The 55,000-nt window shown below is 40.1% G+C and overlaps 2 protein-coding genes across 2 annotated transcripts; one reads left to right on the top strand and one right to left on the bottom strand.

Moving 5' to 3' along the window:
- The first annotated feature begins 8,456 nt into the window (after positions 1-8,456).
- Positions 8,457-18,101, top strand: vstm5 (V-set and transmembrane domain containing 5). Its single transcript, XM_079885021.1, has 5 exons — positions 8,457-8,755; positions 12,454-12,780; positions 13,861-14,004; positions 15,992-16,813; positions 17,236-18,101. Exons 1-4 carry the CDS (start codon positions 8,683-8,685, stop codon positions 16,021-16,023), a joined length of 576 nt encoding a protein of 191 aa, XP_079741147.1. The 5' UTR covers positions 8,457-8,682; the 3' UTR covers positions 16,024-16,813; positions 17,236-18,101.
- Positions 18,102-18,308: 207 nt separating this feature from the next.
- On the bottom strand, positions 18,309-36,033 carry med17 (mediator complex subunit 17). The gene is made up of 13 exons (XM_079885020.1): positions 35,713-36,033; positions 33,739-33,980; positions 31,386-31,549; positions 28,939-29,158; positions 26,918-27,054; positions 26,747-26,828; positions 26,195-26,347; positions 24,999-25,129; positions 24,689-24,873; positions 23,766-23,903; positions 20,627-20,744; positions 20,392-20,551; positions 18,309-18,518 (listed from the first exon to the last, which is right to left on the bottom strand). The coding sequence occupies exons 2-13, from the start codon at positions 33,971-33,973 to the stop codon at positions 18,310-18,312; spliced, it is 1,932 nt and encodes a 643-aa protein (XP_079741146.1). The 5' UTR covers positions 33,974-33,980; positions 35,713-36,033; the 3' UTR covers position 18,309.
- Positions 36,034-55,000: the final 18,967 nt, after the last annotated feature.

Genomic DNA, 55,000 nt, shown 5'->3' with positions numbered 1-55,000 from the left:
CAATCAAATCCAAAAAAATGTTTTCTGTCTCACCTTCCCCTGTCACATCTCCTCTGAGGATTAGGATGAGGTAGCTTCTCCCAAATGCAGTGCTTTCATCTACTGTAAGACAGATCCAAGAACCAGCACTTTTAATTGTTGAGACAATTTTTTTTCTCATTTTATTGGCAATGTGTGTTATTATATTAATGCAAGAGTGATCAGATTTGTGACAAGAGCCGGTTTTTACTCCATTCATTTCTTGTAACTCAACCAATCCATTCATTTTTGAGAAGGCCAACTTCTCCTTTGCAACAAAATATGCTGTTCTAAATGAGTGCACTGTCTCCAACAGAACTTTAGCATTCAAAGTTTCTGTCAAGGTGGGCAACACCTCTTTCTCTTTCTGCTGTTGAATATCTGTTGATGCCTTATGAGTTAAGCTGTCTCTGTGTTTGTAGATTTTCTTTCTCATGGCCCTGACATCTTTTGCTGTGACCTCTCCAGAAGCCCACTCCTCTGCCACCTGTACCATCCTTTTGGACCCCAAAAAGGCGCTTGGCATATTTGCAGAATGTGCATCCTAAGTTATTTCCATTTATGTATAGCCAAGTATATACTGCTGTGTCCATGCCTCAAGCTGTTGCTTGCTGAAGTGTATAACCCTGTCTGTACTAGTAAGCAGGGACAAAGCTGCATTGACTGGACTGGATGTGCACAGTTTGTTGTGGATGTGCTGCTGACTAATGTTGTCCTGGATTGGGGGTCTGTTTGTTTTTCTTGTAGCCTGGGCGATACATGTAAGTGCTGTGCTGTTTGAGTGTCCTGGTTATGCGTTTTACTGATGAGGCTCCTCTTAGGCTGTATGCTACAAGAAATAAATATTACATACCAATCTGATGTTTCAAAGTGTTTTCCTTACATATTTTTTTCTGATTATTTGTCTTAAGCCTGGGACACACCAAGTCACTTTTAAAGAGCATAAATTAAAATAAAAATCCAGAAGAATCTTGAAATTAAAATAATAATAATAATAAACAGGCTTACCCTTCAAAAAAGTCAGTGATGGCTCTTCTCTTCTTTCCCTTGTCCATATCTGAGAAAATAATGTAAGATGTAAGTTGTAATATTATATTTGTTGTCGTTACTGTGAATATATTTAAGAAAGCGCTCCATGTTAATCATGCTACTTATTAAGGTTATTAATGGTGATATACTTTGAACAGTGCACATGTAGGCATTTTATTTAATTAAAAAAAACGAATTTATCTTGAATGTAGTTACATAACCCTTTCATATTTTCAAGCAGAAGTTGTCATAGTTGGGTAAACTTCTATAGTGGTGAATGAGAGACTACATTAAATATATGTTTTGTCACAACAGTGTTTCTACAAGAGGGAAAAAATAGAAAGAATTTGATACGATTACAATGCTGATGACCATTAATCAATTTCGATCTCTTGATTCACTATCAATTCACATGAATAGGCCTACTATACTTACTTTTCTTGGGTTAAACTCAGTATTTTCTTGCATTAATTAATATTCACTTGTGTGTGCTTATACGAGTATCTTTTTAAAATGTATCATTTGAAAATCTAGTGTTTGATCATGTCTAAATATTTATTCAAATGCAAAACCTAAAAATAACTAAGCAGTTATGACCTGCAATACTCTTTTGAGCAACTAGACTTGACACATGTATATTTATTAGAGTGGGTAAACAATGGCATTGCAAATGGAAATTATAATTTTTCTGGCCACAAAATGACTTTAATTTGCCTCTTTGCATTGAATTTAAAACCCTTTTCTCCATTTAACCTTAAATACTACACTAATTATATTAGGCTATACATAATAACGGTAAATAGAATACAATTCATAACAAAAACGGTTGATCTGCATGTTTGTCTTCGGCGTAATAATCAATGCATGTGTGTGTCACGCACAATTCGTGAGAGTTAGCAACCCTGCTTTGTCATCGTTGACACAAAAAAAGCCTTCACCTGATGAACATTTTCATCAGTAATAATGTCCTTAATTAAATTAACACTGTTTTTGAGTAGTTAAGGTTACTAGATTTAAAATTATTTGTTTAATTCAGAATGGGTGCAATGCTAGCTCCAAACAAGATTCTATTTTTCTCAGAATTACGTTAGATGGCTAATTACAACTAACAATCCGATAGTGAGCTAGCATCATAAGATAAAAAAAACAACTATTGACAGACCAAGATTATAATAAAAGTCACTGTCCGATTCTAAGATAAACACTTTTTCAGCAGCAGTAAATTAGGTGTACCAAACAATCATAAAACAAAGAAATATTATCTTACCGTCATTGTGAGGTAAAATAATGACGAAGGATCACTCTGCCAGCCAATCACACAGCGACGTCGCGCCCGCAGTCTGTAAATTCTTCAGAAAACAGCGTGTGGTGCACTTGAGCGTATTTTCAGACGCACATCTAATTTGAAGTAGCTTTTTATGGGAGCGGCAGCGCAATTTTTGGGTAAAAAATAGATATGGCTATGTCAAATATTGTTTCTACTTTAGTTTTAATGAAAAACCAGGGGACCCCCCAAGGTAATTTTTTTTGGGCCTTATGGGGGGTCCCTTGATGCTTATGGGGGGTCCTGGACTTTAGGCCCTGATTTTTGCTCGCTGACAGGTTTTGGGAGATCGCTGACAAATGCCTGAAATCACTGGCAAATCGGTGCTCATTTACGTGAGTGACAATCACACAGTGTGAATTATCAAAGACGCAATCTGAGAGAATCGCCGACGAGTCGCCGACGCCCGTGAGATATTCGGCATGCTAAATATCTGGAGCTGTCGCATTTCAAAATCCTGCTGTGTGAATGTGTTCTGACTGAAAACTACATCGGCGGTGACCTACAGCCAATGAGAGAGCAAGATACAGGGCAGCGGGACGTTCAGGGAGGAGTTATAGACCAGAATATCAGTATTTGAATAGATATATTTACAATTATATCAAACAGAAACAAAGCACAAACATGTGCTTGACCCACAGCAACAGCAGCACATTGCAAAATTATTTATTTACCCCCAACTGTCTTTGCAGAACACACAGTCCTTGCTCCCCTTGTCTTCCCAGCCATTTCCTCCTGCATAATCTGTTTATTTTTACTCCTTTTCACCGCAGATCAGCGCGCAGACAATTTGGATTGCAAGCTTTTTGCAGGCTATCAATTTTAATAACAATTTCAGTCTCGCATGAGAACTCCAGTCTCACGCACATGTGATCTTGTGTCATTTCCTTATCACTTCTCGCGTGTGTTTGGTTGTGAAACGTAGTTTGCAGACCAGACAGAAGTTGTCGGCGATTCTTTCTTTTGTAAAGTCATGTGGTGTGAAACCTCCTGTCCCCGATCCATCGTGCAGTGTGCACACACCAGCAACTGAATGTTACCCCAGATAGTCAATGCAGTGTGAAAAGAACAGTGACCCGACTACATTGAAAATCGTGCAGTGTGAACTTGGTATTATGGGCACAACACAACCTGCACTCGCAGAGTGGTGCACGTCCCGGGCAGACTGAACTAGTGAGCATACATGCTGTCCCGGGACAACATGTTCCTAGGGGAATGGACCCTCAATTCCCAGACGGTTCAAACGATTTGGAGTATCTTCGACAAGGCAGAGGTCGAACTCTTCGCCTCAGAAGGCAACTCTCACTGCCCAATATTCTTTACAAAGGGCAGGGATGCGCTGGCCCATGAATGGCCCAGCCTCCCCCTTTTAGGCCTTTCCCCGGTCGCGCTACTCCCTCAGGTCATCAACCGGATAGGGGAGGGCAGTCCTTCTGGTGCCGTCCTTCTGGTGGCCCCTCTCTGGCTGATCCAACCTTGGTTCCCTGAGTTGATTCGGCTGCTAGCAGCAGCCCCATGGCCAAAGACCTCCTTTCCCAAGTGAACAGGACAATCTGGAAAAATCTGCTTTTCTTCCTACAGGAGCTAATGGACGAGGGTCGACTCCCTCCATGCTCAAAGTCTTTGTGGCGGCCATAGCAGCATACCATGCTCCTGTAGCCGGCCAGTCGCTGGGTAAAGCAACTTGCAAAGTTCGCTTCTTGAAAGGGGCAAGGAGGCTCAACCTGCCTCATCCTCTTACCATACCCTCTTGGGATCTATCAACGGTCCTTAGGGCCCTCAAAGGGCCCCCCTTCGACCCGCTACGGCTACTTTTGTTTAAGACCACACTCCTGTTAGCCAAGGCACGGCTACGTACCTAAAGTGCTCTCTACTCCGTTTAGAGCACAAGTTATTTTGCCATCTGCTCTTTCCGCTTCAGAAGACGAGCAACAATTACACTTACTCTGCCCTGTCCGGGCCCAGATTAGGCAGTCAAAGCAGCTCTTCGTATGCTTTGGTGGCCGCACCAGGCTTATGCTTCGATAGGCTTTCAGTGCCCCATCAGCGTCAAAGCACATTCCACCAGAGGCATGGCCTCTTCCTGGGCGTGGTCCAGTGGCGTGTCTATTGGTGGCATCTGTACGGCAGCCGGTTGGTCCTCGCCATCCACCTTCGCCAGATTTTACAACTTGGAAGTCATGCAGAACTTAATGTAGTCATTTGACCATTAAAACAGACATGTTGATCTGCTTTATGCAGAAATGTTTTCTGAAAACACCTGCAATTGCTGCAAAAGAAGCTACTTAACAAGAGGTCAAGAGCCCAACTAAAGCAAACACTGCACAACTAAAGCAAACTAAATATTTTCAACCAAATATCAACATCTAAACCTCTGTTAATTCTCAATAAGAACTGCTGTAGATGTCTGACAGAAATAAAGTCAATCTGGTTAGTAATAAGTGAAGCTGGTAATACTGTCTGTGGAGTTGTTTAATCCTCCTCTGCTGAGATCTTGAGAGATTTAATGTCTTTTATCTTCAGTTGATTTCATCTAAGGCTGTGGCTGAAGAAAGTTGTAGTTTGTCTTCTTATTTCTCTTTCTTTCAGTGCTTGTTCACAGGAGGTATTTGAGTGATTGAAAGAATGTTTCAGGAACATCATACTAACCTTTAAATAGCATTCTACTAACATTCAGGAAACTGGACATTTTTATGTTCTTGGAATGTTACAAATCAACGTTCCTAGAATGTTGAACTGTTAATCAAAATTACGTTGAAAGAATGTTTGAGGGACCTTTTTAAAACAAGTTCCTCTAACGTCAAGCAAACTGAAAAAAAAAAAGTACGTTCCCAGAACCAACACTCAATATTTAGAGAACATTCTCATAACAAAAATCTGTTAGCTGGGATGCAATTGTTCTAAATGCTTAGTCCAAGTCAGTCTTCAGTTAGATCACAGTGTCCATTTATTTGTATTTAGGGGGAGACAGACAGTTGATAATCGAAAAAAGGAAAATGACAGACCAGCATCCCAAGATCTGAGTTCCCAGGAAACAGACAGTATGCATGTAGGACCAGTTTAAGCATTTAAGATATTTGCATGTCTTTGAAGAACCTCAGTAACCTGCAGATTTATGTGTTTTGCTTGAAATTATATAAATAGGACTTATGCAACTGTTCTAAATGCTTAGTCCAAGTCAGTCTTCAGTTAGTTAGATCACAGTGTCCATCTTATTTGTTTTTAGGAAGAGACACAATAGGGACATTTCCATCACTGATAATGAGAGCAGGGAAAGAACAGAATCGAAAAGAGAAGATCAGTCAGTGGCAGTGTATCTTCAGCCAAACCAACCATCAGACCTGGCAGTTCCTAAAGTGAAGGGAGAAAGGATGTTCAAACCTACATGGTTTAAAATTTGGATCTGGTTAGAGTGGATTTAAAGGGGATTGAAATGCTCATTTTCACTCAATCTCCTGTTAAACTTGAGTACCTATAGAGTAGTATTGCATCCTTCATATCTCCAAAAAGTCTTTAGTTTTATTATATTTATAAAAGAAAGATAGGCTGTACCGAGTCTTTCCGGAAAAAAACGAGCGGCTGGAGGCGGGCCGTGTGGGCGAAGCTAAAGCTGTGCTGACGCGCCGATTGCTAACAACACACAGAGACATTTGAAGCAGTTTTACTCACCGCCTGCGAGCGCGAACCTTTATCATTGTGACTGCTCGATCCTTAAGCATTAGACGATCTGCAAATCCGTCGATCTGGGCTTTGTTTATAAAACAAACATCGTCGAAATGCAGGGAACAAACAGTCTTGCACAACTCCGTTTTTGCCCCGGAAAAACAAACTGCATCCACTGTTCCTGTAACGCTGGGTTCTTTGGGAAGCTGAACACGGTAAGCTTTCCCTCACATCCAAATACACACTTTGGAGACATTCTTGAACAAATCCTATGCAGCGCTGCCGATGATTTCCTGTTGATGTGCGCGGTCTCGCTCTCCTCTGGTCGACGTGTGCGCGGGCGCGCTTTTCCGAGAGAAATGCTCATATAAGGAGTTCCACTCTCGTCTACGTCATTAGATCCACGTTCGAAAAAAAACAGCCGAAACTTGTACCAACCCGGAAGTAAGATTTTCGGCACAGAAATTCTCCGTTATTCGTCCAAAATATTTTTTTTAAACTTTGGCCATGTTTAGCATGAGAATCCATCTCTTTAACACTGTAAACAACTCTGAATACATGAAACACCATTGTCCCCCCCCCCCCCCTTTAAGGAAAAACATTTAGTTATACATGTAGAGTAGCAATGGATCTGAAATTGATACCATTCTCAAAATGTACCAGTGATGCCTTCACTGTTAAAGGGTTTTCAGACTGGAAGCATGGACCAGAAATATTCAGAGGTCATGAGGCATCTTCAAGCCGTAAGGAGGCCACTCTAAAATGCCTTCACTACTCTAGAAGTATATCTGTTAGCACACAGATTATGTCTGCAAAGCAAAAAGAGCAAGCACAAGCAAAAGAAGCATTCATAAAAATCCTTGAATCATTCAGTGTATTTGGTGAGCAGGGTCTTCCGTTCAGGCACAGTTCAGATGCAGACAGCCTTTAAAGGCGAGATAAATACTGCTTCCATGAGAGATACAGAATGAACTCCTATAAATATGACGGCCTCAGAGGGTACAAGAGCGATTTCTGCACAGATTAGGAATGATAGATTGTTTAGTCTAATACTTGACAGTCCATGAAGGAACTAAATTAATTTGTTATTCTGCATGTTTCACATGACGTTGTTGTTCATGAGGATTTCAACCCAGCTAAAGATGCTGCTTCTACTGTGTCGATAATCAAGGATGCTTTCATTCGCTTTAATCTCGAACTCTCTGATCTTCGTGGTCAGTGTTATGATGGAGCCGCTAACATGGCTGGCTGTGTCAGTGGTGTCCAAACACGCATACAAGTCGAACAGCCAAAAGCCATGTTTGTTCATTGCACGACTCTCTGAATTTGGCAATATAGTATTCTGTGCGGTCCATTTCAATTACAAGGGATGCCATTGATTATAAAGGGACAGTTCACCGAAAAATGAAAATGATGTCATTAATTACTCGTCCTCATGTTATTTTCGGTCATCTTCAGAACACAAATGAAGATTTTTTTGATGAAATATTTTTTTTTATTGTTTTACTTGCATTTTTTCTGGCACATTTAGTTTAAATTAATATTAATAGCTCAATTTTTACTCTTAGAGTAGTAGTGCCACCCCTGCAGTAGAGGTGTACTTTTTAGTTTTTTCAAAGAAAACACCATTGGATTTATATATATATATATATACACACTGTAAAAAATGATTTTTTGGTGAAGTAAATACTACTGAAAAAAAAAACAATGTAATTTACATGAAAAAGTTAGTTCAGGCAAGAATTAAAAAAACGAAGTAAATTCCATATCAGTACTTAATTCAAGCGAGTAGAAATGAAAGCGTAAATATCAACTCAATAAAATTAAGTAAAAATTACTCAACTTTTCTGATACTGGGGTTCCCATCATGCACTGGACCTTGAATAATTAATGAGGTTAATTTTTCACTGGTTTCCAGCTGTATTTCACTGTTTTATCATTGCTTTTGTTGTCAGGATTAGTAACTTGCCATTTTGTGACATTCTATAAATGACTGGTATAATTCAATATTATTGTTTGAGTGAAATGTAATGCAAAGGAATTTTCAACTAAATCAATATTAATCAACCTTTTACTAGCCAAGTTAAACTTAACTTAATTCCATATTCCAAGTAAATTTAACTTAAAGATTTCTAATTAAAGCTACTGATAAATATGTTTAGGTTTTTACTTGGCAAATCTTTGTAAATTTACTAGCATTTTCTGAGTGGAAAAAGTTGCCTAGCTTTTTTCAAGTAAATCCTACTCCAAATCCTACTGTTCTAATACGGTACATTTTCAGTAACAATATGCTCACTATGAAAAAAAAAAAGCTCACTATGTGTGTGCGTGCATGTGTGTGTGCGCGCATGTGTGTTTTCAGTGGCTGTTGAACCGGTCTGAACAGTATCGCCTGCGAGTGGATAAGACTTGCTGAATGAACAGATCAGACAGGCAGGAAAAAGAGCAAAAGGGAGCAAATACTGAAAGAGAAAGGGAAAGAGAAAACAACTCAGAAGAAAATATGGACACGCAAAGACTGGCATAAGGAGGAATGCAGCAAACAGAAAGGATAGCAGAGAAAGATAGGGTGAAAGTCTAGAGTAATGACATAGCTATAAAGACAGTCACATGTAACTTGTATTTAAATATATGGAGGAGTCAGTCTAATGAGGCCTGCATGGAGATGTCTGTCTCAGAACGCACACATACTGTATCTAATCTTCTGTCTCTGCCATCACAGTGAGTATATGTGTGTCTACTTATGTGTTTGTATTAGTTATAGATATGCATTGGGGACAAAAGTATATGTTTTTTAGGGTTTAATTAGTGTGTAGTCATTATAACTCATATCATATAGAAAATAATAGATTATGTCCTCATTTACCCAACTAGATAAACATTTATGGACAGATGTGTATATGTTATGATTCCTGAAGAGGTGAATGCATGTTAAGAATTATAATAGTATGCTTACATTGCTTTTGTTTGAACCGTTCAGGTATTTTTGCAATGCATTTGTTTTGCAAACAAGACTTTCTAACATTAAACACAGAATTTCTCTACGATCCTGCACATTTGCTTTAATAACATGTAACAATCCTGTCTAAAAAAACTGGCGATGTAATATTTGGCATTTTCATGTAATATCACACTGTATAACACAAGTCTAGATGTTGCTTTTCAGCTGAACATGGCTAAAAACAACAACACTTGCCACGTATGTAACCTGCAGTCGAGCTGAATACCGAAGGATTGTGAAGAGTGAGTGAGTCAGGCTAGACAATCCAGTTTACAACCTCATTCTTCACTCTCCTGTCACTTCAGATTCTTTACTTCATGGCTAATTTACTTGAAAGACACTGTTTCAGAGCATAGTTTCAGTTAGAAATGTGTAGGAGCAGGATTGGACCGTGCAGAAGCAGTAAAATAACATGGCACTTGCTAAGCTAGGATTGGACAGTAATGTTTTAAAGCGGGTCATCTTACCAGTGATAAGAGAAAGATTACAGCTGCCACTTCTATCATCTACTTTTATCTTATCGTTGGTAGTGAACTCCACCAACTTGTTTTGTAATGATTAACTCTCTGAGAAAGGACATCGGCTGGAGGTTTTCATCCTCTGATGTTCTTAGCCCAAGAATCCCACCGAGAGGCTAAATCCATCCTCAGCCACTGTGTTATAGACATGCTGTTGTCTGGGGATCTTTTGGCAAGTGTTATATTAAGTCAAGGCACCTTTATTTCTACACTGCTTTATGCAAAACAGAATTATACAATACAGCTTCACAGTAACAAAAAAGGAAATACCAGAATGAATGATGCAAACTTCATTGAATATGAGATTCTGCTGTAAAGCAGCTCTGCAGAAGACAATAGTGTCGTTATTCAGCTCGAGTCGGTTCATGCTTTGTTCTCATCCGATTGCGTGTCAGTGTAGTCAAATCAATAATATATCTGAATATTAATGTCCCCAACTAAGTAAGCCAAAGGTGACGGTGGCAAGGAAGCCAAACTCCATCTGTGACAGAAATGGAGAAAAAAAAAAAAAAACTTGGGAAAAACGAGGATCAGTCTAGGGGGCCGGATCTCTTTTGGACGAAATGAATGAACGTGAGGTGATTCATAATTCCTGCATCTCAAGACTCTGTGGACTTATGTTATTCAAAATATTTTAACCTCCTGAGACCCAGAAAAAAAAGGTTTTTGAATTTAGTTTTTTTTCCCATATCATCACATTGTTTAGAGCATAAGAAACAAATGGTAAAAAAAAAAAAAAAAAAAAAAAAAAACATTTTTGAAAAATGATATTTTATTAATAATATTAATAAAATATCATTTTTCAAAAAAAAAATTTTTTTTTTATTTTTTTTTTTTTACCATTTGTTTCTTATGCTCTAAACAATGTGACGTAGCATATTATGTTATGCTATGTCCTCTGTAGTGGACACCAGGACTCAGTTGTTTAAACAATGAAACATGAAATTATATGTATAGGCAAAACCAAATGGGATTTTTTTTTTCAATCACCAATAAATTTTGGGGTTTCAGGATTTTTTTTAACCAAAATTTGTATAAAGATGATTCTCAACTATGTTATGAAAGATATAACGGAATGAATTGATACACCATTTTACTTTAATATGTGGGTAAAATGGCCATAAATGAATATTCCCATTCATTGCAATGCATCTATACACTGTATATCTAATGTGCACAATAATGTGTTCTTGGAGCAACATTTAATGAAAAAAGAAGTGTAATAATTGGAGTAATAATTGGTAACATTTTAATAATAATATCTAATATTTCATAGGAATATTGATGTATAATTTATTTCCATATTCACTTGTTGTGTCTCACAAAATGCCTGATAAACATGATGTAAGTCCTGATGTCCTCTACAGTGGGCATGTATGAAATCAATGCCCTTTTCTGTAACAGAAAGTCATTTTTTGATTTGATCCCCATAAAGTTTCCCTGAGATGTTGGTTTATGAAATACAATTTGAAAAGTAATCCGATTTAAATTATAATTACAATATATTATCATATTTCCATACATGTGCTACATTTGATCACTAAATAAATGTCAGACATTTTTAAAGACCAAGGAGAAGTTGTTTTCATGGTGAAACCTCCAAACATTTGGTGTCTCGGAAAAGCCCTGAATGTGCTCTTTACAGGACACACAGGTCATGTGACATGTGACATGTATGATGTCAGAGAAATTCATTAAAAAATAATGTCCACTACAGTAGACAAAAGTCTATTCCTGGGTCCTATGAGGATATTTTAGCATTCAGGGTTAGTAAATAATGACAGAATTTGAATTTTAGGGTGAATTCGTTTAGACATCGATGTTGTTTTATGAACATATTTGCAGTTATTGGGCCTATCCCAAATGGCACACAGCATGTACACTCACCGTCTGATAATCTGTTACATATGCAGGACTGTAGAGCGGGTCACATTTGTCATTTTAGGTTTCATCACGTGCCCTTTTACAGCTTTATACATCCTCGATGCAGACGTTCACCCTGAAGCCCAACAGTCAGATCGGTCATTTAAAAGTCATTTAAGCCAATAATGTGTGGACTTGGAGGAAGATTGAAGTGGAAGACCTAATGTGTGCCAAATAATAAAGATCAAATAAATGACTTTTTTTTTTATGAATGTCTTTCTGGCCAGAAAAAAATTTGAAGCAATTTATGCAGTCTCATCAGACTAACAGAGCAATACAGTCACAGAGCTGGTACTCTACACTGCAAAACAATACTTTTCTTACTTAGTATTTTTGTCTTGTTTCCAGTCCAAATATCTAAAAATTCTTAAATCAAGATGCATTTACTGAAGTAGTAAAAGGCCATAAGTTATTATGTCTTGTTTTCTAGGGAAATAAATCAAAATTAAGAGAGTTGTTGCTTAAAAAAAAAAAAAAAGCAAAATGATCTGGCATTTGGGTAAGAAAAATAATCTTAATTCAGACAGAAACAAGATAATTTTTCTGACCCCATTGGGAGATCATTTTACTTGTTTTAAGCAACAAGTCACTTCCCCAGAAAACAATACATAGGCCTAATAGCCTATCTTATGGCCTTTTACTTCTTTAGTAAATGCATCTTGATGTAAGAATTTTAGAAATTATTAAATACTAAGTAAGAAAGGCATTTTTTGTAGTGTATGAACATTTGCTGCTTTCGCATCTCAGATTACCTGACAGCAACATAGTGTCGGCCCAGATCCGACCCACATCTGGGCCGTGTGGAATCCACGTGTACCGGATGTGGGCCTGATCTGGGCCGAACTATCTGTCTGGCTTTCTCGCAATAACCAGCTTTCTTGTGTGGATGTAAACGGACTGTAAACTGGGATAAAAGAAAGTATTTTAACATCCCCAAGAGAAATCACCCACTCTTCTTCTGTCTCCTCTCTCTGAAGCTCAGGCGATTACCATCCAGGTGTCGGGGAACAGCGTCACGGCACCAGTTCAGGGAAGTGCACTTTTCTCCGTGGACATCGCATGTATCGGGACTCCGACAGTCAGATGGACGTTCAGTTCGGTAAGCGGACAGCAGAGGATCGCAGCTTGGGTCCTCGGCGGCTCTGCGAATGTCACGCAGATGTACGAGGGAAGAGTGCAAACGCATCCCAACGGTTCTCTAACCATATCCAGCTTACGTCTCCAAGACTCCGGCTATTACATCATCACTGTGACAGACATGTCTGGTAACAGCAAAGATATGGGTCTGGTACTGAGTGTAACTGGTGAGTAGCTTTAAAGATATGTGTCCTTCAGGGTGTCATCCCTATGTTCCCACAGCCCTATGTTCCCACGGCCCTATGTTCCCACATTTCTAAGAATTTTTTTTTTACTGAAAATTTTGAAAATGTAGGCCCTATGTTCCCACAACCATATGTTCCCACAGCCCTATGTTCTCTCAAGATTTTTCTAATTTCAAAGATTTTTCATGCAGGGTAGGTTTTAGTGCTTGTGCTGGTACCAGGATAGCCCAATTACATCCCAGACAAGTCTCCCTACTGTGAGGGGTAGGTTTAGGTATGTTAACTAATTAAGCCCTAGTCCCCTATGAAGGGTTAGGGTTAGGGTTAGAGTTAGAGAATTCTAGAAAGGTAATTGTGTGCTGTGTCTAAATTGCTCTAACTCATGGAGGTGAGTTTAATTTTGCTATAAGGGTTCGTCACTCAACCCTATGTTGGAGTAGCGGTGTTGGAAGGGGTGTAAGTGACTACCAAATTGGGAGAAATGGGGATAAAATCTGATGCAAATTGATGATAAAGGAAATGAGGGCCTAATTTTGGAAAGAAAAAAAAAACCTTGGAAATGATGGAACATAGGGCTGTGGGAACATAGGGCTGTGGGAACATAAGGCTGTGGGAACATAGGGCTGTGGGAACATAGACATGATCCCGTCCTTCACTTGCACCAGCTTATGCTGTGCTTTGTAAAGTGGTCTGGCATCAGATGCTGATTATCCAGTTGAATTGAACAGTGTTTAATCATTTTTTTTACCAGTAAATAAATTAAATCATTAGAAAAGCAATGTGAAAACGTAATAATAATAATAATAAACACATTAATGGTTACTTCCAAAAGGTCATTTGAATATGCATTGTTACCCCAAACACTGGCTGGGAATGTATGTTAAATGTCACTGTCACTGATATAGTCTATCATGTTTGAAAATGCACTGGGTCTCTGCAGTCTGGGATATCAGCTTGCACATGTTTTAGAGAGTTTTTTCATATAATTCACATATGTCAGCTGGCACAACGTTTTAATATAACTTTCCCATTTTTGCATTGAACAAATGCTGCATGTTTCAGAGGTGCTGCACGAGGACGTGCCGTTCTTGGTTGTGTTCGTCATTGTGCTGGCGACGCTGGCTGCTTTTCTAATGCTGTGTGTGTGGCTCTTGAATAAACTGTACCGCTTCATAAAAGCCTGGATACAAAGGAGATGCTTACCAGGTAACAAGCTACATTTACTGTAATTCACCTTTAAAATGATGTAGCAGAATCTTTTATTTTAAGAGGCTTATAAATAAGGAAAGTCAGACACAAAAAATGTGCAAATGTCTTATTCAGTGTGTGCATTCCTGATATGTTTGATACTAAAACACAGAAGGGTATGTCTCATGCAAACATTGATTTCTTCCATTGTAATTTAGTCTTTAGCCATTTTATGAAAGGTTTTTACAGCAAAAAAAAAAAACACTGTCAATCACTTCAGAATGAGCACGCTTACTGAGTTCTGCTTTCTCACTATATATTTATCAAAGATCTGATAAACTAAAATTAGCTATATTTCACAAAGATCAGATGAATGCTGAAGTTTGAAAAAGTAGCTTGGCAATGAAACTGAAAATGGCGGCACATGGCAAACATGGGAATCTCAAAATGAATATAAGTTAATTATGAGCATACAAGCATTTTTGAACATTTTGCAAACATTTGCATTTTATGACAAATTTATAAATGGCCTACACCCAATATAGCCTTAAAGTGTGTCATTTGATTCAGTATGCCCTTAAAAACAATAAAAAGAGATCAGTCCGAAAATGTATATTTTACTGTTTTTATAGTTGTATGCAAAATAGGTGGTGCTGTGCATTATGTGAATTTAGTTGGCTCATGTTATTTATGTTTCGGGACATCGTGAGCATAGATGCTTCATGGTGCATTGTGGGACTTTTTAGGGAGCAAACATTTCAGTGCACTGAAAGGATTTTGCGATTGAGACGGCTCCTAAAACGGCCGACTCCCTGATCAGTGCGCTCACTACTGGACCAGGGATAGAGACGCACACATGGTCTATCAATACCTTTTAATATCTTTTAGCCAGCATCTAGCGATAATGTGAGCCAAATTTGGTGCAGATCCAATGAATGGTAAAGGAATTCATCAGTACATTTTTCATTCAAAACTGAACAATGGCACGCATTCGACGCAAAACAAAATAGAAATTTGACTCTATGCAATACTGTTCAAAAGTTATTAGTTCAGTTAGAGAAACTAGTTGGCGGCGCTAGAGGGTTTGATACGAGACCCCAAATTTACAGTGGTATATGCACATAACTGTTTTGCCAGATTGTTTTCCATAGACTCAAGAGCAGAATAATAATAATGCGGCTAATAAATGTTATAGGAGCCTTCCCAGCTTTGGTGCTCGGCCCTTAATAACTCATTTGAGTGTTTGGATTGGGTTGTGAACGCTGTACAGTAGGTATAATGTAAAAGTCTTTTGTTTGTAATCTATTTAAAATTATTATTATTTTTAAATCTCTGTATTGGTATGGAGGACACTCCTTTGCCACATATACCTGTTTATAATATCGTGTATAAAGAGCGTATGAGGCACAAACACAATGATATCTGTTCTATTTACAATTGGCAGCCATAATCATAAGGGCTTCACTTTTACCACATTCCCTCTGCAGAAAATGATTTACTCAGTGAAGGGAATGTTCTGTGTTTGCTGGACGGATAATGAAAGATTAGCGGATCTGACTGGTCTGAAGAGATCACTGAGCAGTGGCTCTCATCACAAGATGAATATACATTTTTCTATGTATGCCCAGCTCTACACAGTTGTATTGGGTAGTGAGGCGAGGGCTTCATATATTACCGTGGACAATAGTGGGACCTTGAAGTGAAAAAGGTTGAGATCCACTGTAAAAGATTGTGTCGCCACACAAATGCTTATAAGACGCCCTAAACTAATAGTACCAATAGCAATGTGTCTCAATGTGCATAAATGTATTATATTTCATTGGATTATATCACACACTCACTGACAGGACGGAAGAGAAAATGATCAGATAATTTGTTTCTATTAGAAGGACTGTTTAGCAGAATATGAATGTTTATCAACCAATTTGTGCGGTTTACATATTTTCTGTAGGATGTAATATTAAATGCAACTGAGCTGAACCTCAGTATTGTATTGTGCACACAGAGCACACGGAGACCGAACTACAGCCACTGTGAAGAAAACACACAGCCAACCGTGTCTGAGCCGCTCATTAAAGTGTTGGAGATGAAGAGGACGAGCTGAGCGAAGAACTTTCCCAACCAGAGTTTCCCTCTGAAGTCCCAGATGATCGTTCAGTCGGCGTGGCAGATCTGGTCCAGAAATAGAAAACTGTGCAAATATATATTGCGAATGTATTCACACCACTTCATTAATTTCTGCCTCATGTTAAACTACTTTAAAAGTTTCACATCAATCTACACCCCATACACCATAATGACGAAGCAAAAGAACAGATTTGAGACAACTTTGTAAATTTATTACAAATAAAACACTGAAATCGCTTTGGATAAATGCGTCTGCTAAATGATTAAATGTGAAATAATCACATTGCATAAGTATTCATACCCTTTTCTGGGACACTTGAAATTTAGCTCAGGAGCTTTCCAATTTCGCTTGTAGATATTACTACACTTCGAGTGGAGTTAACATGTGTAAAATCAATTGAATGGGTATGATTTGGAAAGGCACACACCTCTCAATAAAAGGTCTAACGGCGGCTGAAAATGCATATCAGAGCAAAAACCAAGTAGTGAGGTCAAAATAACTTCAGAGCTCAGAGACAGATCAGGGGAAGGAAAGAAATCTGCCTTGGTTAGAGCGGTGACCGAGAGGCTGATGGCCACTCTGCTGGAGCTCCATGATCACATATGAAGATGGGAGAAACTTACAGAAGGACAAACATCACTGCAACACTTCACTGATCTGGGCTTTATGGCAGAGTGGCAAGGCCCAAGTTTCTCCTCAGTTTTTCCTATGTTTTTACACTGGAATATGAGGGATGTTTTAAAAAAAAAAATATATATATATATATATATATATGTTAGACAATTTAACAGTGGGAATCAATATGTAAATATATAATTCTTTATCCTTGTTGGACACGATGTATAAATATGTAAATATCAATGTATGTTGATGGATGTATCCAATTTGTGTGATGGTGGGGTCACGTGATACAGACTTTAAAAGGGTAACTGTTTGTACACTTCCTGTTAGTCTGAGGAAGGGCCATGTGAGGCCCGAAACGTCACTAATAAAACATTTTTTGAATGGGAGCTTATTCGGTGTGCGGATCTGTTACTGACTACTACATGGATTATACTTGTGATCCAGCACCCGTAATGAAAATAAGATGTGCGTGATTTACTCCTGTGGATACTCCTCAGTGAAGACACATGAAAACTCAAAGAAACTTCTCAGGTCTGATGAAGCTCAGAAACCAGGCACTGCTCGTCATCTGCACAATACCATCCCGACAGTAACGTGTGGAGGATCAGCATCATGCTGTTGTTCTTCAGCGGCACGGACTGGGGAAGGAAAGCTCAACGCAGCAAAATATAGAGTTAGCCTTAATGAAAACCTAGTCCAGAGCATTCAGAGCCTCTTTTCCCACTTGAGGCTTACGGGTTTGAATACTTATGCAATGCACCGTTTTTTAACTTTTTAGTAAATTTGCAAAGTTGTCACAAATCAGTTTTTTTGCTGTCATTATGGTGTTTGGAGTGTAGATTAATGTGAAAAGAAAACCATGTATATATATATATATATATATATGTGTGTGTGTGTGTGCAATATAAACAGGCAGACATGCTGTATTATGCCTGTTGCAGGAATATTTGTCTATGTATTTTGTCTGTATTTTTTGTTTTGTTTTTAATGGACATGGGTTTTTAACGGTTATTTGATATTGCTAGTGCTAATTTCCATCTGTGTGTCATGTACCAATCCTAACAGATTTACTCCGTTATAAGTTTCAGTGTGCAAATGTCAAATAGATTTGAATGTGGCCCAATGTGATGACTACTATTGAGCAACATCTAGCAAATATAAAAAAAAAAATCCTGATTTTTGGCCAAACCAGGCCTGACCTTTTTGATCCTATAGCTTTAAAATAAACATCTTTGCATAATGATGATTTCCTGCACTGGTTATACTCATTAAATGTAAAATGTACTCATTAATTGATCTTTTATTGGTCTAATTTGATCTTTTCTAACTCTAAATTTTCTGTGTATAACAGGAAACTTGTTATAACAACTAAAGAAAAATGCATAGCTTTAAGTACAAATGTTTTATTTCCAACAAGCGTTTTGGCCATCGTTGGCCTTTTCTTAGAAAAATGTCTTGTCAACTCCACGCTTGAAGCTCAAGAGCACTTCAGGAGTCATTTACAGATCGGCGGAAAGCAACATGTCAAAGGAGTGTGAGACCGAGAGAGACGAGGCCACAAGCGATGAGCTTCAGGGACACGGTGTCAGTGCGGCCATTAGCAGCTCCATTTTGTAGACGAAGTTCCTTCCCTCCATGCGGCCCCAGTGCACCTCCTTGTAAGGACCCCTCAGGTGGGTCCACTTGGCGTCCTGCACCACGTCACTCTTGGGCAGCTCTTTGGCTTGACTGCGCGGGAACTGAACCAGCACCTTGCAGCCGCTCTCGGGACCGTTGCGCACTACAGACAGAGAGACACACAGGAGACATGAGTGTGAGAGGGATACTCCAGGGTCAAACTTTAACTCCTCCTACAGCATCTGTATACAGGCTTGTTTTGTGCCATGTAATAAACAAGGTAAATGCAACTTTTTTATGGCCCTGTTTACACCTGATATTGAGATGCGTTTTAGTCGATCGGATCACAAGTGGACGACACTAAATTTCGATTCACAAGCTTATAATTCGATTCGATTTCGATTTGATTCAATATTGATTATTTTGGATATCAGGTTCAATACATGGCAAATTTTCTCAAGGAAAACAAATCTCTTAACTAATGCTGTAAACTATGGGAGTCAGTTGTAGCCTATAGGCTTCATTAGCCTACTATAAAACTGAAGGTAAAAATAAACTGATTTGTATACGAACACTTAAAATACACTTTTATTTATTTTTATAATAATAAGGTTACACGAGATATAAACATTTAAATGGTGGCTCATAAAAACATGCCAGATTTATTCAAACATGCATTAAATATTGAAGAAAATTAAAAATAATAATGAATGTAATATGGTGCATATATTTAGCAAAATGCTCCTCTCTAGAGTTAATTTCTCTCGCAGACTGACGAGTTTATGGTCGCTGGATATGTTTTTTCTGAGGTAAATGTGACATGACATTGTTTACAAGCTGATTTACTGACGTCAGGTGTAAACGGGGTCGAAAGCGTTTTGAGCTCGTCCACTTTCAACCACTTCCTGATCTAGCAGAAAACAAATTCGACCGGATTGATTTCGCAGAGTAAACGCTCATATGTTCAAACAGCCACAAAAGAGCATCTTCTCTCCGCCTACTGAAATGATGAGTAAACATTACGGGAAGCGCACCAGCCAGACGGGATTTAAACTGTCGGCTCGAGAACCAACTTTGGCTTGAAGCTGAAAAAAGTACCAAGCCGATGTTCTCTCGCCACTCCAGATTTCTAACACACACTCGGCTGTTAGAGCAGAAACTAAAGCTGATGCTGCTCTGTGTGTTTTTCCGTCATCTCCGGGCACGTTCACATGAAAACTGCACACGCTTAATTTATTCATTAGATCGAAAGATCTGGAAAACCCATACATTTACCCTTCCTTCGAAGAAATCAGGACAGAAGTGGCCGAAAGTGGACAAAAGATGGATTAAAACACCAGGTGTAAACGGGAATGTGTCTCCCTCGTCTACTTGTGATCCGATCGACCAAAACACATCTTAATACCAGGTATTAATCTCACAGTTGCGATAAATAAAGCCTTGAATTTTGAGTTATAAACCAGTGATAAAAAAAAAAAAAAGGATTTAAAAAAAGGATTAAAAAAAAAAAAGCAGCAGTAACCTTTATTATTAATCCGTGGTGGAAACAAGCTTACATAACACTGTGATGTGCCGTTCAGTTTTAAATCGTGTTGCCAAAGACATCTTTGACGCTCTTCACCGAGCGCTTAGACACACACAGGAGAGTTTAAAAGCAGGAGTCTATCAGCAGATATATTAGGGATCCGCTGACAGACGTCTATTTACAACGTTTTATAAGTGTTGATCATTGTAGCCAATCACAGACATATATGTTGAGAGTGAACACAATGGCCAATCACAGACATATATGTTGAGAGTGAACACAATGGCCAATCACAGACATATATGTTGAGAGTGAACACAATGGCCAATCAGAGGTGTTTAAGAATCCGTTCAACAGCGATCAAAATGCTAGAGGGAAATGCTGGTATCGTAATGTACCGACTTGGTACTAAATCAGTCCCTTTGACAACAGCAGTTTTAAACTCCTTTTGGTTCATCATGTATTACTGTAAACACTGTGTTTATATGTGTAGATGTGTGTGTTTGCGCACCTGAGATGGCGTATTCTCCGTTGGGAGAAGCGACCGTGATGGCGGAGGCGTTCCCGATGCTCTCGATGGGGCCGAGGCCCACGTGATTACTGAAGCTCAACACGTGCCAGCCCATGACTTTAGCCAGCTGCTGCACTGCATGAACCTGATGCTGCGACATCTGCACACACACACAGATGATTAGCGCCGCACCAAGAGCTTCTGCATGCTCAAACTCGAAGGCGAGCGCGAGCACCTGTGACAGCAGGAAGTCCTGCAGCTCCTGCTCCTGGTGTGAGAGCGTGATGACGCGGCCGTCCCGGTGCACCACTCGGATCTGCTCCACACCGATGTTCAGCTGCAGCTGGATCGACCTGCACATCACACACACATCGCATTTCAACAGCTCTTCCTAGTATTAACTCAACTAATCAGAGGCATGAGGGTAGAGAGAAGCAAGTTTGTGAAAAATCTGTGTGTAAATTATTTCTAAACCTGTACAGAAAACGCTATTTCTGCAAGAATGATTTCATGTGTGATTTACATGGTTCATGGTTTTCATGTTGCTTGAATATCAAACATGTTTAATATCCTCCAACTAGATGCACTGTGCCTTCCCCACATTAAACCCAGTAAATGAACGTAAAAGTACCAGATTGACCTTTGTGCCGTTCACACGAGCAATTGCGTTCCGGCTTTTTACCGGTAAGATACAATTCACACATCAGTGCCAAAATACCGGTAAACTCTGTGATATTGCTGTAAATGGCTGTAGATAATCAAGGTAAAGCTATTACTCTGCCACATTCTGTCCAGCACACCCTCCTTAAAAGCCCAAACGTCACATCCAAATCAGCCAAACAAGTGAGTGTTGTAAATCCCGTTTACTGTTGCTAAACTGCGTGACGTGTTTGATATTAAAGTCCCCCTGTGGTGAAAATCAAGCGTTTAATGTTGTTTATGTGTCTATGTGGTGTTTTTAATCTGCTTTAAGACAAAGCATGTGTAAGTTCATAAGTCGACAGCATTGCTGAGTATTTCCTCCTTAAAACTGCAGTGAACCAAAGACAGACTCAAAAACACACTTTGAAATCGCTGGTGTTTCTGACGTCACAAACTACCTTGTAACCAATCAGATCAACGTGTGATCGTCAACCAGTGGATCTCTGAGCTGAGTGAGTGAGTGGAGGCGGGGCTCATTTGCATATTCATAGAACCCTGCATACCAAATGAGTTAAGGGTTTTCAAGGAACATGTAATTTTGGTTTATGGGATAAATAGTGTTAAGGGATAAAACTATTGACTACAGGGGGGCTTTAAACCGTGTTATTAAGAGCACATTAAGCCCAGGTGGATTTCTGTGTGCGCTCCGGATGAAGCCGAAAGCAGCGAAGTAAATGGGCTTTGGATACGCGCCTAAATACGTACACACAAAAATGTCAAAATGCCTTTTTGGAGAGAATTCGAGTAAACACAGTGGGTGAAAATGCGTGTGTATCAGTATATTGGATCCGTGCATTAGCTCTTAAAGCGACAGCGGCCTAATAAACCTGCTGCTGTCTATCATCAATGATAAACAACAAATGACAAAGGAAAATCACTCACTGATCTTGCCTGAATAACTTTAATTAGTTTAAGTTTAATTAGCTAAGTAGCTTTAATAAGGATTAATCTATATTTAATGTGTACAGTAGACTATGTAGTATTATTTTACATTTGATTATTACATTTTATGTTGTAGGCTATTACTTATCTGAATACCACTGTTACATATTCCTGAAAAACACTTATTTCATTTGTATTTTTTTATTATTTTGTATTAGTCCATTTTGTTTGTAATAAGTTTCTTTGTTCTTATCGTATTGCTGACTGTTTACTTGTCTTCTGTAATTATTTTGAGGAACTTTTTCTAACATTAGTTGACCCAGTATTGATTTTTGCTGAAGTATCGATAATTGTGAAATTTCACTGATACTTAAAATAACTCATGAAATAAGACTTTGATCATATCACCCACTAATAATCATGTTAAATAATTGTGAATTTAATATTGACCAAAAATAATTGTGATTTTTGCCATAATCGAGCAGCCCTACACTGTGATTTCAATCAAAATGTCCTTTTAACGCTGAGCCGGTGTGTTCATTTACCAGGGTGAGGAGAAGCGCTTCAGTTTCACTGTTTGTCCAATTTCACAATGTTTATACGTTTTGAGTAAATGCACAAGAACATGGTTTTGCTCTGAATAACACGAGGAGCTAATACTGAGGTTGCTATAGTACAGCAGTTACTAGACTATAGTCAGATGTCCGTCGAGCTCATGTCAGATCTAGGGTTGTCAATCAATTAAAAAATGTAATCGCGATTAATCGCATGATTGTCATGAGTTAACTCGCGATTAATCGCAATTAATCGCACAATTTTTATTTGTTCCATATGTACCTTAAATTAATGCTTTTCAAGTTTGTAATACTCTAATCAACATGGGCATGGATAAATATGGATGCTTTATGTATGTTTCTTATTGAAACCATAGTCAACATAGAGCATGAAGACGAGACATGTTTCAAAGGTCATAGATATTTTTCAAAGAACTTGTTCATGTCTATTAGACACATGTAGAAAGAACAAAGAAATACCAGATTCCCATTACTTCTCTTTCTTTGCACTGAGCAATTTAATAACACAAACATGTTTAGATTTTTGCATGACAGGGCAGCTCTTCTGAAAATGCTAAATGCTACATTAGTTTGTCTCTCTCTGTGCCCATTTTGATGAAGCTAAATTCTCAATAAAACTGTTTTCATTGGTATATTTTACTGTTTCTGTTGTCAAACAACGGAATGAATATGAAATAGTGACTGAAACGCGACCCATTAAGACATAACCAGCTCTCCCTTCCAAGATGTTAATCTGCAAAAAAATCCTGATAATCGAGCCGTCGTCTGATGAACACAAATACACATAAGATAAAGACAATATCTGTGCTGTGAAAAAAATCGCAAAAGGGGTCTGTAATGTCGCTAAGTTGGCAACACTGTGTATCTCCATTTATCCAACTAGGGGTTGGGCCAATGGTCAAACAGAAAATACTAATTGCGCGTTAAAAAAATTTGTGCCGTTAATATGATTTTGCATTAACGCGTTATTAACTTTGACAGCACTAGTCAGAACGCTCGGTTCACGACAGGCTCTAGTTCGAACCAATTCTGGTGGAAAAGGGGTGAAATCGGTCAACTCAAACCTGTGGAAACTACTGAAAATCAGTGCAGAGGTTTGTGCAAGAGTTGTGTAAATCAGCCTTTGTCATGGTTGTTTGTAATGAATGAGGCCTGCATTCTCAGCTACTATAACTGAAGTTAATGTGTTTTTGTGTCAACGTTATCTAGTCGTACTTGCAGATCTGCTCGTATCCTTGAGACGTGATGAGCACTTTGACGCTGGATTCATACACATCGTTGATGTTGGACCAGTGAGCCTGGATCTGAGGGTCTTCTATACGACTGGCCAAACTGTCGATGGTTCGAGCCGTCCTGAAAGACACAAGGACAAAGAGAGACTTTCAGTGGTCAAAACCTTTAATTAACATATTACAATTTACAGAGTGAAAGTTATAAAAATAACCTTTTGACTCACAACAAATTACTTTATGTGAAGTCATGCACATTTAAATGAAATCCAACACTATTTTGGATGCACGGCATCTTTAAATGTAACTTTTTGTTATGTTTTTCAGACTAAAATGTATGTTGATCTCTAGGGGTGTCTGATATAAGTGAAAATCCACCTATGCAGAGCAAAAATGAGCCTTATTCCAATAAATTGAATGTGTCCAATAAATAGAATTTATTGATTAAATGTAAAAATGTAAGATGATGCATACATCTAATCGGGTTAAAAAAATAAAGTCCATTATAAAAGGTAGAAACGCCTCTGGGAATCAGTTTAAGGTGGCAAATGAAAAAGTTAATATTCTGACCACAGAATATGAAGAATATGAAAAGAGCAGTCCACGACAGTTGTAAAAACACTTTTTTTTAATTATCAAAATATTCTAATTATCATTATAGCCAAAATTCCAGAAAATATCCAGAGGTCTATAGTCAACATCAACACGCCTACTTCTCTGTGTAGAACTTCCTTGACCCAATTCCTCAGTTTATATGCAGCCTTCCATGGCCTAACTGATCGCAGTTTTAGTGGCAACACTGTATTTACATATGATTTCTAGATTATCCGTACTGAGGAAAATCACAAACACAGTGAGGTGCAGTCACTTTCTGTCTGAAGGGTGTGTGTGTGTGTGTGTGTGGCGCACCTGCTCCTCAGGAAGATGTGTTTGGCCTGTTTGATGATCTTCTCCAGGAGTCCTTCGCTCTGCTGCAGAGAGCTGATCTCGGTCTTGTCGTAGGCCATGGGTCCCGCCATCCGCATGCGCTTGTGGCTGAACGGGGCGCTGGCCGGGTGAGGCATCACCACCGAACTGAGCGTCTGCTTGTGGAACTACAGCAACACACACCTCAGACTCAGTGACGCAAGCGGCTGCCTCTGATGTGTGTGTGTGTGTGTGTGTGTGTGTGTGTGTGTAGTGCACGCTGGACCTGAGTCTGCGCTGCGTGTGTGTGTACCTCTCGTATGAGCTGGTGGAGGTTGTGCTCTAACACATACAGGTGATCGTCTGGTTTGCTCTTGTCCGGTGAAGCTCTCTGGTTCTTCTTTTCTCCAGTGGAGTGACAGAGAGAGATAGACAACTGCAGACCTGAACACACACACACACACACACACACACACACACACACACACACACACACACACAGTTAAGGCCCGTACACATCAGGAAAAATAATAATTCTAGAATAGGGGTGGTGTGAACACATGCTAATGTAACTTATTGAGTATCAAAAACATTATTGTTGTTCGGTACCAAATTTCGCTACTTGAGGGGTTAATCTAGTCAATGTCAGTGAAACAATAAGCATGCAGCATGTATGATGTGACCAAATCAAGTGCTGGTGATTGGCTGTGGCGAGGCATCAAGGAAAACACTAGTTTATGCGCGCGATGCAATGAATGGCACAGGCAAACACCATGTGCGTAAACTAAACCGAGACATGCACAACATGCAGGATTCATATTTAAATAGGCCTTTTGCGGTTTAACATTCTCACTTTGACAACATTTAATTTCAGAGAAACTATAAATCACATGACAGCAGTAGTTCTACACTGCAACTCGTTAAAATAAGTTTGGTTTAACAAAGCAACAGTGATAGAAATGTATTACTCTTCTTGTACAGTATAATGTACATCTTAATGTAATACTACTAATAATAATAATAATAATTTTCTTCCATGTTATAATTTTAACACTAAACCTCTGTTGTGCAGCACTTGTTTGCCCAAAAAAAAAATAAAGGGCTCGTTTAATTTTCATTTGAATAAAAGATAAATTAATGTTTCGTGCCTTCATTTGATTATCAAATCAATTTAAAAAAAACACACAAAAAATTAAAATAATGAAAAAACAATTCATAGGGCCTTATTATAGTATACAAATTAATAAATTAAGTTGTTTTTATGAATTCAATTAATTAGATATGTTCATAAAATTAAAAGTATCGTTCAAAAACCGTTATCGAAATCATGGTATCATATTGGTATCGAGCTAATTTATTGAACAATATCTAGCCCTAAATATAACTATAGGTCCTAAAACATGAACAGAATCACAGTGTGTGCGTTGCTGGTTATGTTGCTCTTACTTATTTGTAAGCGGCTTTGGATATAAGCGTGTCTGCTAAATGATTAGCTGTAAAGGTAAATACCAGGAAAGGGTTGCGAGATGATCTGGTTCTTGACGACGATGTGAGGAATCTGTGATTTGATCTGAACGGCTTCACGTGAGAGCTGGGCAAAGATCTCCTTACACAGCAGCACGTTCTGCGCCGCCTCAAGCTTTAAATGCCACATCTGAGAGCCTGAGAGAGGACGACATGATCAGATCACAGAAGAACACTAAACATGCATTTGCTCTGCCATTCAAAACCTCCACGATTAACAAGGGGAACAAATAGTTCAAGCAGAATTTTAGGAATATGCATTTAAATCAGAGATGCTAAACCTACAGGGACAGTTCACCCAAAAATAAACATTTTGCCATCTTTACTAATTTAATTGTGCATAAAATGGAAGTCAGTTGTGACCAAAACTAAATCTCTCACAGAAATCCCTACAGAACAATGAAAGTATTTTCATTTTCAGGCAAACTAAACTTTTAATGACTATTTAAAGAGAATTACCCATATAATATATTCAGTTATAATTATTCCCAATATCTACGCCACATGCGAGTACAGTTTGACCGCAGCTGAGTTTACCAGGCTTAGCTTTAGCTTGTCTTCTGAAGAGATTGACGGTGCCGAGGTCTCCGATATCAGGAGACTGTTTCTGAATGGACACCTGCGCAAAGACACACACACACACTTTATCTCGGGGAAAACAACATCTGATGTCAGGCGAGTTACATCACTGCTATTCTTGAATTTTACCTTAATGTACGCGGACCCCTCGAGTTCGCTGGGGATCTGCACGTTGAGCGGGCAATAATCATCTGGGATTTTCTTATCCAGGTCAAGGTCTGTGTTCTTGATGACCTCGAACGTGCCGTGATGCGGGAACAGAGAGCCTGAAACGCCAACGCCACATATTTAAGGGATAGTTCACCCAAAAATGAATTCACTCACCCTGAAGCCATCCTAGGAGTATATGAGTTCCTTCTTTAGACGAATACAATCAGAGGTATATTTAAAAATGTCTTGGCTCTTCCAAGCTTTATAATGGGACTTAATGGTTAATAAAGTGCACCCATCCATCATAAAAGTAATCCATACGACTCCAGAGGGTTAAATAAAGGCCTTCTGAAGCGAAGCCATGTGTTTGTGTACGAAAAATATTCATATTTAAAACTTTATAAACTATAATCAGTGCCGTACGCGAGTCGAGATCCGGCCCAGGACATCAGGCGCTACTCGCTGCCATTATACAGCTTGGAAGAGCCAGGATATTTCTAATATACCTCTGATTGTGTTTGTCTGAAAGCAGAAAGTGATATGCAACTAGGATAGATTGAGGGTGAGTAAATTATGGGATAATTTTCATTTTTGGGTGAACTAACACTTTAAACACTTCAGCACTCATATGTTCATAATCTTCACATTTATGAGGAAATGCTGTTTATAACCATATGAAAACATCATCACTTTTATGACAAATACTGCAGATTATATTAATTTATTTGAATAAACTGAACATGATAGGCTGTAATCCATACATTTAAGTTAATATATACTCATATTTTGAATGATAAGACGAGTCAAAACGCGGCCCGGTTGTTTTTATATGAATGTATCTTTGAAGGGAACTGACTGTCTTTAGAAAAGTTTCGATATGTAATTTCATTTGAATCTTTCTTTATCTTTCCTGATAAAGCAGCGTTTATGAGCGCTGCACTGCTGTGTGTACAGCCGTTGCCGTGGAAAAGCTCCTACAGCGCCTCCTGCTGGCACCTCTTTGTAAACAGCCTCGCAAACCTGTGGGATTTCTCTACAACGTTGAACTCTCATGACAGTAAAAATGGGGCAATCTAAGTCAATCTACTGCAGTATTTCCTCTCTCAATCAGAAGAAAATGTGGTTAACACCCAGTCATGCTTGAAAAAAATAAAAATAAAAATAAATAAACAAACATTGTATACAGTGAAACCGGTATCATTTTGAAAAATACCGTGATGAAAGAAATGGCAGAAAGCGATGCATAAGGATGATGTGTAACGACGCCCATTTTTTATTATTTTTTCCGAAGTGTTGACAATTTAGTCAACTAATAATTATTATAAACTGATACTACCAACAAAATATTAGTGCATTCCTGGAACTGGGCGTCGTTACACTACATCCTTATGCACCGCTTTCTGCCAGGACTTTTACGTGCTTTTCCCAAATCACGGAAGTGACCTCGACGTCCGGGTTAGCGGTAGCATGAGCAGTCAGGCAAGTGTTATTTAAATAAACTCCTGATGTACTTACAAACTTTCCAATGCCTTGTTTTATGAGTACAGAACCTATTTGTACGACTGTAGAAGTTTGGTACCATTCTGGACATTATTAGTGCGGTAATTTACCAGATACAGCCTTGGATCCATTAGCGCTGCACTAAACCATCCGGCTGATATCTCTAAACAAGCTCTAACTTTAATAATGTTCGACCAAGGGAAAAGGCTTCTGGGGGGTGTTTGGCTCGAGGTCACGGTGCAAAGGAGTTTACTCCGAACCATCCCTTTAATACTAGTGTGGGATTCCTCTACAATATCGACTCATGACAGTAAAATGGGGCAATCTAAGTCAATCTACTGCAGTATTTACTCTCTCAATCTGTAGAAAATGTTAAAATGTTTAAAAACAAAACAAAAAAAATACCATTGTATACCCTGAAACCGGTATAATTTTGAAAAATCCCATGATATGGTTTTTTGCTCATCCGTGCAGCACTAACTGATACATCACTGCATTACCAGCACTGCGGTAACTGAGATCCCCCAGGATCTTGTCTCCGACTTTGCGCAGTTTCCACTGGGAGCGCAGGCGCAGCAGCTCGGAGTTGAAGTCGCGCTGCCGGCGCTGCTCCTGGTTCTCCACCACAGACTTGGTGAGCTTCTCCGCTCCTCTCAGCAGCAGCTGCGCGGCCGTGGCCAGAGACTTCTTCTTGCTGAGCAGCTGGAACACCTGCGGGGTCTGGACACGAGGACAGAAGCGTCACTACTGTTCAACCCTACAGAGAGGATACGGGTGTGACAGAAGCATCCTCAGGCCCCGATCACACCGCCAGCGACACGCGAGAAACACGACCCCACTCAGTTCAATGCAGCGCTGGCGACTTCCGGTGACAGAATGTGGGCATCAGGCGACGCGAGACACACGACAAAAGTTCAGAAATTTCAACTTTATGCAAATGAGAAGCGATTTTCGTGAGCGACAACCAATAGGAAAGAAGCCTTTCAGTGGAGCTCACACCGTCTCGAGTGCAGACAGAAGAGTTCGAGGGCGATTTCACGGCTTTATATGATTTGACTGGAACCACAAGTAGATTACTTATTGTTTTCCACATGTAAAAGAAACTGTCGACAGTTAATTCATACGTTTATAGTTCGAGTGTTGTAATGCAAGTTTAGCCCTGCTGCAGTTCATTTTACAGTTTCGCCTGCATTATGTTGACTATTAGGGACAAGAAAATTGATTATTTGTCAAATTCGAATGACGTTTTAGTGATTTATGACAGCATGAGTGAGTTTAATTTGTTGATTGATCGTTAATCTAGTAAATGATCTAATCCACTGAACACTGTGGTAATATAAAAACCCTCTCCCAACAGCATACTGTTACTTTTAATTATTTTGAGCCTAATTCCTAGTCAAATTAAAATAATATAGTTGTATATATCACTTGTGATGGTGTTTTGTATAGATATGGCCAGACGTGCAGTCTACCAATAACATTATTGCACTGAGAGGCGAGCTTTTTAAATTGGTTTCCTATGGCGTTTTTGCAGTTGACAAAAAAAGCAACTCCGAGCGGAGAAAGCGGCAACGTCATCCCGATTTTCCCAATGTCCACTTTCCACTGGCCTTCCGCTGTAGTGACGAAAGCTACAGTTGCTTCAACGTCCGGAGAATGATGGAGGATAAACTTGTGGTGCTCTCGCGGGTTACCAGGAGCTTAACGACTTCACGAACCGCAACTACCACAATGTTAACAGAAAGGAAAATAAAGTGAATAAAAGTCTAATATGACGTTTACTTGACTGACAGGACAGCTGTTTCAGTGGTTGCCTAGCAACATAAACGCAGCGCACTGCTCGTTCTGTGTGATCGGGGCCAAAAGGGCAGTGCTGTGCGCCTCGCGGTTTCGAACCTGAAAAACGCGTTCGCCACAAAAAATCCAAAAAACTGTCTTATCTGTTTAGTAACCATGGCAATTTCAGTTAGGACCTCATTTAGGACATTATATGACATTTCTTAAATGCATAATCTTATCTTAACTACAGATAGGAAAAGAGTGTTACAGAAGCATCCAACTTTAGGACAACCCCAATGGTGTCCTAACTTCAAAATTATTTGAAAGCCAAAATGTGTAAAAATCACATAATAAAAGCCCTGTCTGAGAATGGCATCACATTTATTAATGATACAGATGAAGAGCAGCGATGTTTGATGGTGGAAAGACCCAAATGCTGTGCTGTAGTCTGGCTATCACCTTTTAAGATTGAGCATTAGTCTGGGGAGTCTGCTCTGTATCTTCTACTGCACAAGAGGCCTGATCAACGGGATCCGGGATCGTACGGGATCGCAGTGAAAACTCCAGGCAGGAAACGTGTCAACAAACGTGTAGCTTGCAGGTTGTGCAAAACAAACGTGAAAGTGAGTGGTATAAACACCCACTCCAGCGATCTGTTTGCTAAACTAAAGAAGCCATTGAGCATCGCCGAGAGGCTAAAAGGAATTGGACTGGATTAAACCCTCCAGTAGCGCGGCAGGTGGATAAGCCCGTTAGTGATTGGTCCCCGCAGATCGGGCCGGGTTTACCCAGTCTAGACGTGCTGCACTTCCATGACAAATAATTACTGAGGATTTCTACCAAGATGATCAAAACTTCACTTAATGAAAAGCACCACTAATTTTGTTTTTCCATTTTAATCTCTGTTTAACACGCTGTTTGCGTGTCGTTGGCTGCTTGGTAACAGACCTGAGAGTTGATTACCGAACTCGATGGAGGGGTTTACGATCTCCTAACTCCAGATAAGATGAGATTTTGTAAGACAAGATAAGAATCATAAATCAACTTAAGATTTGCTTCTGTATTACGAATTTGTGAAAAATCCTAAATTTACTAGTCAGATCTTAACTTAAGACTTAAGAATGAAAGTTTCTGTAATACGCCCCCTTGAACCACAGAATAAACTGACCTTTCCCACTGAGGGATCCTGGGACACGGGGTCGAGCGCCATGTACTTCTTGTCCTTGAGCACACTCAGCACGTCGTGCAGCACACACATCTCCGTCAGAGCGCTGCGCAGGTTATTACGCACCGAGTCCCACGGCCACAGCGACGGCTGGAACTTCACCATACCTGGAGGGAGAGAGAGAGAGAGAGAGAGGGAGAGAGAGAGAGAGAGAGAGAGAGAGAGAGAGAGAGAGAGAGAGAGAGAGAGAGAGAGAGAGAGAGAGAGAGAGAGAGGAGAGGGAGAGGGAGAGGGAGAGGGAGAGGGAGAGGGAGAGGGGGAGGGAGAGAGAGAGAGAGAGAGAGGGAGGGAGAGGGAGAGGAGAGAGAGAGAGAGGGAGAGAGAGAGAGAGAGAGAGTGTCAGTCAAGAAGTCTCTTGATTGTGTCTCCAAGGCTGCATTTATTTGATTAAAAATAAAAAAACAAACAGTAATACTATTGTGAAATATTATGACAATTTAAATAACTGTTTTCTATTTTAATATATTTTAAAATGTAATTTATTCCTGTGATCAAAGCTGCATGTTCAGCATCATTACTCCAGTCTTCAGTGTCACATGATCCTTCAGAAATCACTCTAATATGAGGATTTGATGCTCAAGAAACATTCAGAATTATTATTATTACTGTGTACATTTTTTTTCCAGGTTTCTTTAATGATTCGAAAGTTCAAAAGATCTTTTGTAACATTATAAATGTCTTTACTGTCACTTTTGATCAATTTACTTCATCTTTGATGAATAAAAGTATTGATTTCTTTCCCCCAAAAAATAAAATTAAAATTCTTACTGACCCCAAACTTTTGAACGGTAGTGTTTAATGTTGCAAAAGCTTTCTATGTCAGATAAATGCTGAAAGAATCCTGAAATAAAAATGTAAAAAACTGTTTTCAACACTGATAATAATCATAAATGTTTCTTGATCATCAAATCCTCATATTAGAGTGATTTCTGAAGGATCATGTGACACTGAAGACTGGAGTAATGATGCTGAAAATTCAGCTTTGATCACAGGAATACATTACACTTTACTAGATATTCACATAGAAAACAGATGATTTACATTGGATTAATATTTCACAATATTACTGTTTTTTTTTTTTCAATCAAATAAACGATTGATTGAAATCTTGGAGAGCACAAGAGACTTCTTTTAAAAACATTAAAAATCTCACAGATCCAAAACTCTGAACGGCAGTGTGTCCACACTAGGAGTGTAATAAATGTATATTTAATGCATATAGTGAAGACTAAACAGTGTTTCATTTTTACATTCAATTACGGTAGTAGGGCAGTTAAATAAACCTGTGCTACTGTACGTGAAACACTTTATTCATTTAGCAGACGCTTTTGTCCAAAGCAGTGAAACTAACAGCAGGACGACAATATGCAATAGTGGAGCGGCTAAGTGATATAATCGTTCAGTTTATGATACAAGCATGAAAATTGGCATGAGCAGTCTCCATGGGTCACTTGACAAGAAAACTGTCCGAGCCACTTGAAATTTCAAGATTTTTATTTTTCAAGATGGCCGACACCTTAGTGGAGCAGTTAAGTGATATAGTGGTTTATTTGGTGATACAAGCATGAAAATTGGCATGAGCAGTCTATGTGGGTTACTTGACAATAAGCCACCCACAGCTACTTGAAATTTCAAGATGGCGGCCATTTTTCAAGATGGCCGACACCTTAGTAGAGCAATTAGGCTTAAGAAATCATTTAGTTGGTGATACAAGCATGAAAATTGCCATGAACCTAATTGCTCCACTAAGGTGGTGGCCATCTTGAAATATGGCCGCCATCTTGAAATTTCAAGTGGCTCGGACAATTTTCTTGTCAAGTGACCCATGGAGACTGCTCATGCCAATTTTCACGCTTGTATCATAAACTGAACGATTCTGCCAAACATAAGCACTTAGCCGCTCCACTACAAGTGCTGTGACCCTTCTCAGTTTAAACAAAAACTTAAAAGTTTATTTAATTTTTATATTTTTTCTAATGCATTTGTCCTATTGTTTGTAACTGATCAATTATTTTCTGCCTTACTTTATTGCACAAGACTGTGTGTAATGACTGTAGTCAGCTTAAAGGGCATTTGTTTTATAATATTGAACAAATATAAAGGTTCATCAGAGTTGTCCAAAGACAAGAACGGGTATTGTTCAAAATTCATGTGTAACTTTGATGAAAGGTTTTGATCCACTTCAAATGTTGAGTACTGTATGATCAAATTTGTACACACACCCAATCAACATCTGTGGCGCTCTGCATGTAATCGCGAGCACCACACGCTCCCCAACACACACACACACACTCACCCTCGTCCTCCTCGGCCTCTGGCTTGCTCCACTGCTCGCGGCTGTCCCGCTCGGGCCCGTCCTCGTCCTCGTCCGAGCTCTGGCCGAAGTCGATCCGCTGCGCCAGCTTGGCCAGGTTCTGGGACATGGAGAGCGGGGGGGCGTAGGTCTCCAGGCCGTCCAGAGAGACCTCCTGAACCTGCCGCTCGCAGGACGACTCGATGCTCACGCGCACCGCTGGAGCCCCCGACATCATGCCCGATCTGAGACACACACACACACACACACACACACACACACACACACACACACACAGATCTGAGTCTACTCCAGTGACGTGATCACACTGTGTGCTGGAGCCCCCGACATCATGCCCGATCTGACACACACACACACACACACACACACACAGATCTGAGTCTACTCCAGTGATGTGATCACACTGTGTGCTGGAGCCCCCGACATCATGCCCGATCTGACACACACACACACACACACACAGATCTGAGTCTACTCCAGTGATGTGATCACACTGTGTGCTGGAGCCCCCGACATCATGCCCGATCTGACACACACACACACACACACACACACACACACACACACACACACACACAGATCTGAGACTACTCCAGTGACGTGATCACACTGTGTGCTGGAGCCCCCGACATCATGCCCGATCTGACACACACACACACACACACAGATCTGAGTCTACTCCAGTGGTGTGATCTAGCGCAGGGCTTCTCAATCTTTCAGACGCCACAGATCACAAATATGATCATCCTTGTGTGCGATATAAATAAAAATGATGTATAATAATGAATGACCCAATCAAAGCTGTAAAAATGTATATTATAAATGAGTAAATAGCTTGTTACATTATACCATTGGGCTTTTTTTTTTACTGTATTGTCAGATGTATTTTATTTTAATCAAATATATTAATGTATTATTTATTTGATTAAATAAAATCTGAAATCTTTAGTTACTCATTTTAATCTGATTGTTATTTATTTTTACACTGCTTTTCTTTATTTATTTATTTAAATCAAAGTTATTTATTTTGTTTTCTCAATTTATAAAAAAAAAATCATTTTAATTGAATGTATTAATTTATTATATAGTAATGTTGTATTATTTAAACAATATGCTATTTATTATAATTAATAATTTATTTTAATCAACAGTCATGGTCAAAAGTTCACATCCACCTTTCAGGATCTGCTAAAAGTTAATTATTTTAACTAAATAAGAGGTATTATAAAAAGAATGCATGTTATGTGTTTTATTTAGTACTGTCCTGAATAAGACTTTTTACATAAAATGCGTTTAAATATAGTCCACAAGACAATAAACTGTTAAAAGTCCCTCAATCGTCCTCATCTCACAATCACAGTCACCGCTGCAGACTAGGGTTCACATATGCAGAAGATGCTGGAAAAATGAAGGATTTTCGGGACCTGGAGGACCTTTTCCTGCAGAACATTGGGCATTAACAGCTCAGGACTGAAGAACAGCCATCACACACACACACACACACACACACACACACACACACACACACACAACACAAAACACAACACACAACAGCGGCCGCGGGTCATCCAGGGAACGACAGATTCAGACTCAAGGATACACAACCTTTTGAATGGGGGAATTTCTAAAAATTCCGCTTTTTGTCTTGTGGATTACATGTAAATATCTTTCATGTAAAATAGCTTATTCAGGACAGTAAGTTACTAAGTAAAATAAAAATAAAAACATGCATTTTGTATGATTCTTCTTATTAAGCAATTATTGTAAATGTAAATAATTAACATTTTGCAGTACGACAAACAAACAGAGAAACTGCTGTCTATGTAGGGCGCCAGACAAGAATTTGAAACTGACATTATGTAGCAAACCAACCGACTCTGACACACACACACACACACACACTCACTCACTCACTCACACTCTCTCTCTCTCTCTCACACACACTCACACACTTACATATATGAAGAGAAAACGTGATCTGTTTCTCCGTCTTCTTTCTTAGTTTGTTTGTTTGTTTGTGTTGTAGTTCTCGAGCTATGCGACACTGGCGTTCTTCTTCTTCTGCTTCTTCTTCTTCTTCTTCTTGTTCTCCGGCGGTTGTCATCCAGCTTGTTTGCGCATTACCGCCACCTTCTCCTCCGGAGAGTAAATCGGGTTAGCGATCTCAGTCCCTCTTTCTGTGTTGTGGCTTGATTCCACTGTGTTATTAACTTAAATGTGTTGTTGTTTTTGTTGCATTTACTCTTTTGTTGCATTTCAGCTTGACACCAAAGCTCCAAAAAAGCTGTGTCAATTTTTTTTTTAACAATTTGTATCAATGCTTGATTCATTCTATCAAAATCACGTGACCAATGACATCCGAAGCTTCGTTTCACACTACTGTCTATAGCAGGGTTCACCAATCTCGGTCCTCCAGAGTTTAGCTCCAACCAGCTCCAACACACCTGTTTGAAAGTTTCTAGTATGCCTAATGAGACCTTGATTAGCTGGTTCAGGTGTGTTTAATTGGGGTTGGAGCTAAACTCTGCAGGACAGCGGCCCTCCAGGACCGTGATTGGTGAACCCTGGTCTATAGGCTTGTTCGACTTCATGCAGACCGATCGGCGGCTGACTTGAAGCAGTGCATGCCGGTTAGAAAATTTGGCCGACTTGATACAGCACCGACACCACGTGACTGTGACATGTGCCATCAAAGTACCGCGCGAGCGATTCGAGAGTAGCCGAGAACTCAGCCAGCGCAGCTTCTCAAGAGCGGCTGCACGAGGGCTGATGACGACACAGCTGTTCCACGATTGGCTGATGACGACACAGCTGTTCCACGATTGGCTGATGACGACACAGCTGTTCCACGATTGGCCGGATTCACCGCATGACAACGATCACGTGTGTTTCGTGTTTATTCGAACACCTTTAGTTCCTCTAAAGCTCTCAAATCAGTTTTTTTATAACAGTAAACACTCTTTTCATGTCGTTGCGATGTTATATTGTGTCATGTTGAGGGCAATTCCACGCAAAACTGTCACATCCATAACACCAACACAATGCCATGGTATTTAGTTGGCGTTATGGATGTGACATTTTTGCGTGGAATTGCCCTTTATCAAATTAAAACTGATTAAAAAACGTAGACTCCACTTCATTGATAGTAGCTTATGTTGAACTTTATTCTTGTTCAAACAGACGCTGTATGAAGCAGTACATAAAGTATTGAATGAAAATGTCTCTGAAACATTATTTGGCAAATATTGCATTTATTTCACTTCAGCTGTGGTAAAGTATGCAAACACCACGTGAGCGGTCACTACGGGAACCAGAAAGTGTCCGACTTCACGTCTCCGTTTGCAGCTCCTCCCCGCCTGCACGCGGCTACTCTCGGGTGCATCCAGCCGCAGCCGATGTCGAACACACCTATTGGTTTCTCACACGCACACACACACGTGACTGCTTTGTTTATGCTGGAATCAAAGTTTTTAAATAATTTATTTCAATAAAAATTATAAAAAAAAAAAAAAAAACGTGACTGCTTTGTACTCTCTTTTTTATATTTATATGTACCTATAATTGTTTTTATTTATTTATTATTGCTTCGTACTCTGATTCAAATGCGCGACACGGGGTCGCGCCCTCGTGGGTTGTTAAAGTGTATTGCGTGCAGACACTTAGGTCCCGTATTATGCCCCTTTTCACAAGATGTAAAATAAGTCTCTGATGTCCCCAGAGTGTGTATGTGAAGTTTTAGCTCAAAATACCCAACAGATAATTTTTTTACAGCATGTTTAAATTGTCATTTTTAGGGGCTCAGAAAAACGCGCTGTTTTAGTGTGTGCCCTTTAAATGCAAATGAGCTGCTGCTGCACGGCACAGGGGGCGGAGCTTCATGAGCTCGCGCTCAGTCTCTCAGGACAATTTCATCTTACGGAATGATGATAATATCAGAAACTCTCAGTAACGGTGTTCATTTCGAGTCGGACAATAATGCCTACAGAGTCAGAGTGCTGTATAGAGATGGAACAGGTAGTTTAGTAGTTTAATTACGGTTATAACGTATTTGTCATTTGCTTGTATCCATTATTAATAGCCTACAAGTCTGCTGTTTCGGACCAGGTCCGAATGATGATCAAACATATACTGATGAGTTTAATAAAGTTTATTGTACATCACACAAAAGATGAAGCGTCAGTTTTACTTCAGAAAATCACCGTAAGAGCTGAGTAAACACAGTATAAGAAGTGTGTGAGTACATATAACGCTAGTTACGTATGTAACTGTGGTTCTGTGAATTCCGTATGACCGCCAGAGGCAGTGCAAAGCACTAGTGGATAATCACTGCGCCAGCTAGATAAATCGAGAAGAATATAACAACAAAGTCACGTCATGAGGCAGACCGAGACGCGAGGATATAACCCACAGCAACTCTGTGCCCAGCCTCAGAATGCTTTCTCGCGCATTCCGAGTGACGAGGGACTTTGGCGGTCATCCGGAATTCACAGAACCACAGTTACATACGTAACTAGCGTTCTGTTTCATTCCTACTGACCGCCAGAGGCAGTGCAAAGCACTAGTGGATGACGCATATCAACACAGTCATGAGGAATGCCACCCACCTGCAAATATCAGGGTTGCTCCAGAAGGACTGCAGAGCTCACATCATGGGAAGCAGCCACGTTAACCTTGTAGAACCGCGCAAAGGTACATGGAGAAGACCAGGTAGCAGCTTCGCAGACATCCGCCAAGGAAACTCCCCGTAAAGTGGCCCAAGACGAAGACACGGCCCTAGTGGAGAGACAAGTAACACCCACTGGTAAGGGTTGAGACTCTCACCCAGCGTGATAGTCTCTGTTTGGACAAAGATGCACCCTTGCGTACCTCACCATAACAAACAAATAACTGATCTGTCTGTCTGAAAGAAGCGGTAGACTTAACATAACACTTTAAAGCTCGTACAGGACACAGAAGATGAGACCTCCCCCCATCTGTATCTGAGTGATTGAAAGGCGGCTGAAAAGCAGCCAGATGAATAGACTGATTCACAAATTGTGGTAACAAAACTTTAGGGAGAAAGGCTGGATTAGGCTGAACAATGACCCCAGAATCCTCTGGTAACCAGCGTAAATACAATTCACTCACTGACAAGGCATGAAGTTCACCAACACGTCTAGTGGAAGCAACGGCCAACAAAAAAGACACTTTTAAGGACAACCACTTAATATTTGCAACATCTAACGGCTCAAATGGTGGTGTACAAAGGGACTCTAGAACAAGCGGTAAGTCCCACACAGGAAAAGGAGTAGAACGAACGGGCTTTAAATGCCTCGCTCCCTTCAGAAAACTACAAACAAGGTTATGAGACCCAAGGGAAGCACCAGCAACCGGGTCATGATAAGCAGATATGGCAGCAACATAAACTTTTAAAGTGGAGGCCGCCCTGTTGTCATCAAATAGATGCTGCAAGAAACTCAGTACAGTGAACTGGGTCAATTCCTTGATCTCCGCACCAAGAAGAAAATATGCTCCAACGAGCAGCATAAAGCTGTCGTGTCGAAGGAGCCCTAGCGTTGCCGATAGTGTTCACTACTGCCGGTTCACAATCCATTAACTGTGATCTGGACCCAAGGGCCAAACCCAGAGCTGAAGACGAGTTGGATCTGGGTGCCAAACACGGCCGTGCATCTGAGAAAGAAGGTCCCGTCTGGTGGGAAGCTGCCATGGTTCGCCTTGTAACAGACTCAGAAGGAGAGGAAACCATGGCCTGGATGGCCATCGAGGTGCCACTAAAAGCACCCTGTGCTTGTATAGGAATACACGATGTAATGTTTCCCACAGAAGTGGAAATGGAGGGAATGCATACAACAGGCAACTCGGCCACTCGTGGGCTAATGCATCCTGTCCCAATGGGCTGGACGTCTCGGCTCTCGCGAACCACCAGCGGCAATGAGTGGTCATTTCCGATGCAAACAGGTCGACCTCTGCCTTGCCAAACCGTTGCCAAATCAACTGTACTACATCCGGGTGAAGTCTCCATTCCCCCCAGGAGCAGCAGATCCCTGGACAGAGCATCCGCCACTTGATTGTCCAATCCCAGGAGATGAACTGCCCTTATTGAGGCCAGCCGGCCCTGAGACCATGTGAGGATCTTGCGAGTTAGCAGTAAAGATGCAAGAGACCTGGTGCCGCCCTGATGATTCAAATGAAAGACCGTCGACGTGTTGTCGGACCGGACAAGAACATGACGACCCATCAGGTTTGGTAAGAAGTGTTGTAGAGCTAAGTACACTACCTTCAACTCCAGGACGTTGATATGTTCTAAGGCCTCCCTGGGTGACCAGTGACCACCAATTCCCCTCTGGTTCCACGTTGCCCCCCATCCTGTTAGTGAAGCATCGGTCGTGATCACTTCCCGACGGGAGGGCACCACCCCTAGAGGCACACCGTCTTTCAGAAATGTTACCTTTTTCCAGGGTTTCAATGCACGGACACAGGCAGGCGAAACGACAATCATGCAATGGCGATGTCTCGCTGAATCTAGCCGTAAGCTGTTGCTCCACCTCTGAAGAGGCCTGAGGTGAAGCAAGCCCAAGGGGATCACGGATGTTGCGGCAGCTAACATCCCCATTAGTTGCAGAAGGACCCCATAAGGAAGTTTTGTCCCCTGACCGAAACGAGTCAGTAGCTGACAAATATTGTCTGTTCGTGCGTGAGACAATGTGGCAGACATTGTGATTGAATTGATTGTTATTCCTATGAAGGTTATGGTCTGTTCTGGGACCAGATGACTCTTTGTGTCGTTTACAGTAAGGCCCAACTTCTGGATATGCTCCAGCACAATCCTGGTGTTGTGTAACGCATGTCGTCTTGTTGGGGCACAGAGCAGCCAATCGTCTAAGTAGGGCAGAATCCTCATGCCCTTGGACCAAAGAGGAGTCAGGGCCGCACTCATGCATCTTGTGAAAACACGAGGAGCCAGAGATAGACCGAATGGTAGAACTCTGAACTGATAGGCTTGATTCTGAAAGCTGAATCTTAGAAACTTCCTGTGGTGGGGAGCAACGGGAACATGGAAGTAAGCGTCCTTCAAGTCCCCACTCACGAACCAGTCTCCTTTCGTCACAGATCGAAGAACGTCGACTGTGCGTAACATTCGGAAAGGAAGAGACTTTAAGAACACGTTTAGGCGCCTCAGGTCCAGAACTGGACGAAAACTGCCATCTTTCTTTGGAACAAGGAAGTACGTGGAGTAAAACCCGTCCCTCTGATTGAGGGCAAGAACTTTTTCTATGGCTCCTTTCAGTAACAGTGAATGAATTTCTAAGAAAAGGGCCATTAAACTGGTTACATCTTTGACAACTGTCGGAAAGATTCCTGAAAACTTGGGAGGCCGGCGTCGGAATTGCAGAGTGTATCCCCTGCTCAAAGTCGCCAGAACCCAGGGGTCGGACACTGAATTTTCCCAGTAATGTAGATGCTGCACAGTGAAACGACCGACCGCCGGCCCCATAGCTTCAGGGTTTTTGGCCTCTGCCTTTAGGACCTGTGGGGGGGCGCTGACGTGGTCTCCCCTGCTGGTGACGGTGAAAAGGGTGGCGTCCCTGGGCCTCCTCAGCCCCTCTATGCCGCTGTGGAGCCTGAAGCTGAGAAACGTTCTGCTGTCGCACTCGATGCTCCGAGCTCGGATAGCGTGGGTGAGCCGGGGTCAGAGGCATTCTAAAAGGTGGTGTTCGTGGAACCTGAGTCAGTTGTCGTGTGGCTTCTGACAACTTCATTCTCTTTTCCAATACCTCAGAAACATTGGGGCCAAAAAGATGTCCTGGTACAATTGGCAGTTCTCTCAGTGTCTTCTTACAATCTTCAGGTAACCTTGCCTGAGCAAGCCATACCTGACGCCGAGCTGTTAGAAGGGTCGCTGAAAGTGTCCCAAGTTCCCGAGTCACATGACCCATAGTCAACAGAGCCGTCTGTAAGAACTGAGATGCAGAAGCGTCAACGCTCGCTGACTCTAATGTGTTATTGCAGGCAAGAAGCAGCTGGCAGATAGTATTCACAGCTCGAGTTATATAGGCTACCGACTTGTATGCCTTCTTCAAGAAAGTGTCAGTACGTCCACATTGTGCACTCGGGCAGCGTACATTGCCTCTTAGAGCCTCATCTGGTGATACCACCAAAGCTGCAACCGGCTGTTCAATTTCAGGTCCCCGTCGTACCCCAATGGAGTCAGCCTCAGCCATTGCTGCAAGAGTGCGGGCTGTCTTTGACCTCCTCCTAGGCACATTGGGACTGATAAGTGCACTGGAAAATTCTGTCACAAAATCCTTACACGGTGGCATTGCAAACACATTACTATCAGCAGCTTGTCTGAAGAACACATTGGTTTGAATGGGTTGGACAGGTGATTTGTCAAGACCCAAACGAGCCACCGCCATCTGCAGAACCGATAACACATCGTCTGGAGCAGATGGGCCTGCACCTGATGAATGTACAGACCCACCGCTTGAACCACCTGTAGCATATAGGTTAGAAAAAACATCGTTTGGGAGGGTGGGTTGTATGGCAGGTTCCACAGATTCTTCATCGAGAAAATGAGAATTAGACGCGCTCATGGAGAGAGCGTCAAAATCTATATCATGTGGGGGTTGGAAATCACTCTCATCCACTGGTGTGTTCTCAGTATGTGGGGCCGACACTGGGGATTGTAGAGACTGAAGAAGACGTTTCATCTCAATCATTTCTGAAGAGAGAGAAGCTACAGTCTTCGATAACAAGTGTTCTGAACTGTCTTTGTGTGGTACAGATTTCTTCTTGCTAGGCGGAGCGCCAGCAGCTGTTGACGCGCAACGCTTTTGAGCGCGTCGCGGCTGTTGTGCGAGGGTAACAGGCGAGTTAATGTCTAACTCAGCAAGGCGAAGCTGTCTCTCTGACATCGGTAGCATACTACAATGCAAACACGGATCAGTCAGGGCCTCCTTCAGATGTTGAGCGCCTAAACATGATGGGCATCGATCGTGTCCGTCGTCGAGAAGAAGCGTATTCGGACACAATTTGCAACTTGAAACGGAGATGAGAGAGCTATGATCCATGACTCCGTCAATAACACGTCCTCGGTTAGCACCGTAGGCACTTAAACTGTAATAGCACCCACTGAGCAGTTCGAAAAAATCTTCAGATAGAACCGAAAATTCTATAACATGAAACGCTCTCACAAGATACGTAAAAGTCAAATCTGCCTTCGGATAGAACCGCGAGGCATTCAATGACTAGCACTACGGCGAGTAACTTATGAGATGAATCTAAGATGATAATATAAATATATATTTATATAAAACAGATATATAACGTTATAGGTTTGCGGTGAACGCAACCTAAGCGCGGTCGAAACCAGCCACCGGATAGTACCGTGAAGCACAGAGTATCGCCGACGCAACAACAAATAATCGTATGCACTCACCTAATTAAGAAAAATAATCCAAGATATCCGTCCTGATGATAGTGTAGAGCGCGCTGTCACAGCTTGGGAGGGCGAATCCTCGCAACTCAGGTAAGCTGCACGGGACAGCGTGAAAACAAACGACCTATCAAAAGCGAAAAAGCGAAAGAGGCTGGGCACCGAGTCGCTGTGGGTTATATCCTCGCGTCTCGGTCTGCGTCATGACGTGACTTTGTTGTTATATTCTTCTCGATCTATCTAGCTGGCGCAGCGATTATCCACTAGTGCTTTGCACTGCCTCTGGCGGTCAGTAGGAATGAAACAGAACGAATTTCGGTAGAGTTGAGACTTAACAAAATAATTCCACCTCGTCTTCAGCGGCTGCCTCAGATTTCGGGAGTAAATAGAGAGAGCTATGTGGATTAATACATCCAGCCACACAACACCTACAACGCTTGGGAGACATTCTCGTCAGTGCAGCAGCTGTGAACTCGATCAGGGCGGGTCTATGTTAGAACGGCAGTGGGCTTGTTCGACTTGAACATTGACTTGATGTCATTCACCAATCGGTGAATGACATCAAAGTACCGCAAGAGCGAATAGAAAGTAGACGGCTCCTTATGGTTTTTAATTGCTCTCGCGGTACTTTGATGTCATAAACCGATCAGTCTGTACAGCGCCGGTGTCGTGCCAAGGTACTTACCCCTGAAAGGAAATGTATCCCCGGTCGCGGGAGCGCGCATGCATTTCTTTGCGGCACTGTGGTCCAAGTGAAACGATATTTCGTTCCCCTGTGTGTGTATATAGACTATACATATGCGGAAATTACAATAAAGCTGTCAAGAAGTTTCTTCTTTCCTAACAAAAGTTAAGTGTATTTTCACCCTGCCATAAAATGTAATAATATACTTAAATTTTACTATACTAAATGCGTATTAAATGTATTATTTTAAAACAACTTTATGTATATTAAGTGTATTTCAAGATATTCCTTAAGATCAATTATAAGCTATTTGCAATATATTTTAATATATTAAATTGTGTTACTTTTAGAAATATATTGAAATACAATTCTATATATTTTTGATGCACTTCAAATAAGCATGCTGGGAAATACTAATGTATTAAAAGCATACTATTTGAATTTCAAGTATTTTTAATACAAATACTACATATTTTTCACCTGGGTATACATAGGCTATATTACACAAGTATGGAGGAGTTTATATAGCTTATATTTATATAAGTTACAGTGGTTTGCAAAGTATAACAAGTGTCCTGCGCCAACAAACCATACATTTTTATAACATTTTACGTATCACGTGTTTCCGTCCTCATTAATAATGCAAATCAGTTAAGATCGATCCACGGGTAGGCCTATAGGTTGCGAGTAAATTATCTGCATTTGATTTTTCGAGGAGAAAAATTTAATCGGCTCATTTGATCAGTCTTTACACTTATCTTTGTCATCTTTGAACTCAAACACTGCAATGGATCCGAAAAATTATGAGCAGATAGTTAATTACAAATTGAAAGGGGAATATCCAGCATTTTACACTAAAAGAGACAAACTTATTCTTCGAAGAAAAGCTGCTGTCTACGAAGCTGAAGGTAAGAAAAGCAAAATCATGACCCTTCACTACATGTCATCAATTAATCGACAAATGATGAAAAATATATCTTAGCACTGTCCTGATGGCTTAATTGAATAGCACCAAGAACACTAATTTGTTTATTTCGCCCAATTTCTCCCCAACAATTCCAATTTAGGAACATGCAAATGCTTTTACGACACCAGTCATTGACACTGTCCAACATTATCATGGCACAGCTGTGCAGTACAATACACATGGCATTTCCCACAATTTAGACATTATTACATTGTAATAAAGTATAGGTTGTCTAGGTGACCTGGCTTAAGCAGATGGCTCTAAATCTATAAAATTGCAATAACATTTAGGTTTATTGCCATTGATAAAAAAAATGTATTACCTTGTATTACTTGCATAGCAAAGACACGTCTATTAATGAATGTGAGGAATAACACCCACTTAGCATTAGGTTTTGCAATTTATAAATAATCTATTAAAATATACTGATCCCAAGGTTTTTTTCTTTCAGTAATCTACAACTGTAACACATTATCACGTATATTACATTACATTGTAAAGATGTGATATTATCTTTATGATTTCCAGGTAAATACTTATTAGAGTTTATGTAAGCCTATTTTTAAATATTGTTATTTTCTTATTTATTTTTTAGGAGAAGAGCTATATTACTGGCGCTATAAAGGGACTGCCCAAAGCATTAAAACTAAAGTGGTCTGTGGGGCTGATGAGGCAAACCATATTTTTGAGGATTTTCATGCCAGCCCCACTGGGGCACATTGTGGCCAGATCAAAACTAGGGAAACAATATCCAAGAGATTTTACTGGCCAGGGATGTTAGTAGACATCAACAAGTGGGTAAGTCAGCACTACATACAGTACAAAACCTACAATTATTTAATGATAAGGCTTGTGATTTCATAGTCAGTTTTTATATACAGTAACTTTGTTTATATATTGTTCAAAATGTTCAATAGAAATGTTACCCTGGTATTTACAGTACACATCTTTATTAATGAATTGCCATTTTACATAACATTTTATCATCAGATTTCCCAATGCTCAGCTTGCCAGGCCAGTAGTGCATCGATTAAACAGCCAACACAATACACTCCCATAAAGGTTAGTTCATCCAAATACCGGTAAAAGGTTCCAGTGTAAAAGCTATGACTTAAAATAAAATGTGTGCTTGGTTAAAAAAAGTTGTAGAAAAGATGCTGAGTGCATTTTATATCACAAAATATCAATTATCCTACCAACAACACCATATGTTAGATCGGATGAAATCTCTCCATGTCAGAAACATCAAATCCAGCCCCGGACGCCGGATCCCATCAAAAGATATCCGTTTGTCTGGTGTATGCAACCCAGCAAACCCATTAACAGAAAGTCTTGTCTTTTGTCTCAAGATTCTTCTAATAGCCTTCTATCAGTCTTAGAGTTTGATTGAGAAAGACAGAGAAAAGCAGAAGCAGGAGACGAACTGATGATAATAAAAGAGCAGACATAACTCAATGCTCAGACTTCGTCTGACCAGTACCAATTCCAACAAGTGTTGTAATACCAAGGGAAAACTATAGAAAATTACTGCTTCACAACATCGTCCTGTGACGATAAAAAAGATAAATATATATATATATAATAATTATATATATATATATATATATATATATATATATATATATATATATATATATATATATATATATATATATATAATATTTTTTTGCAGATTAACAAAAGTGTGTGTGAAATTCTCAACATCAAAAGAAGCCTATGCTCGCCATATCATCCACAAACAAATGGATTAGTAGAGAGAATGAATGGCACAATTCAGAGGTGGGTCCTTATTTGTATTCCTTAATAGACCACATTAACATATAACACATACAACATTTGATACTTATGTGTCATTAAATGCATATGTGTTTATACTTATTTTATGTGTGCCTGTCCACTGAAATTGTAAAAATACCCCTTAATATGGAAGCATATGCCTAGCAATATTCAATTTGAAATGTAATATGCAAAATGACAATGCAATATGTAAAATGGCAATGCATTTCTGTATTTAAATTTACAATGGCGGGAGGGGGGCGGGGCCTTGACCGGCTCGGAATGCATTCTCAATTTGCACATTGAATTTTGCTACATTCTTTGCGGGACATTTAATGAAAATGCAATTGCAAGTGTCTTAAATGTTAGTGTAAATGCAAATAAGAAGGGGTTAAAAAATGATTCTAATTAGAGCAGAGCCCTGAGTAAATTGGTTGGTAACCATCCCGAAACATGGGATGATTACCTGGATGCTGTGATGTTCGGTCTCCGAATCAAAAAGCAGATAACTACCAAGTACTCGCCCTACTATTTGATGTTCGGCAGAGAGGCTCGTTATCCGTCAGAAGTACCGGAACACTACATGGTTGGTTTATCATCTATGTATCTATCTGTCTATTATTTTGTTCTCTAAATAAGGTTCAGAGACATGCAAAACTCACTTTCATATAAGTCAGTTCTCAAACTAGGGGACATAGTGCCACTGCAGGGGGGCATGTTGAGCAGACCAAGCAATGCTATTTTGCTAAATCTAAAAGAACAACTTTGAGAACTACTGAAGTATGGGGTTAATTCAAACAGCAATTGATGTCTGTTCAAAGCTTGACAACATTGTGGAGGACATAGTGGGACAGGAAGATTTGGCACAGGACATTCAGCGACAACAGAAGCTGATGGAACTTGTCAAAGACAATCTTGCCAAGGGGCAAGAAAAAACAATGGGCAAACTAAAGGCAACTGCTAAAACATCAGACTTCAAAGTCGGGGACAAAGTTTGGAGACAAAACATAAGGAGCCAACAGAGAAAGGGGGGGAAATTGGAAGCCAATTTTTTAGGACCATACACCATTAAGGCAATCCAGGGTAAAAGTGCTGATCTCCAAGATGAAAACGGGGCAATATTCCACAAAATGAACATTGACCAACTGAAGTTAAACGTTGATGACACACCCAGAGTGCCACACTGGTATTTTAAAAAGAGAGGGAACACTTCAGTGGTTTCTGAAACAACAACATCCCCATTACAAACACTTGCCCCACCTGCTACAGCTGTTGCATCCTCAGGAACAGCCCAACCAGCAGCCCCAGAAGCAGGTCGAAAATAGAGCTGGTAAGTCCCGCCCATCCGTAAAACCCTACTGGACCTCTAGGTTGAAAAATTGTCAATGCAAGTGAATGTGAGAAAATAATTATTTTCTGGTCCCGTTTGAATTGTGCCATGAATGTGAACATATGTTGTCTGTGAATTTTTTATATAATTTTTTGTGTGAAGAATGCTACAATTTAGCGGGTAGAAGTTTGATACGGTTAGACTTTGTGTGAGAGCACTTTGTGGACTACAACTCTTCGCTGCTCGACGGGAATCTGAAGAAAGAACAGCCCATTTGGTTTGAATGGTGACATTTGGGTACAAAACACACAGGCATCTCGATCTGTCTCCATAGATTATCGCAGCATTAGCACCGTGATTTGACAAGTGGAGGGAAATGTGTTATGGGGTGACGTCACATAGGCGACTTGTAGTCTTTCTCGTTATGTCTTTTCCACAACTGCTAGCCGAAGAATCATACAATATACTGTCAAACTCGTAACATGAAAAATTATATAAAAAATTCACAGACAACATATGCTCACATTCATGGCACAATTCAAACGGGATCAGAAAATAATTATTTTCTCACATTCACTTGCATTGATGATTTTTCAACCTAGAGGTCCACTTGGGGTTTTACGGATGGGCGGGACTTACCAGCTGAACAGTCTGAAAAAATCTGTATCCCACAATAACTTTTGTCAGGAAACAAGAAACTTGTCCATATTCACTGCTGTTATTAGACATGATGTACAGTATTCACACAATAAAACACTTGATGATAGGCCATCATCTGTACAATCGCTTTTTGTGTATGACATTTCCCACTATTTAAGTGCAACGCATTATTAAATAATTATATAATAATAATTCACTGTGGAAGGAGGAGGGGTGATTCAGTACAATTTAATATCCAAAGGCTGTGAAACGGTATGGTCGTCTTAGTTTTTCAGTAACTTTAGATATTCTCAATTCAGTGCAATGAAGTTCGATCGTTAGCCTACAGAAGAATAAAGCATTTATTTTGATAGATGTGCCACGTGATAGCTGTCTTTCCTAAACATTGTTGATAAAACAACATTAGTAAAACGATAACTTAGACAATTCACGTGTTATAGTTTCATTTACTTTGGTCAAACCAATGGCCCGCCTTTACTGCTAAAATGCGTGCGCACTCCCGCGACCGGGGATACATTTCCTTTCAGGGGTAAGTACTTTGGTACGACACCTGTCCAAGTCGAACAAGCCTTACGTCGGTCAACACTCGTGGGCGGGGCCTGTGCTTAGTAACGTCACTAAAACAGCATTCTGAAAACAGGTCGTTGGGAGACACTAGGGGCCCTATCTTGCACCCAGCGCATTGACTTTGTACACCGACGCATGTATCATTCCTATTTTGCACCCGCGCAAAGCACGCTTTTCCCTCCGCAGAAGCACGTCGCTAAACTAGGGAATGAACTTGCGCTCCCTAGGCGGTTCAGCGCAAAAAAGGAGGCGTGTTCCGGCGCAAACGTTCCTTCATGCTATTTTGCAGGTTTAGAAAACAATTGCGCCACTAACCAGGAAAAAATAGTTTAAAGTCAGTGGCGCGTTGCGCATGTTATTATTCATATGCTATTTTAAGGGCGCATGCTTGGCCATAATCAATGTATCGTGTGCACAACGCGCATACACTTTGATTCTCTCATCTACACAGAAGCAGCAGTTTTCATTTTTGCAAATCATACATTATTACGATAGATAGATAGATAGACAATTTATTATAAAAGCATACATCTAGCTTACACATTTACCCAAATTATCATACGCCTTTTTAACCGAAGTTAATTTGGGTGGGTTTCTCCATCCCTAACGTCCCTGACGAGAGCGTCAGTCTCCTCGGCTGTGAACCGCTCCTCGCGCGCGCCTGGCGAATCCGCCGTTATAATAGGAATCTGCTTTAGAACAAGCGCGCCTGCTCTTAAAGGGAATGTGAGATGACGCTCTGATTGGTTTATTTCACGTTACGCCCAAACCACACCTATGAATAATGAAGCTACTTCAGACCAACCCATTTTAGATTTGCGCCGGGCGCAAGAGTCATTTATCCCGCCGGGAAAATAGCAACAGCGCCAAGACCTGCCCACAAAGTTACTTGCGCTTTGCGCTTTGACACTTGCGTTTCAGATCGTTAAAATAGGGCCCCATGTGTGTTCGACATCGGCTGCGGCTGGATGTAACCGATCGGCGAGAGTAGCCGCGTGCAGGCGGGGAGGAGCTGCAAACGGAGACGTGAAGTCGGACACTTTCTGGTTCCCGTAGTGACCGCTCACGTGGTGTTTGCATACTTTACCACAGCTGAAGTTAAATAAATGCAATATTTGCCAAATAATGTTTCAGAGACATTTTCATTCAATACTTTATGTACTGCTTCATGCGTCTGTTTGAACAAGAATAAAGTTCAACATAAGCTATTTTCAATGAAGTGGAGTCTATGTTTTTTAATCAGTTTTAATTTGACAAACATGACACAATATAACACCGCAACTACATGAAAAAAATGTTTGCTGTTATAAAAAACTGATTTGTGAGCGTTAAAGGAACTAAAGGTGTTCGGATAAACATGAAACACACGTGATCGTTGTCATGCGGTGAATCCGGCCAATCGTGGAACAGCTGTGTCGTCATCAGCCCTCGTGCAGCCGCTCTTGAGAAGCTGCGCTGGCTGAGTTCTCCGGCTATAGAGTTCAAAGGTACAGCACGCACATCCAAAACAATAAAACTGGGTGCTGGGCAGACAAGTAGTTGCAAGGCTAAACAATGAGTCCGCACACCAGAAAATGCTCTTTAGCAATTTTAATGGTTGCTCACCACGTGTAACATTTCGGGCCCAAGCCCTTCATCAGACATGAGTTCTCCGGCTACTCTCGAATCGCTCGCGCGGTACTTTGATGGCATACGTCACAGTCATGTGGCGTCGGCGCTGTATCAAGTCGGGCAAAATTTCTAACCGGCATGCACTGCTTCAAGTCAGCCGCCGATCGGTCTGCGCAGAGCTGCATGAAGTCGAACAAGCCTTACTGCTGATGATTTAGTGAGTGGATTTTTATCACTATTGGCTGGTTGTGTACACACACTGCCAACACACATTTATGTCCAAACAGCATGCAAAAGTGAATTTTGCATAATAGGGGACCTTTAAAACACTATAAGCGCTACCCTCTCCTCCACAAGCACCAGTTATTCTAAAGAACACCTCTTACGATGTACATTAAGCATAAAGCCTTCTTAAGCCTTGCCCATCCGGGCTACAGGTTTGCCACCTTCAGTGTGTCAAGATCAGGGACACACATTCAAAAAACTAAATCAAAAAAACAATTGCATCAAGGACTTCAAGGACACAAATAAAGAACAAATCAAGAACTGATCATTTCTACACATGACAACTTGACAGCTCGACTGATCAAGAAAACATGAGTATGTGAACTTACAACAGAACACATTTTATATTATTTTACATTTGATTATTTTATTTATTTCTAAAGAACTGTCCGGGAGATGTTGGTGCTTTAAGCTGTTACCTGGACGGGACGAACTTTTATTTTTTCACTGATTTACTTATTTTGGACTACGTTATTATGTAATTATTTGTCTCATTTGTATCTGAATATATTTTTTAAATGTCACAAACTGTAAATGACAGGATTACTTATTATGTGTATACAGAGGTCGACTTGTAAAATAATTGTGGTCATGGGGGATGGGTGGGGGGGGGGGGGATGCTCCTGTACCTTAAACTTTTTATTGGATTAAAGAGTAGAAAAAAAATGAAATCATTTATATCAAACTACCTAAAATTATGCCTTCGGAGGGCACTTTAATGATAATTTAATAATTATCAACATATATTTTTAATAAAAATAACACTATAAATGAGTTCCAGGTGACACTCATGTTTCAGCGCTCCAAAGCTCTAACAGTGGATGGTTAAGAGTAAACACAAAAAGAACAGGGTTATCATTTCTGAATTAAAACAATGAACATGTACATTTAGCTAACATATTTGCATGTGTGCATTATCACCTCAGTGATGACATTCACTTTAAATAATTCACGTTGACAACGATTCCTTACGAAATCAATGCACTAATGTGTCGGGGGAATATCCTTAACACTAATCAAAGAAATATCATACCTTCTGTTCTCTTCTTTATAAAGAATGTCAAAAGATGCACTTGAACACATTAACTGAAGATGTCTGTTAAAGATCTGGAAAGCATCTGCTGTTTACAGACATCTGATAGACGTCTTTAAGATGTCAGTTTTACATACGTTCTAAACATCCTTAAAGACATTTTCTAAACAGCTATTTGACATCTGACAGGAAACGTCCTTTAGACGTATTGCGTATTGAGTTCTGATTGGTCAATCACTGATATAGTTTGTTGGGTCATTTCTGGGATTCGGTAATATTTCAGTCCCCCAGACTTTTTAAAGTGGTGGTTCACCAAAATGAAATATTTAAAGCTTTTCACAATACTTTGGTATGTCCATTATAAAGAATAATAAAACTTTTTTTTTACATTTAAATCATTCTTATTTCTATAGTACACTAAGCATTTTGTCATGTACCTGACGCACTTCACAGAATTTTTACTCAGAAAATATTGAACAAAATGTGTCAAAACATTTGCCAGTATTGTAAGTATTTGTGTTACTTTCTTGTTAAAAAAAAAAAAACATGATATTTTATTTACAAAAAAAACAGACTATAAAGTGATGTGCCTCATTTTGAACTCAACCCCATCACGCCAACTATTCTCCCCCATAATAATTTAGTCTCCACCCAGATCCATTTACCAGAAATTACATCATTCAGGTCTTTTTAACAGTGTTGCAGAAGATGGTAAGTAGTATAATACTTCTTTTTTTAGGCCTATTATAGTCAAGGGAGGGTACTGTCAACCCAACCCCATCACATAAAAATTAAGATGGAAAATTATAATTTTTTACAATTTTATTTTAACCCATAAGTATATACAGTGGTGGTCAAAATTGATGGCACCCCTGATAAATATGATAAAAAATGGCTGTAAAAAATAAATCTGCATTGTTTATCCTTTTGATCTTTCCTTCAAAAAATTCGCAAAAATCTAACCTTTCATTTAAGTAAAAGAATTGAAATTGGGGGGTAAATCACATTATGAAATAAATGTTTTTCTCCAAAACACGCTGGCCATAATTGTTGGCACCCCTAGAATTTTTTATGAGAAAAATATCTCTGAAGTATATTCCCATTAATATTTACATTTTTAAGCACACCAGGGTAGGAACATGAAATTGTCCAGATACGACTTCTTGTTTCACAGGAGTTTATATATGAGGAAACACAAAGGCCAAATTCCCTTAATCATCCATCACAATGAGGAAAACCAAAGAATATAGTTCTGATGTGCAGCAAAAGATTGTTGAGCATCACAAAATAGAAAGTGGCTGTAAGAAAATATCTAAAGAATTGAAAATCCCCATTTGACCATCAGGGCAATAATTAAGAAGTTATAATCAACTAAAGATGTTACGAATCTGCGAGGAAGAGGACATGTGTCTATATTGTCTTAATGGACGGTGAGGAGGAAAGTTTGAGTGGCCAAAGACTCTTCAAGGATCACAGATGGAGAATTGCAGAGATTAGTTGAGTCTTGGGGGTCAGAAAGCCTAAAAAAATTTATCAAACAACCCCTACATCCCCACATGTTGTTTGGGAGGGTTTCAAGAAAAATCCTCCTCGCTCCTCCAAAAATAAACTCCAGCATATTCAGTTGTCAGACACGTCTGGATCTTCAAAAGGGACCGGATTCTATGGTCAGATAAAAAATAAAAAGGGGCTTTTTGGCAGCAAAGCCAGCAGATGTGTTTGGTGCAAACAGGGATGAAGAGTACCCCATGCCTATGGTTAAATATACTGCTGGATCTTATATGTTGTGGGCCTATTTATTTGCTGGAGGTCCTGGACTTCTTGTTCAGATACATGGTATTATGGATTCTAGCAAATACAAACAGATAAAAAAATCAAAACCTGACAGCCTCTGCTAGAAATCTTATAATGGGCTGTGGTTGGATCTTCCATCAGGACAACGATCCAAAACAAACATCAAAATCAACACAAAAATGGGTAACTGAGCACAAAATGAAGCTTCTGCCATGACCGTCCCAGTCCCCTGACCTGATGAGTGGAGTGAACTGAAGAGAAGAAGCACCAACATGAACTTGTGAATCTGAAGGATCTGGAGAGATTCTGTATGGAGGAATGGTCTCTGATCTCTTGTCAGGTGTTCTCCAAACTCATCAGGCATTATAGGAGAAGACTCAGATCTGTTATCTTGGCAAAAGGAGGTTGCAAAAAGTATTTAATAACAGAATGCCAACAATTATGGCCAGCGTGTTTTGGAGAAAAACATTTATTTTATAATGTGATTTACCCCCCACATTCAATTCTATTACTTCAATGAAAGGTTAGATTTTTGTGAATTTTTTGAATGAAAGATCAAAAGGATAAACAATGCAGATTTATTTTTTACAGCCATTTTTTATCATATTTATCAGGGGTGCCATCAATTTTGACCACCACTGTATAATGTACTTATTTCATTGCTACCATATATGGTCTACTCTCCTACACAACACGAGGAGCAGTGGCCATTTTGTGCAAAAAACCTCAACCCCGTCACACTCAACCCTGTCACACTCAACCCTGTCACACTCCTGTCACACTCAACCCTGTCACACTCAACCCTGTCACACTCAACCCTGTCACACTCCTGTCACACTCAATCCTGTCACACTCAACCCTGTCACACTCAACCCTGTCACATAACAGTTTAGGCCCTATCTTGCACCCAGCGCAATTGACTTTGTACACTGACGCATGTTTCATTCCTATTTTGCACCCGACGCACAGCGGACTCTTCTCTCCACAGACGCACGTCGGTAAATTAGGGAATGAACTTGCGCTCCCGGGGGCGGTTCAGCGAAAAGAGGTGGCGTGTTCTGGTGCAAATGTTCCCTGGTGCTATTTTGCAGTTTCAGAAA

The sequence above is a fragment of the Squalius cephalus genome (assembly GCF_949319135.1).
Source record: "Squalius cephalus genome assembly, chromosome: 11".
NCBI lineage: Eukaryota > Metazoa > Chordata > Actinopteri > Cypriniformes > Leuciscidae > Squalius > Squalius cephalus.
The sequence above is the reverse complement of the archived record's forward strand: the minus strand, read 5'-3'. Positions and strand labels throughout refer to the sequence as shown.

Coding starts and splice junctions, on each gene's coding strand:
- med17 (XM_079885020.1), bottom strand. CDS start 33,973: ATGATGTCGGGGGCTCCAGCGGTGCGCGTGAGCATCGAGTCGTCCTGC. Junction 29,159..31,385: donor AGGATCCCTCAGTGGGAAAG/GTCAGTTTATTC, acceptor CCTCGTGTCCAG/ACCCCGCAGGTGTTCCAGCT. Junction 18,519..20,391: donor CGGAGAATACGCCATCTCAG/GTGCGCAAACAC, acceptor CTCTGTCTGTAG/TGCGCAACGGTCCCGAGAGC.
- vstm5 (XM_079885021.1), top strand. CDS start 8,683: ATGAGGCCTGCATGGAGATGTCTGTCTCAGAACGCACACATACTGTAT. Junction 8,756..12,453: donor CTTCTGTCTCTGCCATCACA/GTGAGTATATGT, acceptor CTCTCTCTGAAG/CTCAGGCGATTACCATCCAG. Junction 12,781..13,860: donor TCTGGTACTGAGTGTAACTG/GTGAGTAGCTTT, acceptor TGCATGTTTCAG/AGGTGCTGCACGAGGACGTG.